We start from the raw sequence: 53887 nt of genomic DNA, 5'->3' as shown, positions 1-53887 counted from the left end.
AAGAGACAGAGATACGATTCGAATCGTTTCATTGGTCGTTGAAAAGGAACTTTTTTGAAAGTTAAAAAATAACACACATCCTGGCATCCTGCTTTACATTTTACCCCATTTCAAAAGCATAGGCAATGCAGATGATTAGGTTGGACATGACCTATTAGACTATACTCCTGTTTTTTGTGGTCATATAAAACTTTGTCCTTTAGTCACTTGTCTCTTTTCTTTTCTTTCCCCCTTTATGCTAGACCTAAGTCACTACCTGTTCTTCCTCAATCATGGGAGAGTTTACAGTACACGGCCTGAAGATACACGCACTGTTGAAATTGGACGGTTTTGAATAATAAATAATAGACTCCATATATAAACGGCTGAGACTACATAGTTAGTATATGTGAAATAAAAGAATTTTCGCTCAATCATATTCCAACTCCACCATCCACCTTTCACGATGGTTATGCAGATGTCTGTTTTAAGTCACATTTCAATCTATAGTAAGACTAGAGCATAAAAATCCAAAAGACTTCAAGCAGTAAAGCTTGAATGGAACCTGCACCATCAATCTTTTTCAGACCTATAATCCAATCAAGCATGAACCATCCTAGATCTTAAGGATGAAGCTAAAGATGCCACAATTATTTGTGCCTCTTCTTAAGGACTGGACATAAGAAACTAATATAATTAATCAATAGCACATAAATAACAGATTATTCATTACAATAGCAACAGCTAATACACACTTACATAGATAATCTAGTAACATATCTATAAACAATACAACATCATAATACCATGGAAGCTTTAAGCTAGTCCATCCATGTTCTCAAATTAGCTATATATATAACATTAGCCAGTCATCGACTCATTGATCATCCACCAGAAGTTGAATTGCGAAATCCCAAATTGGTGGGACTGCTAAACTTAGTTAAGTAGATCCTGCTGTCTGCAAAGCTTTATCGAACCAAAACCCCAAATTTGCAGAAACTCCGATGTCCACCAGAACAAAAGATGCTGAAAGATACATTCGTTCTGCCTAGCCCTCCTCAGACCATGAACCAGAAGCCAGCAGGAACACAGTGCCACAATTACAAAGACAACAGTGAATACTATAGCTACACAATCTTACAAACTGCAAACAAACCCTTCATTAGCGAGGGCACAATGTCAAACTTACGTTATATATCACGTGGCAGGTTGATTAAGTCAATCCTATTAACAATCAGACCTCACAAAGCTACTTATCTCATTCATTACGGTGTAGAAGTGGTCATTGTTTGGCAACAAGTAGAAACCAATCGTGGCCTTGTCGAGAAATAGAAGCTTGACGTCCTGGCCAGCCTTCTCAAGTCCTTTAGCATAAGCTAGTTGCCAGTCCTGAACAAGATCCAAACCAGCCACCACCACAAGGCTCTTTGGGAACTTGACATCTTTAAGCCTTATACCCCTTGGGCCAAATGGATTACATGCAGGATGGTCCCTATCTTCTCCTTCAGGGAGAAAAGCTCTCCAATACCAGTCCCGGTCTTGGATAGTGACAAAGTATTTCCCATCCAGGCGCTCCTCAGATTCAGTTCTCTCTAGCCCACCAAACATTGGGTTGAGCAGTATGTTTCCCAACACCTCAATTCCAGATTCTGCTGCTCTCAAAGCAACATTGTGTACAATGTTCCCACCGGAGCTGTCACCAGCCAGATATATGTGAACTTTTGAGTCCTTTGTACTTTTAAGCCAGGACCGTGAGTTCACCCACTTCAGGGCTGTCCATCCATCATCATAGGCACATGGGAATCGGTTTTCAGGTGCTCGACGATAGTTCACCGAGACCACTACAGCCTTGCAATTGCCAACTAGTCTGCGGCACAGAATGTCATATATGCCACTGTTTGCAGAGGAGTGAGCAAAGCTTCCACCATGGAAGAAAATTATGACAGGAAGAACCTCAACCCCCACAGGCTTGTGGAAATCAAGAATGTTCGGCTGTGGTGCATCAGCACTGGCAGGTTGATAGATTCGAGTCAGTAAGCTAGTTCCTTTGTCAATGATGACATCAAATGAGAGAACCCCATCAACTGGATTTGCATTGGGTGCCACTTTCCGGTCAAGGAACTCTGCCAAGTGGCGGTTAAAAGTCCCGTCAGGGCGACGGAGGAGGTTGTAGGACAGCTTGAAGTTAGAGATCAGGACCCAAGTGTTCAATGGAACTACCATCTGTAAAGAGCACAAGATCCCAGAAACACACATGTTCATTTCATATTCCCAATGGAACAGGATAAGCATAACCAAAATCAAGAACTACAACCTAATCCCAATAAGTCATAAATGAAAACAAACATTTTGCTATGATCGGGGTCTGCAGCATTGTATACACAGATAACAACTGAAGCATTCCCATAAAGCAGAGGAGCTAGCTATAGAAAACCTAAACCCCATTACCAAATCTTCAAGTAAAACAATACTCATCAAATCAAACTATCAACCTTCTCGAAATCAGCCTCCATATAACAAAACCACACCTCTAAAATCCATCACTCAACCCTGTTTTCCCCACCAAATCTCCAAACTAGACTACGAACCAAGCAACTCGCAACCAAATCACAAAACTTGGATGAAAGCAAAACCAAAAATTCCTAATCAGAACTGTTCAAAACCCAACTCAAAACAAGAACAACATCACATATTACAAAGAACCCACCAGGCCAAACAAAGAAAGAGACCCAAAATGCAAAGCAAGTTCATCAATTTAGCCAGGGAGGAAAAAAAAAAACACAAAAATCCAAGGATGAAATAGTATACCTTGGAGTCAGTAAGGTCAACTTCATTAACTTCATTATTATCCTCCATTGAAAACCCAGAAGACGTTAGCAAAAACAGAGAGTTAGATCCTCTGAGATAATAATAATAATAATAATAAGAGAAGAAGAAGAAGAAGAAGAAAGAAACCCAGTTCAGAAAAGGGTCAGATATTCAAAACCCAGTAGCGAAATAAGCCCAACCAACCAAGACGAAAGCAAGCATTTAAACTTGAATCTCCCACAAAGGATCGTACTTTCTTAACCCCATTGGTCCCAGACAAAAGAAAAAACCAACAACCCCTAATCTCCAGGGGTTTCTTTCACTAACTTCAAGTGATGATAACACGAGAGAGAGAGAGAGAGAGAGATGCCAAGCCAGCAGTAGTAGTGTATGTGAAGGAGCCGGTGCGAAGGATGAGAAGGCGGGCGCAGTTTAGCAATATCAGAAACACTTGTTCTAACGTGCGCAGGCAGTGAAGTGGGAACAGAGGAGAAAGGGACAAAGTGAGCGGCCGAAAGAAACACGGTTAGTAGGGGCCACCTATCCAAAAGAAATTAATTTTGGTAATTAAAATTTTATTAGTTTTAATTTTTGGGATTAATTACGATTAATTAGAAAATATTAAGAATTAAAATGATTTTAGACGCATGGGGAAATATTAAATAAAGAACTTTTAGGGGCGTGCGGTGGAAGGAAGAGCACGTGAGGACAAACACAAAGTACTTAGCTTTTGGCTGTATCAAAGTCTCCATTCTGTCCTTGGTGCTGGGCTTTATTTACACCAACGTCATTATTAATGTGAGGGTAGATATTTTGTCGAACATGTAGACAATTATTTAGTATCTCTGACGTATCTAAGTTGTGTGTTATTTTTTTGTATCAAAAAAAAAAAAAAAAAAGTTGTGTGTCATTTTACTAAAATTGTCACATCTTGATAAGAGTTTACCATAAGAGGATGCAAATGCTTTTCATCTTTCCAATTGTTAGAAAAGGAAGGTTGAATAATCTTCTAAAATAAGGGTAGGTTCAATAATTGAACAACTATAGAAAAGTGCATATTTTTTATTAAAGGTCTCTCCGTGTGATAACTTTCTTATAACAGATTTAAAAAGTTGTGTCCAGTCGATTTGGCTAGAAGATCGAATAATCTTTGTGAGCTTGATGAGCTTTGTTATCGTGTGTGTATTGAACTATTGATTGAAATCTCAAATTCATTCAAATTTTTTTTTTAAGGTTTAGAATCCAGCCTAATTAAGAGACTCGGCTCCATGCACGATATTATTAATAAAAGAAAAATGATTGTACGTCAGGGGAACATATAACCTTCATTTCGAGTACTAATATAAAAGTCCTCATAGAATGCAGCCTCATATAGCCAAATTCATTTGAGAAATTACTTACCATAACATATATTTGGTTAAGGTCTTTTTTTTTTTTTTTTTAAAGAATGATATATATTTGGTTAAGGTTTTTAATTTGTAACTTCAGTGAATTGCATTTGTTCACCAATGTTCTAAAAAACGGTCTAGGAGCTGGGCGGTAAGGAACCGATCGGATTTTGGCCTAGGCGTTGCCCTTAGGCGCTGGGCTACTAGGAGGGGGCTAGGCGGCCCTAAACCCTAATTTATTCTATATTTTGACTATTTTTATATTTATAATTAAATTTTTTTAGACTTTAAATATTTTTTTTTTATTATTATAGGTCATAAAAATAATTTAAAATTTTTAAAAATAAAAACCAACTGGTCCCCTCCTAGGTGCTAGTCTCTGGGTCACCGGCCGACTAGCGCCTAGCGTTTTTTAGAATCTTGTTGTTCACTGTGTAAAAATTTTGAATCCTATTCAATAGGAAATCAGGTGGGCTAGCTAATTATGCGTTTTCTTAACATTGGCTAATTTAGAGTTTAGCTACTATACTTGGATAGCTAATAAAAGCAAAATATATTGGAAATTAAGAAAAGTGAATGATCGTTAATGTAAACAAACAAAAAAAGATTGCTTTTTAAGAGCATACAATTGCATGTGACTGTGCTCGAACAGTTCAACAGTGCACCAGAACTAGTCTTCATACTTTAGTCCCTCTTCCAAATTCCATTTTCCACTTTCACAACAAATCACAATTAGTCATTGTCATTGATATCTCAAGCTAAGCTTCGCTAAATTTAATATTTATTGAAAGCAAAATACAAGCTTCCACAATTAATAATCAAATTTCCATGCTATCCCTTTTCTTAGCATTTTCTCTTTTTGAGTCTCAAATCAAGAAAATACAGCACAAGCACGAGAGTTTTTCAAGAAGTCGCATATTGCGATAGCACTCTCGTCCAAACATATACAATTTCGCAACTCTTATGATATATGAAGTTAATATTACTAGTATGATGACATACTTTTTTTCTTGGAGATAATAATACAAAAGTTAGGCAAGAAGCATTTTCATACATGTGAATGAAAGAAGCTCCAAAAACTTAACATATGGCCAAGAATTTGATGAGACAGTGCCATATGCATATTGAACAAATCCAATTGCCATTGCCTTGAAGAAACTGACTAATATACATGTGTCCTCTTCTTTCCTTTTACAGATACGGTCTTGCTGAACTTTCATTGTGTTTCTCAAGTCAGGAAAACCAAAACACATGTATATATGTGTGTAGTGTCTTTTGCAAAATTAAACCTAACTTTTGCCCACCACCCCCCATCTTTCAATTAAAGTCGATAAGGTTGATCAGTTTTGTTTTGTCATCACCTGCAATATATATGCATGTAACTGGGGGTTGGGTGATAGAATTGGGAGAGCGAAAAGAGAGTAATGCAAATAAAGAGTTCAATGAAATAGTTCAAAACAACTAAAGTAAAGACAATTGAGTAAATAAAACTTCATCTTTCAGCTAAAGTCGATGAGATTGATCTGTTTTGTTTTGTTATCATCTACAAGGTGCATGTAAGTGGGTGTCGGGTAACGATAGAGCTGAGAGAATGAAAAGAGAGTAATAGTGTAATACACATAAAATGTTTCAAGGAAATTAGAGTAAAGACAATAAAGCAAATAACAACATATCAAACTATCAGAATATGAAGTCGTATGTTCTGCTCTTAGTCTTAGGAAGAGAAATTAATGAGTTTAGCAAATTTTTGTTGGAATTCTCCGGAGTATTGAAACCCTGAAAGCAAGAGTCGTTTAATGTAATCACTCATTATAGTGTCACACGTAACCCTCTCGATTATGAAATTTCAGAAAAACTTTGAATCTAGACAGATTGACGGTATACAACTACCGAGAGCACTAAGAAAACAAGAGTGAAAGCTAGGGTTTGGAAAGAGCGAAGGAGAGTTTGACGCTCATCCGGCGACGCCTCCTCGTCGACCGTGGCTTCTCGCCTCATCGACATATGGCAGGTGTTGCCGGACGGGAGATGGAGGTTTTGTCTTCTCTTCGTTGGTCGGGGCTTTGGATGCTTCTTCTCTACTCTCAGGCAGAGGCACAGGTGTGGAGGAGGAATTCGGCGGCGGCGCAAGCTTGAAGCAAGGGGCCAGAGGCCAAATCGTGGCGGCGGCATGCTATGGATCGTATGGCGCTGGTCTCTGTTCGGAGGTTGGTCGCTCGGCGATGTTTGCAGGGGTGGGTTCAGGCTCCCAGGCGGATGAACATAGATGGGTGGAGCGATTTCGATCCTAGGTGGAAGGGCACGGTGGTTCATTTTTTGTTTCTCGGTGGTTTGGTTTGGAGTGGATTTGTTTCCAGATCTAGATCTGGGCGACAACAAGCAGGTGTATCAGTGCGACTTGCGGTATTGATTGGGTATCTCTAGGGAGGTGAGCTCGAAGGGCAAGTTTTGTGGAGGTGGTCTGCTGGCAAGGGAATTGGAGAGAGGGAAGTTGATTGTAATAGCTTTGGGCTGGTCTTGTTTTGGGTTTTATTTTTTGTTAGTCTTTTCTGGTCAGTAGTATGTCCCTATTTTTTTTTAGCTAGGGTTGGGTCAAATTGAGGTGCCATGGATCTGGAGTCATTCCTGGGGACAAGTTGGTTTAGTTTCGGTTTTATCTTATGGTCAATGTGCTGATAAACTATCCTTGCACGGTGGTCTGATATCATTGGGATACGGTGTGGAAGAAGGCGTTAGTTTTTATGGCGATTGTCTATGAGATGGTATCGAGAATATTCTCGGGATTCTCTGTAGCCCAAGGGGTTTGGCGATATAGGTGGTTAGGGATGAGGCCATTTTTGGCTCAAGGAGGTTATTATGGATGATGGACCCGTAACTGGTTTAGATTTTAGGGAGGAGAGTGGAGAATTCTTATTCACCACCGATCATTCCCATATAATTTTAGTTATCAATAAAGGTTCTTATTCTAAAAAAAAAAGACAGGTTGACGGTATGAATTATTTAGTTCAGCTACTATGTCCTCTACAATTTGATTGCTTTTGAAGAGGTAGGGAAGCTATTAGCCTATTGCATGCAGAATCAACAGTGAAGAAGCAACCAAATGAATGAACAAGCACTTGGCATCTGGCTCCCTCAAGTCAGTAGTCACTGTCCTTGAACCTCACTATCAGTGGTCTACTTTCACTATTATTATTGCAACCCAGTGGGTTTGGAAGCATTGGTGTAAGTGTGAGGTCAACAATTAGGAACAGTTCTTGGATTCTTGTGGGCTATCATTTTTCCTTCCAAATGCTAAAGAAATTGAAAAGAAATATCATCCCCTATTCTAACAAATGCACGATTGCCCTTTACTAGGGCATCTTTTTTCTTTGCTTGCTTGTGTATGGGTGGCCCAGGATTGAACCCCATCCTCCTTCCTTTTTTCTCCCTATCACTTTTGTCTTCTTATGCACCTTCGGCTCTCCTCTTGACACCTTAACTTCTTGGGGCTCCTCTCATCTCTCTCTTGCTCTCTCCCTAGTAATGACAGACCGTCGTGTGATTAATATAGGCAACACTGTAACATATTAGTTAAGTTCAAACATTATCTAATCGTATTATAAAAAAATTATGTACGGTTAGCATGAAACATGAACTACTTCTATAACTGTGTGAATAGGTCGAACAAGACTAAGAGCAAGTGCAGCGGTTGCACTTTGCCCGGGCAAAAGCAAGGAAAACCGACGTGGTGACCGGGTAAGAGCAAAATTGGTCCTCCACCGGTGAAAGTTTGCCCAGCCATTTATTGGCTTTTCTTGACTGAGGGGAAGAAAAAAGGCAACAGAATGACTTATTTCATGACTGGGGAAGAAGGGGGAAGAAGGGCTGCCAGCTCGGCCCGATGATTGACGTGAAGTGACAGCAGCAGCAGGCCGTCTACTGCAACGCGCTGAAGGCAGCGACTGGTGACCGAACGGACGACGCGTGGCGCTGCAATCCCGGGTGAGTGACTCCACTTTCTTGTCGTCTAGTGCATCTAGTACAATCCCGGGCGCTGCAATCCAGTACAACCCACTTGTGAACAGTGATTTTTTGTGTGAACAATGCATGAACAGTGAAAAAGGTGAACAGTGTTAACCGGGCCAAAAAAATAACGGGTGTAAACCCATGTCCAGTGGCAGTGAATAGTAACTTGACCGGTCGAATTCTTGACTTCTTGACTTTGCCTTTTCTTGACTATGGGTGAACTTGCTCTAAGATACTAACCTAATCATGTTAAATTTTGTGAACACAAACACTGAGTGATTAGATGGGGCAACACAATTAATATAACTAACATGAATAATGTTATAGTTGTTCAAAGGGTTGGCAAGTTTCGTTGTAACCTAATTCTATTATAAAAAATATATATATATTAGGTATGAAATAATGATATTATCTAATTTTGGTTGAATAATATGCTCGAAATTCTTATGGACTATGAGTCACAAACGTTATGACCTCTACCATGTTACATTTCATGTCCTCCTTTTTGACACAATCATTCTCAGTTTGTTGGCATTATATGCCAACATTTAGTACTCAAATTCGGTACAATAATTAATAATTTGAAATCTTAGCACAGCTGTCTGTTTTGGGTTATTTTTGAGCGGCGTTATTATTTCCTTCCTTGAGTTCTTTCCTTATCATTATGGGCCTAATGGGCTTTGTTTTTGTTGTGGGTGTTAGACAAGAGTCGGGTTATGTCATTGAGAATAGGCTTTGGTGATGAGATTTGTTGTGTCATGGGAGACTACTAGAAGCAATCAAGCATGACCTCGGGGGTACTCGTAAAATAGACACTAAAAATGGAATCCATCTCTTTTCAATCAACTCAAAGGGCCCTTCTCTCCTAGGATGTTGTATAGTCAAATCAACTTTGCTGGGGTGAAAAAAGAGCCAGTGAAAATTGTGCAGTTCCATGTGAACCACGTCGTTGATGCAGCTCAAAGATTCCATAGCGTCCTGTCTTGTGGGGAAGATATAGTACTCTCTCTTTTTCTTTAGCAACAGTGAGGCCAAATTATAAGCTCCCTTGAAAAGATTGGTCTTTCATGTGAAAAAAAACTGTTTTTTGCATTTTCATGCGTAGGTTTCTCGAAAATCTTGTATCTAGCTAGCTTTGGAAATATGATAAAAAAATTATTAAAAAAAACAAAAGTGAAGGGTTCAGATATTAGACACTAGTTTTTTATTTTATTTTTTGTTACATTAGGAGCAACAGTATTCCTAGTTCTTTTAGGTCTAGAAACACTAGCTATGTCATCCAAGAAAGCATTCACAGCATGAGCAGGAGGATTCTCAAAGATGATGAGACCAGGAGCATGCTTAGTACTCATTTTGGCTAAAGCATCAGCTGTCATGTTGCACTCCCTAAAAATATGGTTGATTCTGGAATTGTCCAAGGTTGAGATGAAATGATGACAACCCTCCCTAAGATATTAGACACCAATTGGTCCAATTATATTCATTTACTGTAGTGACACCAATTATATATATATTTTTTTTTTATGCAGACCAATTATATTCATTTACTGTTTCACCAACAAGCTTTAAGACTTTAAGTTTGAAATCCTAGTTCACAATCTTTGTTTGTAAATTGATACAACTTTAGAGCACCTTTAGCAGACTCTCTATCTTGACATCTTAGCTATTTTGAAGAATATGTTTAGTTTTTTATATATTTTAGCAGCTGCACTAGATTCCTAAGTGGCTCTCTATTATAACTTTTAGTTATCTCGCTCCTAAATATAGAGAGCGAGATGAGACTCTCTATAATTTATAACATTCATTTTGAGTTATTTTATGTAATTTTTAAATACATTTTAACTATTTAATATTTCTTTAAAAAATAATATAAATTCAAAACTCACTATAATAAAGAACACTGATGCGGAAGTATTTCTAAAGTGGCTTGTCAAAATGACTTTTGAGATACTTTGGCTAAAATTTAATTAAAAAATAGCTAGTATTACTAAATATGCTCTTACTTAATTGTAATCAGTTTGTACAAAAATCGATAGGCTTTGTTTCTTAATTTAATTTAACAATTTGTTTATCCAATGCAACTTTTCATGTCAAATAAAGCCGTAACATAATCATTTAACCCCGCTCATCAGTACTTTCAGTGCATCTAATTATACTTACAACACTCTTTGTCCTCTTAAAATCATGCATGAAAGAGAAGCCCAACTCATACATTTTCCTATAGATTTGGCCCCATAAAATTGTAGCCCAATGAGTACTTGCGAAAGAGAAAGCCCAAAGAGTAAATCCAATACAAAATTGCAGGCCCAAACTAAATCCTCGCGCGCCTATAACCGCTAAACGAAATAACACAAAAGCGGTGGAAAACTAAAAATTCGTTTCCCGCGAATTCCAAAGGTTTAAGGTGCCACGTTGGCGATCCGCATGATCTCGCTCTCGACCAATCAGCGCACAGCATCGCGTCCTATATATTAGAACCCCACTACTCTACCAATTCATCACAAAGCAAATCCAACCCGCTCTCTCTCACTCTCTCAAATCAGACTAGGTCATTTTTAGGGTTAGGGTTAGGGTTTCGTCGTTAAATTTGTGTGTGATTTTCGCCGCCGGATTCAGAAAATGAGTGGAAAGGAAGGTGGGTCGACTAAGGGTGGCAGAGGCAAGCCGAAGGCCACCAAGTCTGTGTCCAGGTCAAGCAAAGCCGGGCTTCAATTTCCGGTGGGTAGGATCGCCCGGTTTCTCAAGTCCGGCAAGTATGCCGAGCGTGTCGGCGCCGGAGCTCCGGTTTATCTCTCTGCCGTGCTTGAATACCTGGCAGCTGAGGTGAGCTTTGATTGATTGTTCTTAATTTGCTCAATACTTGTTCAATTGGATTGTTGTGAGAAATTTGGGAATTGGGGATCTGGATATACAGAACTGTTTTGAATTAATGGGTTTTCAAATTGCAAGTTTGGGTTTCACATTTCTGGTTTTAATTTGTTTATTTGTCGCTAATATTTGAAATTTGATTTTGGGTTTAGGGTTTGTTGAAGGGTGGAATGATTTTTGATTGGTTTTGTTAGCTTCATATTTTGATGGGTTTTGGATTAGTTGCTTAAAGTTTCGATCTTTGGGTTTGTGCTGATTTGATTTTGTGAATTTAGGTTTTGGAGCTTGCTGGCAACGCAGCTAGAGACAACAAGAAGAATCGTATTGTACCGAGGCACATTCAGCTTGCGGTGAGGAATGACGAGGAGCTAAGCAAGCTTTTGGGGTCTGTGACTATTGCCAATGGAGGAGTTTTGCCCAACATTCACCAAACTCTTTTGCCTAAGAAGGTTGGGAAAGGCAAGGGCGATATCGGATCCGCTTCTCAGGAGTTTTAGGGTTCTCTTTGTGTTTATCTCCTTGTATGGAGATGTTTAGTTACCTCAGTTGTAAAATACCATGGGTTTTGTTAGAGTTTTCTCTGAACCTTGTTGTTCTGGTGCTTGGGATCTTATGCTATAAATGAATGGTTCTGCTAAATTGAATCTGGTTTTAGTCATTTTGGTCTTTATTATAGTGATTTCAGTTCATTTCAAGTTGAAAATGCTTGATGTGTTGTGACTAGTTTCTTCATTTTGGTCTCTACACTTCAATATCTGGGCTTAGGATGATCCATTTACTTTCCCTTCGACATTTCAAAGGAGGCACTAACTACTAATCCATGAAAATTTTGGTTGCAAATTTGCAATTTTAATTTGTCAGCAACATTGTGCACTATACTTGTGCACAGTTCAAAGTTTTAACTGTTAACAACATTAGTTCCCTAGAAATGGATTGGTTAGTGGTTAGTAACCTTTAACAGATCAGGACTTGGATTCTTTGCTCCGATGATCTAGGGTCACAAAAGCATAGCATAAATCACAGTTTGAAACGGCTAGCAACGGTTATCTATGGAATGAACTGCATAAGAAAACGAATTCAGCCGCAACATTGCGGGTCCCCCTCGTAGCATAGTGGTTGGTTATAAGATGTAACATCTACTAGCTCCTGGGTTCGACTGGCATTGAGCTTAATATCCGTAACTCATGAGGTATTGCAAAATACCTTTTTTGAATTATTACTAATAGTATCTCTTTGAAATGAATTGTGATAATAATATTTGGCTACTTGGTTTGTGTGGCTCAGAATACCACACAACCACCATTCTCTTTTCCCTTCTTTTTTTTTCATGTGTCTGTTGGTACTGGCAGGGTCTGGCGATGTGTTGTGAATTTTGTTTGAATGGGCACTCTCATGCATTGCCTATCATATAAACCCCAAGTGAGATTTCCGACTTTTGGAATCACACTATGCTCATCTTCTGAGGTTAGTGTGTCAAGGCAGCTAGTTTTGAAGCAAGTGGATAAGGAGTTGGCTAAAGGAGATGAGAGGGCAGCTCTTTCACTTGTTAAAGATTTGCAGGGCAAGCCTGGTGGCCTCAGATGCTTTGGTGCTGCTAGGCAGGTTAACTTCACTTCCAATTTGTACCATTCTTCTTGGTTTTATGTGTCATATTTGATGTCATGTTGAATGCAATGTTAAGGTTTGGGATGTGATTCATTTGTGCAGGTGCCTCAAAGGCTTTACACTTTGGATGAGCTGAAGCTGAATGGAATAGTAACACAGTCTCTTCTGTCACCAGTGGATGCTACTCTTGGTTCCATAGAAAGAAATCTTCAGATTGCTGCTGTGGTTGGAGGTGTTTCTGCATGGAATGTTTTCGGGTTTAGTCCTCAGCAGCTTTTCTATGCTTCTTTAGCAGCATTGTTTCTGTGGACTCTGGACGCGGTAAGTTCCTTACGCATGTCTAAGAATGTGTCCTGAGAATCAAAGTCATTGAATTTGACTATCTTGAGGCACTTTCAATTTTCTTGTTTGAAATCAATTCAATCTAGTATTTGATATTATGTCATCAAATCATGTAGATATCTTTCAATGGAGGAGTTAGTAGCTTGGCTATTGATACAATTGGTCACACCTTTAGTCAGAAGTACCACAATAGGGTCATTCAAGTAAGATCTCTCTCACATTTCTATGGTGGTCTGTCCACACATGACTAGATTAATTTTACACACACTTGTTGCTAATAGAATGCTGCAAGTTTCATTTCATTTTGCATTCTTTTATATTTTAACTCTCTGTTTCATTGTGTTACCTCATTTATGAGGCTGAATTTCTTCACCATATTAGTTCTTTGTGTGCATTACCTATCAGGCTGTAGGTCTGAAAGCTTTGTGCCATGCTTATGAAATCAGGAGGATATTATAATGAAGAGTTTATCTAAGAAGAATTTTCTCATGCAGCATGAAGCTGGCCATTTCTTGATTGCGTACTTGCTTGGTATTCTTCCCAAGGGATATACACTAACTAGTTTGGATGCATTCAAGAAGGATGGGTCTCTCAATGTTCAAGCAGGGACCGCGTTTGTGGATGTTGAGTTTGTTGAGGAGGTATGTTGTTTCTGATCTGAAATATGTATGTGTTATACAAATCCTTTCTACGATCCTGTCTGTCCTGCTTCTATAATTGCTTTCTGCGCTTGTTTGTTTCAAGTAGGCATTTAACTGATGTAAATCATGTGATGAATGTCCACTACCTTTAGCGAGTAGCTTAACAGTCATAGACTGATATAACAGGTGGATCAAGTGCTTATTCTATAAAAAGAAACGTGAAATAAAGTGATGAGAATTACTAAGCACGTTGATTAAAGCTAGCTCAGTAGTATAGTTGTTCATGGGATATAAAAACCAGCACGGTTTCCATGTCAAAGAGGAGAGTAAGTAGTGAAACCAATCAGAGTGGAGTAGTGCAGTTTAACCGTAGATTGTTTGCATAATTGTGAAACCATTGTCTATGTAAAACTTTGGTTGATAATAACCTTGATTTACAGTAGTTCCCATTCCCTGCAGGTTAAAGCAGGCAAAGTATCAGCAAGTGTACGTTTTCTACCCCTCGTCTCAAAAATTTCTGATTACATCTCCCTTCCTTGAAATGAGACAAGTTCATGAATTGGGAATGCATCTTATTAGATGCTGAACAGATTTGCGTGCGTAGCGCTCGCCGGTGTTGTTGCTGAGTATCTTTTATACGGTTATGCTGAGGGTGGTCTAGCTGATATAAACCAGGTTAATATGTCACTTGATTATTTTACTTGGCAACAAGTAAGGTGAAGGAAATAATGTAAGAAGTTACTAACTGAATCTGTATGATTTTTGAACAGTTGGATTCACTGCTTAGAAGCCTAGGCTTCACACAAAAGAAATCCGATTCACAAGTCAGATGGTCTGTACTAAACACTGTCTTAATCATGCGCCGCCATGAAGCAGCACGAGCTAAACTCGCAGAGGCGATGGCAGAAGGAAAATCCGTGGGATCCTGCATCGACATTATAGAGAATACCATAGGCGATGCAGACGTCTAGTGCAGCTAGCCAGGTTGCTGTTGTTGATACTCAAGAAAGCTTTGCTACATTTCCACTTCTTTGACAAAATATATGGGATTTGTGAAACATGACAACTAGTCATGGATGTTCCAAGGTACATCAAACCAATCATGTTGCGGAATGTTACATGCCATCTCTAATGCAACACTAATGCTCACTTGTTAAGACTCAAATAGCTGGCTTCTAGATCATGTTTCCAATATATTTAACTCGATTTAAGATGGTCAAAGTTGAAAGCTGAAAATACTTTGTGTAAAAGATAGCGGAAGCAAATATTCCCCGTATCTTGCACAAAAGCCGGCGTTTCCATCACCAACATTTTTAACTCGATTCAAGATGATTAAAATTAAAAGCTAAAAAACCCTTATGCGAAAAGGAGTGGAAGCGAATATTCTCCATATCTTTCACTTTTATGCACTTCTCTCTACAAAAAATTTACCTCACACAATGAACATAATCAAAACTTGATCTCTTATACACCGGTAATTCTTGACCCAACTTTATAACTTTTGCACCAAATCTCCTTTTGATAACAGAAAAGTAGTTAGAAACAAATTATGTCTCAATCCAGATACAAAGACACGTAACCAAACCATCAAACGACTCAATCGAAAACATAGTACTCCTCATTACGTCTGAAAATCAAATTTCTCCATATTTTCCGTAAACTTCAGAAAATAAGAGGTGAGGCCCCACAAAATAAAAAGTAAAAACATTTTTTAACCCAGTGAAAATATAAATAACAGTGTTGGGGATCCGAGGTAGGAATAGTTGGGCGCGGGTAGAAGATTCCAAACTTGCCGATTCCAACGAGAAACGGCGTCCTCGTCCCTGATCGCAGAGAGAGAGAGAGAGAGATGGGTGTGCAGTGGCTTCTGGTGTGCCATGGTTTGGTTACTCTACTCGTCTTAGTCTCCTTCCTCTGCGGCCAATGGCCCATCTTCGACGGCACCCCTATCCAACGCATCAATCACTTCCTCCACTTCGGCATCTGCGATTACTTCCAGTAAATCTCTCTGTCTCTGTTTTCACAGTGTTTTTGTTTTGTCAAGTTTTTAATTCGTTATTGATTTGCAGGCGGTTCGTTGGGTTTGTGTTTGGTGCCAAGGGGACTAATGCGATTCAGTCCGTCGAGTATTTCTGCTGTGATCGGCCCAATCCAATTTTGCAGGTATCAAATTGGGTTGATTATGTTCAGTTATGTTGTCAATTCTGTGCCTTTTTTCTGGAATCTGCGATTCGGGTTTTGTTACTGCAATTTTTGTTTTTTTTTTTTGAATTGTTGGTTAGCTTTTTCTTGTTTAAAGAATTGGGAATATGAGCTAGTCATGTATGAAAGTGCTCTATAGTTGGTCAAATTTGGAAGAATGTGGTGTGGATAAGTAGGTATACGAGGAAGCTAGAGGAAAGGAGGTTTGAGTTTTCAGTGTTGAAGGTCTGTTGTGAAAATCGTTCTGCTTTGCGAAAGAACCAAATGCATATGGTTTTGCATTTTCGAAATTTAGTTTAGTATCTGAGCCTTCAGTTTGCGTCAATATGAGAATAAGCTTTATACTTTCAACAGTAACAGAGTTCGGGCTGAAGTTCTATGCTGATAGGTGTACTTGGAGTATCCATATTTAACAGTTTAGTGAGTAGCGTGTCTGTTTGTGGTTTGAACATTTTGAGGACTGATTCTAGAAATTTGCAGTTGAATGGTAAACATGTATAGAAAAGATTTATCTCTCCCTGATTCGGGATTAATCATTAGTTTTCTTTTGTTTCACTGTAGGTCTTATATCTTGCTATTATTGGAGGAACCTATTACTTAGTTGCAACTTCTTCCTTCCGTTATATTCCTGGCTATTATATAGGTGAAGTTCACAGGTATACCAAGGAGTTTGTTTACCTACTCCCTCTCTCTGCCACTTATTGTACAGAACTCTCTAGACATTTGGTGTTCCTGCAGGTACATAAGCTTCTTCGCTGTTGGCGTCGGTGTTCTGCTGTTTCTATTAACTAGCCTTTCCGATCCAGGAACAGTGAAGTCTGATAATGTTTCAGTTTATCTCTCTGCTTACCCGTATGACAATGTGATATATTCTGAGAAAGAATGTTCAACATGCAAAATTCTAAAGTGAGTCCTACCTCCACCTCTCCCCCGCAATGGCTTTAGCCGTTTCTATAAGGTTTTCTCTCTCTATATTAATTTTCTTCTTTTTCTGTGGTCCAGACCTGCTAGGTCTAAGCATTGCAGCATATGTGGTCGCTGTGTTGCTCGCTTTGACCATCATTGTGGATGGATGGTGTGAATTTCTCCAACTCTTCCTCTTTTTGTTTTCCTCCCTATCAATTTTGCATTCTATATGGTACTTATTGTAAATTCAACATCGGGTTTTATTGCAGAATAATTGTATAGGCGAGAGAAACATCCATTACTTTATGGCTTTTCTTTTGTGGTAAGCCCTATCTCATGCAGCAATTACTTTTATGGCTTTTCTTTTGTGATAGTGTGTGGCCCTTTGTGTTCTCCATTGCCTATTCTGCCCCAATAATCAATTGCAGAGGTCGATACTGGGTTCCCATGGGTACCCAATCAGTTTCTTGAGGTTGATAATTTAGATGGTTGAAATTGTAGCCACCCAATCTTCATTACAAAGTTAGCATGAATGACAAGTGGAATATTTGAGAGGTTTTATTTGAGGTTGAAATTTGTAATTTAATTTACCTTTGCCCTCTTGAAACTCACTATAAACTTCTCCATATTGCCTCACAATTTGCACATCTGTCAGCTAAACCATGAATTTGAGTTGTTATCTTGTTTTGTGTTTTACTTGTTTACCCATTTCAACTAGAATTAACTCTTGAGTATTGTACTAGGCTCTTCTTGTTTGATGGTATGCATTTCTTGTTTCTCAGGCACACTTTACTTTGCATATATGGAGCAGTTGCCATCGGGTTAATTCTTGCTGGACAAGTTAAAGAATTTAGAGTTATTGATATTCTAACTGGTAAGTAGAGTTGCATTTCAAGTCACGAAAACAGTTGATGCTTCTGTTTCTTCTGTACCTAAGTTGACGTTCCTTTCCCCAATTTCTTCTTTGCAGTTTATTATGGTGTACAGAATTCATTTGTTAGTTTATCACCACATGTTATACAGGTGAGCTAATTTTATCGTTTTGACAATTCAGGCAAGTAAGAATTTTTGATTGTTGTTATTCAGGAACATTCCTATTTCATAGTCATATTAAATCAATGTATATCAGTTTCGAATATCAATACCAGGAACCTTACTTTTTTTGTACTGGCCTGTGTTCCTCTTGTTCATATATGTTATTGTAAATGAATCCACAATTAGTGAAAAATCATTAAAGAAATATTCTCACCTTCTGTTCAGTGTCAAGCGGAAATGCTGAACTTCTAGATATCTCTTAGCTGTGTTCTGGGTGCAACATAGTGAAAGAAATTATCTTTACATGGATATTAGACTGCTTGACTATGTGCATCTTTTCCTTTTTTCAACCGTAAAGCTCAATATGTAATAAATGGAATTTGTCTGACTTGTTATATGTCCAAGAACTTGAAAGAGCCTGGGGGGACATTATTAATTTTTGAATGTAGCTTTTATTAAATAGGTGGCATCTGAACTTGATAGTAAAAAGTGGGCTTGCATCAATCATTGATATGGAAATGTAAAGGGTTCTATAGTTGAGCCTTTCAATTGTGTAGATTGGCTACTTTTTGCATATTTAGTTATGGAATCATTTTACTGTGCATTTTATCTCCCCTCACATAACTCGTTTAATTCTTTTGTAATGTTTGACAGTGGTTGGTAGGGGCATACAACACTCAAATACTACTGATGATGTTTCTTGCAATAGTGGCATTGTTAATCGCGGGTTTCTTTGGTTACCATGCAAAACTCTGTCTTACAAATACTACTACTAATGAGGTTTAGTTCTCTGCCTGACTTTATTGAATAACTTGGTTTGTCATTCCTTCTTAATGTTTGAAATGGGAGTTTAGAGGCGGTCATTAATGTTGTGGGGATAGTTTATTAGGTTACATTTCTAAAAAAGAATCACTCCCTTGGTAAAAGAAGCATGAAATAACAGTGGTTGCAGGAACTTGCAGCTACTGTGAGATATGCTTTTTCTATTTCTGATGAAAGTATAAAGCTTGCCTGCAGAGAATTCTCCTATAATGTGGTGATATCATGAAGTTATACAATGTCAACGTATTTAGTTTAGTATATAGTGCAACTTCAGATTGGCACTCAAGTAGTCACTTCAATTCACAAGATGAAATGGAATAATGTTGTCTAGAATTGCTAATATATAAAAAACCAATCATTCCGTAAAACTTATTTATTGGGATAAAACTGCATGTACCGTAGCTGAAACATGAGAACTAACCACATGCAGTTGTTTTGATACAGACTTTCAAGTGGCAAGACTATATAAACTGGCAGAGGAAGCTGAGTGAAGCAAGGGCGAGTTCTGCAGCACTCAAAGCAAGTATAAATGGCCTCACTAATGAAAGAAAACCCCCAGAGAGCAAATGGAGAACCATATTCCGAAGATCTCCACTCGAAGATGTCGAGGTTGTGGTTAAGAATAACATTTATGATAAAGGATTCTTTCTGAATGTTCTTGAGATCATCTTCCCCCTATCGAGAAGAAGGTTGTATGCAAACACCAAATTAAAGTCCGGCTAAAGTGGGATTGCTGTCCTATCAATGTTGTATGCTTCCCTTCTTCATGTTTCTTTGAGCAATTGAGAATGGCCTCATAACAGTCTCTTGCTATCACTCATGCTTAAACGGCCAGCAACATCGCGAGAGTGGGGTTGGATTCAGCAAGATGAGATGCTTCTTCTGGTGTTTTATAACATTATTGCAATGTGCATGTGGGCTGCAGCTGATGACGAGTAGGTTCGTTCAAGGATAGAATCAAGCACAGGTAGAATAGTCATACAGTTTGTCATCTTAGCAGTTGGCTTGGCTTCGTTGTAAAGCTGACCTTTTTGTTTTTCATTTGTTGTTATAGGATAGTTACTTACAGAGTGGAAGAATGCTCTAATTGATCCTCAGATTCTAACTAAAGAAATAGATGTTTGTGTTACAAACTCGTAAAACAAAAAGGATATGTTATGATGGTAAAACCGTTTGGTAGGAGAGCATGAAGAAGCTCATTTAAAAAGTTGGGAGATACGGCACAATGCAATGCATGCTAAACCTTATTACTTATTAGCGCTATTTTTGTTCAAGTTAATAAAACTCACAATTTGTATAGCATGATTTTCAGAATGTGTTATTTTAATTGACGGAACACCAAAACCTAGAACAATTTTTTTTAATTTTATCTTTTTATTTTTGTGAATTTAATTATTTTCTGATTTTACAAAAATTATAGAAATTATTTGAGTTATAATTTTTTAATTCTGTCAATTCGAGAAGTGTTTGAGAATCATTATTTGAGGGTAGTAAAATTTTAGTGACAAAATAAGATCATTTGTTATAGACTTATAGTCCCCACAGTGTTGAGGAGAAATCATGATTATGAAGATGTTTTTTTTTTTGGTTGAAAATAAACATTTTTGTAATTACTTGAAATCCACAACATAGTTTTGGGCCGACTTTTGTTATTTTACAACCATGTACACCTTGGGCTTTTTACGTCGTTCCAAATTCAGATCCGACCCGGAAGATATAAAAGAAGCTCTTCAAACAAAACGAAGAGACTAATCTGAAAACTTCTGCACTGACTCTCTCTCTGGATTCAAAGAAGGAGGAGGTATGGGATCAGCTTGGTTAATCTCCCTTAGTTTCTATTTCAATTTTTCGAAACCTGATTTCTATTCGATTTCAGATTCAATTTTCGTTGAATTTTTTTTATAATTTCGATTGTTAGGGTTTCCACCGATGATTTACACGGCGATAGACACGTTCTATCTGAGCGATGAGGACCTGGAGAACTCGCCGTCGAGAAGGGACGGCATAGATGAAGCCACAGAGACCACGCTCAGAATCTACGGCTGTGATTTGATTCAAGAGAGCGGCATTCTGCTCAGAATGTATGTGCTCTATCTCCAAAGTTTCAATTCGCTTTGTTTTCAATTTCAGTGTTTATAATTGTACTGGAGTGATGTTTGATTCGATATTTCGGTCCGAAAAAATAAAATTTGTTTGTTAAATTTGATGAATTGCAGGCCTCAGGCTGTGATGGCCACCGGTCAGGTTCTGTTCCACCGTTTCTATTGCAAGAAATCGTTTGCACGCTTCAATGTCAAGGTACATTTTACTTTTGTGTTTGTAGAGGTGCTCGTTTTGGCTCTTTGCTTGTATTCTGTTTCAAACTATTCTGTTTTAAAGAATTAAGGCGATTTCTGTTTCGAATATGAAAGATGTGTTTTTGTACCTTAGATAAGCTGGTATAGCTGTCTATGGTCCGAAGTTTGAGAGGAATGAAATCTCTTTGAACCTTTTGCCTTGTAGTGTTTTCGTTTTGGTTTGTGAACATGAAAGAGTGCTATATAATGAGTAGGCTGCTTATGTAGTTTCTTGTTTTTAGGAGGAAGGATACTTGTTTTCAGGTCACTATAAGAAGCTGAATATCGTACCTGATGTGTTAGTAATGCTATGTTTTCTTGTAGAAAGTTGCTGCTAGTTGTCTGTGGCTTGCATCAAAGCTGGAGGAATGTCCTAAGAAAGCTAGACAGGTGATTATTGTTTTCCACAGAATGGAATGTAGGAGGGAGAACTTACCAATTGAGCATTTGGATCCACAATCAAAGGTTAGTAGCTCATGTTCAGTATGTGTATCATATTACAGCAATGCTTTCCATTATCCTCCTTTTGAGCCAGAAGCATCAGATTTATTGTGAAGCAGCATATCTATCTATGGTCCTCTTATAGAAGTCAAGGTTATAAGATTTCTGTTTTGTTTTTGACAGAAATATACAGACTTGAAGATGGAGTTGAGTAGAACAGAGAGACATATTTTGAAAGAGATGGGTTTCATCTGCCATGTTGAACATCCCCACAAGTTCATTTCGAATTACCTTGCCACTCTTGAATCACCTCCAGAATTAACGCAAGAAGCCTGGAATTTAGCAAATGACAGGTGCGTTTTCATCATAAACCAAATTCGTTTTTTATTCTGTTGGTCTTGATTTTGAATTTTTGAATTTGAAGTAGGTGTTTGTTTCTTTACAATTATCTGTTTTACCTGGAGATGTTAGTCTACTACTCTTCTAATATGTGCTACCAATGAGGGTTAGTGGAAGTTGCAGGCCGACCATAGAAGTATGGGGTGGAAACCCCTTATTTGCTACAGTTTCCTGCCTCCTAAAGATTGTTGGGTAGGATGAAGGCAGTTTTTAGTCAGGACCTGGGAAGGGGGTTTTGGGGACATCTGGGTATAGACAAAAGAAATCTTTATAATTTTATGCTTATTGATGCAGTAGTAACTTTAAAAAGATGGAAATCGTTATATTACAATCTGTTTTAGAGTGATTAGAATTTTGAACTCTTTTGTGTAGAGTGAATTTTTATGTAGTATGTATGTGGGTTACATGTCTATTCAGAAAACTGGAATGGTGTAGCATGTGAAAATCAAACGTTGGGTCTCTAATAGGAAAAAAGATGGATCAATAAAGCTGATTGTAGAAAATGAAAGGAAAAAAGAAGAATTGTTTTTAGGCAACTAGTAATGGATTTGATTCTAAGCTTTCAAAGGTTTATGGTTTTGACTGGTATTTGATTCTGCTTTTCACTAGAATAATCTCAAGAACTCTTATGCTATTGGTTTAATTCTTATTATTTCTCAACTTTTACTTGGAGCAGTTTGCGTACAACTTTGTGTGTTCGATTCAAGAGTGAGGTTGTTGCTTGTGGTGTTGTGTATGCTGCTGCTCGGAGGTTTCGTGTCCCCCTTCCTGAGAATCCCCCATGGTGGAGGGCATTTGATGCTGACAAATCAGGGATTGATGAAGTTTGTAGGGTTCTGGCTCATCTGTATAGTCTTCCTAAAGCTCAGTATATTCCAGTCTGTAAGGATGGAGATTCATTTACATTTTCTAGCAACAAATGGAATTCGCAGTCCCAGCCAGTTTCAAAGGTATAAATATTTGTCTTTGCGTCCCCCCACCTTCACTGTACTACGATTTTTTCAGAGCTGGAGGTTTTTAATCTATTCTTTGTCCTATCTATGCAGTTGTCTACTCGTCAGCATATTGTATGTTATTGTAATTACTGCCCTGTTTTTCTAGCAAGTGCCAACTGCAGGATGAATAAAACCTGCTATATACTGATTTAGATATTCTATTGCTAACACAGAGTTCTATTTTCATTGTTGGTCTGTAGGAAGTTCCTAAGAGTAGCCCACCAACTATTGCTGATACATCTAATTCAAATGCACCTACAGCAGCAGTCAATCCTGAATCTTCTAGATCAAAGGGTGTAAGCAAAACAGCCATTGATAATGTAAAGGATTCTAAAGAAAGTGATGATGAATCTAAGAGCATGCCTGTTGATGTAGAGGGAAGAGAAGATTTGAATATGAAATCCAAGACTGAACGCAGCAAAAGCAGGGACAGGGAGAGGGATAGGGAGAGGGAGAGAGACAGGGACAGGGATAGAATAAAGGTCCGAGATCGTGATCGGGGAGATCGAGAGGAAGCTGAGAGGGATAGAACTAAGGACCGAGGTCATCGTTCTAAGGACAGAGCAAAAGATTCAGGTTGGTCATTTTATATATTTCATTAACCACTTCCACTTCGATAAAATATATCCGTCTTTTGCCTTTCTTTCATGACTTTGTCTATTCAAATTTTCATCTCTCTAAAACCTTTTTGTCATTTAACTTTTGTGGTTGCAGGGGGGCATTCAGAGAAATCAAGACATTACTCATCACGAGGTATTACAATAGTACATATGAAGGTTATTTTTTTTTTCCCCAAAATAAAATGCGGTTGAGCCTAATTATCTGACAAGTTTTGTTATTTTGCAGATCGTGACTATCACAGTTCCTCTTATTCTTCGAGGGAGAAGGATCGCTATAGACACCACCCCTATGCCTGAATGTATTCATCTCTAATCTCTTGATTAAAATGGTAGGAATTGAAATACTTGGTTGTATGTCGAGACAATCTGGCAGAACATGTAAAAGAGAGTGGTCAACTGTTGAAGGGCCAGGAAAAGGCCGTCGTTTTGACAATCAAAAAAGGGGTACATGCATGAATCCTACCGTTTTTGAATACCTCAGATCACAGGCATGGATTTTTGAAGCTTTTAGCCTTTTAGAATATGCAATCGTCGTTGGTTATAGCGCACGGCTGTTTGGTCCAAATAAAACTGTATAGGACATGTACCAAAAAAAAAAACCTGCATTTGACAATCACTGTTATCTTCAAATATAAGTAATTTAGACCTCAAGAGGATACACGGACGCGCGAAAGAGAGAAATTTGGTTGACATTTGATGTAGAATTCCCTACGAACCCCTTGTTGGCAAAAGGTTTTCAAAATGATATAGTATCGTGCGTAGAAATTTCAACGGCAAAAGGTTTTCAAAAATTGGATACTAGAGCAACCTTTTATTGAAGAAATTTCAACGGCAAAAACTTTTTAAATGGCGACTATTCGTGGGCAGATGAATTTCAACAATAAAATAGTACAACAATTTTTGTCATAGTCCAACAAACTTTAAATACGAAATTTCATTGGCAAATGGATTCCAAAAATACTAGTCATGACTTACAAGAAAAATTCATATTTCTCTATTTTTTGAGATTTCATGCGTGGGTCGCAAATGAACATCCCAAGAGTTTAAAATTAAAATTATTTTTCTTTATTTTCTAACCAACACAAACCCACACCTCTAGACAAACATGTACCTGTTGCAAGTTTGTTGCTTGCACTACATTTCTGCTACACACAAGGACAACTAGATCTTAAAGCAAACTTATCAAACTAACAAATTAATGAAATGATCTGAAAGAAAATAAAAATAGACATTGGAGTTTTGTAATGCATATGTACTTCATGTTAATTCTTAGTAATATTGACGAAGAATATTTTAGATTGGTGACAGTTAATTGCTTGATTCCTGCCCTGGTAAGGGAGACAAAAAGTGCTAACTAATCACCGCTTAATGTCGACTACATATTTCAACAAACTTCACCATGCTGTGCCTGTGCTGTTCTAAAGTTGTGGTCCTGTGGAGCAGATGATTGGGCTGCATGGACAGTGAGAGGCATGATGTCTCTGCTGCGCATGTAACTCAAGAACTGTCCAGGCAGCTCTTCAAGAAGCGATTGAACCGCGGAAATGCGCCCACCTGCTAGAACCACAACGAATTTTTGTCTTAATTATGAATAAATAGATTCAATCCATATTCAAACATGATGAATGTTGTGGAGAGTAAAAATAGATATGTTTGGGACTCACTCTGCACTTCTCTCATAGGAACAAACTGTACAATGTCTCTGGTAGCCACACGGCCTGTTGAACTTGATAATTGCTGTCCATTGTCAGCATCGAGAATCTGCCAAATACAAGATTCAGACATGCATTCAGAACAAAGAAATCAAATTCTAAATGTTGAAAATCCAACATATGTAGAATAGGGAGAAAGTGATGACTCGTAAAAAGAAACAAAACCATACCTCCATTTGTTTGAAATCTGCACTTCCTACTCCAACTATTAGAATTGAGAGGGGAAGATCAGATGCCCTCACCAAAGCATCTATTGTTTCCTGCAGGTCTGTAAGTATCCCATCCTACAAAAGGTGGCATTTATGTTATTACAATAACAGAGATCACATAAAACAAAAACTTGCAAATAAAAATCATCCATCTCTTACCGTTATGATCAGCAGCACATAGTACTTATTGTTGCTGTGGAATAGAGAATTGCCAGCAATCTCTGCAGCCCTAGTAACCACTGGGCCAAACAAAGTGGGTCCTGATAGAGAAACATTGTGTAGGGCTCTGGCATAAGCAGTCATTATGCCTTGAACTCCTTCGACCTAAATAAATGAAACAATCACCAAGATAACAAAAATACTGGTTAACATATAAGTTCGCAAACCAGAGTGGAAATCCATATGCGAGGAACCAGACTCTTAATCTACCTCAAAGCCAGTTGCAGTTCCATCCAAGTTAAAACAGTGCGATACAGGCCCTCCAGCTGTCCTTCCTCCAAAGCCCCAAGCAGGAAACCGTTTATCAGCATCATAAAACTGAATGACTTCCCCAACTTCCGTAATTGCCTGCAAATAATATACTTGATTTCAAATGTACATCATACCACTCAACTACTCACAGAAGAAAACTCCAAGTTATCTCATTAAATGAAGGCACAAATCTTGTGTTGTATGTTATTAGAAACATTTCGTTAATCACTAAAAACATTATAAAAACTCTTAGTTATTAAAGCACCACAATTGCTAACCTGCTGGTAAGAATTCAACCGGCCATACGGATCATTGTAGTGCAATGAATCATGTTGTTGAGGGTTTCCATTTGAAGCTGTGAGAAAATTCAGTATCAAGTCATGCAAATACATTGGAAATCATAAAACATTTTGAAAATATCACAACGTGCTTACCCGTAAAGTCAACCGCAACCATGAAGTTAAGCTCAAATCCACTGGAAATATAATCGAGAAAGCTGAACTGTTGCTTCTCATTAAATTGATCCACAAACAACTGACCCTTTGAAACCTACAACGCCATATTATAAAGAAACAGTGAGTAAATTGACATGTATTATACAAGTATATTAATTGGAATGCAAGCTTGACTAAACACCTTTTCATGACCATGAGAAGATGGAATAACGAAATTCACCCCACTTCTTTCTTTGTACAATCTCTCCAGGTCTGCCACTGATTTTTGAAGTTTCCTATATAGGACAAAGAGGTCAATTCAAAAAGGTTGGTTGTCTTTCTTGTACAGGCAAAACTCAAAAGGACAAAGTTAAGAAAAAAGTGTAAAAAAGAGAAAGAAAAAAAATAAAAAGTGGAACCAATATTTTTAATAATTACCCAATAAGAACATGATTGCCATTGCTGTTGAAATCAAAGCACTCTATGACTAATGGATTATCCTGCACCAAAGATAAGTTTGATGAATTTTTCTACCTTATTTGTCAAACTAATAGCTGTATTAACAGGTAAGCAGAATTGGCAAGCTTACCTTGCTTCCAAACTGCTGCATACTCAGGGATAGTGGTTTCCAGATTGGATTTAAATTGTTATCCACCACTTCAGTCTTGCAAATTGGAACAGAACCTCCACTCTCAACAATTCTAGATACTCTTAAGAAAGGATCCTATAGTAAAGAAGTTGAAAAGAAATATGAGAATCCCAATAATTAAAAAAATGTATCAAGTAAAAAGATATTAAGATTGGTTTCATAACACGTACACTTTTAGAGAAGAGGTCTTTGTTTTCCAATTGGGAACAATGGAATTTTATCTCAACAACACTCTTTGAAGCTATAGTTTCTTCAGCATGGACAGTGAGTGTTCCAAAGTTTCTCAAACCTCCACGCCCATTTCTGTTATGGAGATTCAAGGTTAAACTTCGACTTTGTTTGGTCACTATCTGCAATTAGAAGAAAACATGTTCACAAACAAAATATATCTTAGCAATTAGCAAATGATGTTAATACATTTTTTCTTTACAAGATGTAGAAATTGATAATAACAATAACAATATTGATCTTTACACATACTGCACCAGCTGAGTGAAATAAACTATATCGATGAGCTCTCTTTATTTGAAGGTAATTTACCTCTGAAAGAACGCAATTGCCTTCCCCAAGAAATTCTTGATCCTCCAACTTCAGTGTCTGCAATGCAACACAATGAGATGATTAACAAGTGAATTCTGCCTTCAATAGAGTTTGCACATGGTTTTTATTTCCCACCATGATGCTAAATTTAAAGGCCAGTTACAGCAAGAGACAAAGACCCTTTGAAAGCTTTGTTTATCTGTTGCTTCAATCTTGTCTGAAGTCCTAAGTTCGATACGATTCCTAGGTTTTGCAAAATTGTCCGCAATCCTAAGGCTATGCCCAACCACATACATACATACATCCATGCATGCATACTTCCTAAGGTTGCTTAATTATTATTATGTATATTTCTCGCCGATTCATTTTATTTGAGAAAAAAAGCAATTTACTACACCTTCATGGTAAAAATTGTAGAGTTTAAAAGGTAGCAGAGTAGTTCATAAAAATTAAGAATTGTGTTTATAGAAAGCCTTGATAGAAGACATGGTAATACCTTTACATTTACATTGTGATATTTTGTATCGACATCATAGACATGGAATCTGGGTTGAACACAAAACAAGAAAAAAGGAAGGTCTATTAAACCGATGCAACTGCTATGCATCTAAGAAAAGAAATGTGAGAAACTTACATCAATGGCTGCACAACCTCAAACTGATATGAAACTGTAATTTTCTCAATCCACGCAGGATTCAAACTATTCAGTATTACTTCAGTTCTCCCTAGTTCCTCTAGCTTACCATCTCCTTTCTTCACATAAACCACAACCATAGGATCACTCTGAAACAAAATAACAGATGTTAAAAGAACTACTCCCCATCATGACAGAGTACCCATGTCAAATGTCATGTAAGTACATAACATAGAACCATATCAAACAGAACAGGTTTTTTCTTGATTGATTAGAACTATGATAGCCCTTCCATTTGTAAGGGTAATAGTAATAACAATTATTTACAAGAAATAGCAAGATAAACAGGTCATGCTGCACGTGTAGTCATGTTGCGTTCTTACAGTTTGCAGTATTTTAATTACTATGATAGACAGGTATAAGAAAATACGATAGTGAAAAATGCTGATTAAACTTTAGCTAATATTTCAGTTACCGTTATATTTTAAGCTGATATGGATATGTAAACATACCTTTGACATAATATCACGATCAAGCAAGTTAGTGGCTGACAGCGATAACTGTAACACAGATAAGAAATCTTTAATTACATTTAAAGAAGGAAACAGAAAGTCCAACTACAAAAATATAAAAATGAAGAGAACTACAAATAAGAGAACCATCCATGCACTTTAAAACTCATAGTGATTAATAAAGCAGAGACACTAGATTTAACTCATCCATCAAATGTATACCAAAGTTTAAACTCTACATAATCTTCAGGCACTTAATTTATGAATCATAGAACACCAGATGGCAAACTATATCGAGTAGTATATTTCATAGTCCATAACTGCTTCATTACATTCTCCAGCTCAATGGTTCATTGCTGTTTCAAGCTAGTTGGAGTAGTGCAGAGTGAATCCTCTAGGAGTAGCATTAACCACCTTTACCAAGTTGATATATATACCATTTGAAACAACGTATTTGATGAAAAAGGCAGAAAGAAAAAGAAAGGGAAACAAAATGGATTAAGGCCTTTTGGTATCTTGAAGATGGCCCGGGGTATATCCACATTGTCACACATATCATGGAGACCTTTATGTCAACATCCACAAGAAATGACGGCGTCTCTTGATAAGTAGCACAGTATTGTGACTATTGTCACACCTCCAAGTGAGGGACAATAATTTAAGGTCAATCGATGGTTTTGTCCTATGCTCTGAAGTCAACTTGGCATGAGACAATCAGAATCTTGCTAATGTCCAGTTTCTGAGAATCTGTTGTAGGCATTTTTCAGACAAGGTGATCGAGGTGCAGTATTCAATCAACATGCAGCTTAACACGTAAAACACCATCGCGTATAATTTAAACAGGATGTCACATTACTTAATAATTGTCAACTGGGTTGTTAACAAGGCAAATACAGCCATTATCTTATAGTAAACAGTTGGAATTTTTTTTTAATCTACAGTGAACCATGTAGAAACTTTCGTATTGAACATTCGAGTAGACTTGCAGGCCATGCTATTACAGAATGCAGACTTTAATTAAGCAAATTGACGAAAAACATTAGCCAGATTGAACCCGCAGCATGCCATCTTGAACTCAGCCATACAAGTTTTGAAAATAACAATTAATAGGACAGCCAAGAATCATGCTGTCTTTTACTTTCCACAAAGGTGAAAGCGCACACACGGAATCAAAAGTTCCTTTTAGTTGGCTCAAAAAACATTCTATAGATCCTTTCAAAAAAAAACATTCTATAGATTATAAAGAATAAATTGATAAAAAGTAAGAAAATTCTAGGGGCTAATAAACTATGAATACTAGTACAAGAACAGTTGGACCAATTCTGTGGTTCTGGGCAGGAACCAAAGTTGTTCATCTGTTGTTATTATATTCTACCAACCTTGTTCGAAAGTTTCAACCTTTACACAACCTAGATAAACCCAGAATCACCGAGCAGCCCAGAAATATGAATATTATTCATTTTCCTAGAAGTAAACAAAAATTGAGACAATTGACTCTGGATTAATAAGCAAAAATTGAAGCATCATGCATCTTGTTCTAGGGTTTAGGGCTTTAGATGCCAAAAAAAATTAACAATGAGCAACAGTAAAAATTGGGGATAGCTAGTCCGAAATTAAAAAGAACAAACTCCATGTCCACGGCAAATGTAGGTTTACCTCGAGCGGAGTGTAGAGTGGAAAAACGCCACGGGAGCGGTTAAAGAGCTCAACGGCGTCGTTTGTGTCAGCGTCCCTGTTGATGGGCCTCTGTTGTTGAAGATGATGGGACCCACCTCCCACGGCCTGCTTGCCACCTTTCACATCGGAAAAACAACCTCCCATCTCTCTCTACCTTCTTCTTCTTCTTCTTCTTCTTCTTCGACTTCTCTCTCTCAAATTCAAAAACCCTAAACCCCAAAAACGTCTGGTCGGTCCCTTTCTCACGAGATTCTAGTTTGGTTTCGCGCCTTTAAGTTTGTAGCAAGCTAAATGTAAAAGAAGGGGTTATATATATAACACACAGATCGTTTAACGCGAGATTTGACTGCTTTAATTTCCCGGTATCCAAAATCTTCTTCTTCTTCTTCTTCCTGCTTCAAAAAAAAAAGAAAACCACGGTTAATTAATATTATTTCCTTGTCAGAAATTGTTGCGAAAATAATAAGCAATTGCATTATCAATTGGGTCCATTTTTTTTCTTTTTTCTTTTTCTAAAGCTAGGCGGGGGACCTGTTCTACCTACAGAGGGTAAAATTTGGTGATGTAGGGCTGCTGTTGCCTATTTGCTTTTGCCTCTTCGAGTTAATCAGGGGGCAAAGGAGTATTTTGCTAGGGTCTTGTATGTTTTTACGTTTTTTGGCTAATAGACATGGACCGGTATATGGTATATGAATTGAACGGACAATAATTACATCGGAACATGAGGAGAAGGTGAGGAAAAATAAAAACAATAATTACGTCTACGTCGGAACAAGAGGAGAAGGTGAGGAAAAACAGAAACAATAATTACGTCTACGTCGGAACAAAAAGAGAAGATGAGGAAAAACATAGACAATAACTACATCGGAACAAGAGGAGAAGGTGACTCATGAATAGAAATAATAATTACGTCTACATCGGAACAAAAGGAGAAGATGAGGAAAAACATAGACAATAACTACATCGGAACAAGAGGAGAAGGTGACTCATGAACAGAAATAATAATTACGTCTACATCGGAACAAAAGGAGAAGATGAGGAAAAACATAAACAATAACTACGTCGGAACAAGAGGAGAAGGTGACTCATGAATCAATCTAAACTATGACGTGTACCATAATCTGAGATCATATTATAATTTTATTTTTTAATTAGAAGAGAGTTCCAAGATGCCTCGAGAATCGGGGTTTCTAGCGAAACTCTTTCCGACTTTCTTTAGCCAACTAGATTATTGGTGCAATTGCTCTCATGGGTGGGTCTGTTGGTATCTTGTGCAAATAAAAGGTTCTGTACGTGTTGATGTGTTCGATTGTCACTGGCAAAAGTGAGGCGAAGAGCACCCCCTTCAAGTCATCATCAGCTTTTCCATCAGGACGATCTCCTCTTTTGAGAGGTTCGCCTTTCGCTTAACGAGTAACCTCGAAGGCTGTCTGTACTCGAATCAATTGGAAATAGATGATGGTATCGTAACGCGTGCTTTTACACATCTAGATCAGAGTCTTGTTCCTTTCCATTTTTCCAATGGGTAGTCTTTGTGGAAACGAACTGGAAAGTACTTTGACCAACCAAGAAATTAATGATGGACACAGGCATAAAGATTACTGTGTATACATCCTAGTTTGAGATGATCAAAGGCAAATATATATTATATATATACATGTACTTGTACATGTATAATATTGTTACTCGGTATTCTGAATTCTAGTTCCCGATGTTATTCGGTCATAAACTGACCAGTGCGAATGTGTGATGGATATTAGTTCTCGACAACTGATTCAGTTCCGTTTAGTTGTCTTCTTAATTTCTGATAGACTAGTTCAATATATGGTGGTTTGTAACTTGTCTAGTTAAGCCACCCGTTCAACTGTTCAAGAAGCAAGCTAGTCTACTATAGAGCCTTTTCATTAAACTTTAATAAAGTACAGACACGTTAACGTGCGGGAAACAATCGTCATTTTCCCATTACGTACTATTTGAGTTGCTTGGAAAATATATGCTTGCATAATTGCATTTAACTATATGACTCAATGATGTTATCCATTAATTTACATTGAATAGTCGAGGGTGAGAGTACTCCAACAAACTAGAATCAATAACAAACAATATATAAAACTAAATCACCACAGATGGTAAGTTGGTATGAACCTTGAGGAATAGAACCTCACACATGTGTTCGAATTCCGCCGACGCTAGTTAGAGTTAAATTTAAATTTCAATCTATTGATCTATTCTTGATAGTCAGGATGAGCTGATGAATGAAGCGTTTTGATATGATCGATCCCTCGATACGGATTAGCACTACATTCAAGTTGAATTTTCTTATTATTGGTTGAATTTTCTTATTATTGGTGCTCCCAGACACAATATTGAATTTTCCAACAAGGGACTTTTGTCGTAGATTACGCCTCAGGCCTAAAAGTACTCTTTAATTCAGAGACGACTCTGGTATGTTGAGTCTTCTGCAGGGGTGGGGATCATATCGCCAGATGACTCTGGAAGTCCGGATTATTCCAATTAAACTTCTGTAGGAATCTTTATTTCATTCCCCTTATTTGTTTCGGTATAGTTATCATTGTGATCTATAGTCCCACTAAACAATCAGCTATGGCAGACAAATTTACATGCATCTTGCAACCAATTTGTAATGAAATTAATTATCCCTTCTGTTATACTTTCTAATAGAAGCTAGAGCACTCGGGAACAACATAATGAGGACAAGATATATTTGAAATTAATTAACCAGAAAGGAACAAGTTGAGCACAAATATAAAAGAATCTGAAGCTTGAAGTTTCAATATTCATTATGTCATTGCCTCATTATCGGTGACTCATAGCAACTCTAACAGCTTCTCTATAATTTATGTATTATAGAGAAGTCAAAATCAAAGTTTTAACCTATTTTTCTTCTTTAACTCCAATAGATTCCCTATTTTACAGAAATATCTAAAACCTCCATAATTTTTCCTTAAATTTTTTTTAAAATTTTTTTATGAAAGAGGTCAGCCCATTATATAGATTCAGCAAGCAGTACAAAAACGAAACACCCATAAGGGGTCGATAGAAAGAATTGTTCTTTAAATCACCCTAAAACCCTACTCTAACACAGATTAGGAACCAAGCATACCCCTAGTATACCCACCTTTTAAAGAAGTTTACGCACTTTTATTCTAACAAAAACCGAGTACTCCAAGCTTGAATAAAATGTCCCTCAGAGTTACTAGATTTTTGCGATCTCTTTTCTAAAAAAAAAAAAAAAATAAAGCCTATCATCTTTTCGTAAGAAAAGATGCGAACCCAAACCTATCCTGAAAATTAGAGAACTAACAGTTCTATGAAACCCATCTGGCCAGGCCCACACCACCAAGGCCTAAAATCGAGGAACCCTAGCACACTAGGCCCAAACCCAACTGAACACAGCCCCACCTAGATATCCAGTTCGCCCTAGGAGCACCAACCCTGTCGCTGCTAAAGACCGGCCGTCGACTCCACCTCCACTGCCTCTATTGCCGTCAGAGATGCCGCCGATAACCATGCCACCTTTACCGCCACCAAAGCAAGAACGACTAACGACCCCAGTCAGAGGTTGCGCCGCCAAAGCCATCCACGAGCAGCATTGCTCTGTTGGCATCACCGAATCCAATATCCCACTTCTACCAAAACTGGCTATGTTGGAGGAGGGAGTAATCATCCCAACCCAATAGCTTCCTGTGAGGGTGACTTTGTGATTTTGACTCTTTGCAGCAAGACCCTCCTAGTTGTGCGAGACTAGGCCTAAAATCATTCAAAGGGTGACCCAAGAACAATTTCGTTGTAACCTGTTAAATGTAACAGCAACCACTTGGCTTGATGATAACAGCAGCGACTTGGCTTGATGATAACAGCAGCGACTTGGCTTGATGATAACAGCAGCGACTTGTCTTGATGATAACAGCAGCGATTAGGCTTCACTTCATAAGAACAGGACTTATAGGCGGGCATGGTATGGGAGCTAGATGCATGAGAGTTTAGCAGAGAGAGAGTTCTATCAGTGACATGATTTCTGGATTTCGGATTAAGGTTGGTTGGGAAGAACAGGGGTTCAGAGATTGAAGCTTGATCTCTTGCTTGTTGTTTCTGGACTGTTGTGGCTTGGCCTTTCTACGGCAACGAACTCGCCTTTTATAGCGGTGATAAGCGGGGAGGATTTGCGCCAAGAACCAGAGGTTTTGAAAGGGCATTCTTAGTTTTGATGGGATCATTCTAAAACCTTCAGCTTTTGTTTTCCCTATGAAATCAAAAGAATGAAGGCTTGCTTTGGCCATGTGGGTAAAGACTGGTGGCGCGGGTATAGGACGGCGATGGGGATCCCAGATTTCGTGCTTCCGTGATTTTTAAGAGATCATAATCCCTTGTTTTGTGCTATCGTAAATTATGATCACAAATACCTAAGGATTATTGGAAATTGAGGCAGGATTTCGGAGGATGAGAGTTAGGAAGCTTTTGTATAGACTTGGGGTTCTTACCAGAAAAGGATGGAGTAGTAATCCCAGCAACAACCTGATGGAACAACGTTCCTGATTTGGGGAAGACGACTCCAATGTCTTTTTGGGCTACGGGTTTTAGTGTAGTGGACCTTGGGTAGGGAATGGCTCTAGTGGGCTCTAAGTCTTGTTGGGCTTGCTTTTATCTCTCTATTAGCCCATGTTAAGATATTGGCCCTCGAGGCATGAATTTTGGTTCCCAAGTCCAAAATTACCGACGGGCCTTATCATAACAATGGGCCTCGCACGATCCGTTACCTTCCACACCACATCCCGCCGTATAAGCCCCAAACGTAGCTTGGGTCTACGCATATCGCGTGGTGAATAAGCGTGTTGGCTCATTTCGAAATCCATGTCAATCGTTTGAATATTTAGGCATCTCGTATCGCTTGTTAAATAGAGAATTTCCTTTTGCCGCGAAATGGAGGCTGAGGCTGCCGTTAAATAGGCATCTCGTATCGCTTGTCAATCACATTTTTTTTTATTCATCTTCAGCTTATATTCCCTGCATCTTTGTAGTACTTTTCTCAAGGTACCCTAGTGCTCACTTCTAGTCTTAGATTTCACCACCAAATCGTCAGCGTAATCCTCCACTTCTTTTCCCATCATGTCATGGAACACTGCCGTCATTGCCCTTTTATAGGTAGCGCCAGTGTTCTTCAAGCCAAATGGCATGACTGTATAGTAAAAATTTCCATACGGTGTACGAAAAGCCGTCTTTTCAGCATCCCTGGCGGCCATTTTAATTTGGTTATAGCCGCTGAAACCATCCATGAATGATAGCATCCCATGGCCCAAGGTTGAATCTATGAGGACATCCATGTTTGGCAACGGGAATTCATCTTTTGGACATGCTCTATTTAAATCCCTGACGTCAACACAAACTCGTATCTGACCATTATTTTTCTTCGCAAGAACAATATTTGCCAACCAAGTAGGGTGCTTGATCGGCCTGATGAAACCAGAGGCTAAGAGTTTCTCAACTTCTTGCTTGATTTGTTGCTCATCATTGGGATGGTAATTTCTTCTTGATTGCACCATTGGTTTCGCTCCTAATTGCACATTCAGAGTGTGACACACCATATTCGGGTCTAATCCCGGCATCTCCTCATAACTCCAGGCAAAGACATCCTTATATTCTCTTAATAAAGAGATGAGGCAGCCTCTTTCTTCAGGTGACAAATAGGTGGAGATGGAAATATTTTTCTGAACAGCGGGATCATCACTCAGGTTGACTTCTTCCATTGCATCTGTCACAGCAGCACTTCCGTCCTGCATATACTTTGGCGCTGGCATTGCTTTTTGAAGGGGAAATCTCTAAGGTACCACGGAAGCCCCTTCTGCCTCTTGAACTTGATCACACTCCATGGCACCTGCTGATTTGGGGCCCTCCCATAATGACCGGTTAGGCCCCGCATCCCGTCATAAGCGATATATTGTGCGGCCACCCGACAGCACCACTCGAGAGCATTGAGGCTGCTGTGCTTGAGCATAGACGCTTTGTTGCCTCACCATCATTGCAAGCTCATCGTTGTTGAGGTCCTGAATGTCAAGCCATGAGGGTAAAGGAGTGCCTGTGGCTCTGTATGGATTGCTTCCTTCTCCGTCAGTGAATTCATCATAAAATTGTGCCTCGGCATGATGACTTTCCGACCGGTGGAACGGTACTTGATTTCCTGGCAACCTGACAGGCTTGAGTCCAATCCTCCCCTTAACACACTGGTGGTAGGTGGAAGGCATGAGCTTATGCTTGTTCAACCACGGGCTTCCCAGCAGTGCATGGTAACTAGTGTCGGCATCAACAACATAGAATCTGGTAAGGGACTGAATTGGTCTAACCTTGAGGTTTAGTAGTATGTATCCCACAGCCTGCTCACTTCTATTTGCGAATCCAGTAATTGCCATGTTTGCCTTCACAATTCTGGTCAGAGGAATTCCAGCGGCATTAAGCACTTGAAGAGATATAATGTTCAAGGAAGACCCTGTATCTATCAAGGCTCTTCTCACAAATACACCATTAACTTGTGCCTCCAAATAGAGTGGTCTTCGGTGATCTGGGTAAGGAACCTCCATATCTTTATCGGTAAACACAATAGCATTGTCACCCTCTAGTAAGCTCCTGCCCCTTTGTGTCTCAGTCCCGGCAGCAAAACATTGAGGGCCAAATGCCTCAGATACTTCCATCAAGGCTTCAGCAGCAGCTTGCCTAGCTTGGGGCCCATACTCCAGCTGGTCAAAGAGTGACTTAAACTTGGGGTTTCGCTGAAGAACTTGTGTAGCAGTAGGCTTAGTATGTCGTATCACATCAGTTTCTACAACGTCCTCTTCTACCTCAGTAACATGATAGACCTGATCCATTATGCTCACAAAACTCTGACCATCATTAGTTCCCCTTCGGCCCTCCATAGTTAAGCTGCACTCATCGTGAGAGAACCACGGATTGTCATAGCTACATGCCCTGAAATACTGTTGCCAAGAAGCTTGGTTAATGGGGCCTTGATATTTGCTCAATGCCCGAGATTCATTATCCTGATGCATGGTATCATCTCCTACGCCAGTGATAACAGAACATGCCCCTTTCCCATGCCGTTTTGGCAATGGATCATCATCAATAGCTTGCTTCTTTGATGGGAGCTCTAGAGTACCTTCATCAATCTTTGCGTGAAGGATCCTTCGCAAGGTCTGACAGGCAGGGGTAGGATGTCCCACTATCTGGTGATAACGGCAGTAGCGTGGATTTTTCTTATCTTCCCTGGTGGGGGGCTTTTCTCGTTGCAAGGACTTGATCACTCCATCAGCAAACAATGTATCAAGAATAGCATGAAGTTCCTCATCAGTACAAGGGACTGCCGGGACTGTTCCAGACCGTTCCTTCCTCTTCAAATATCTTTCATCTACCATTAGAGCTTGATGTGCATCCCTCTGAGTTGTGTATTTTTTGTCTCTCCAACTCTTCTGACTTGAGGTGGTCTTAACAGACATGCTTGTTTTCCTCACTGCTTCAATTAATCTGGAAAATTGAGTAATGCCGATGTTTTCCAAATAGACCCTGTATTCAGGCAGGATATTGCTGATGCAGATTTCCACCAATGATTCTTCATCCTTTTCATCATAGCAATCCAAAGCTAAATCACGAAAGTGACGAACAAAATCCACCAGGTTTTCTCCGGTCCTTTGACGAGTGTTGTTCAGCTGTGCAATGGTCACCCTTTCCTCATATTGGAAATATTTTCTACAGAACTTGCCTGCCATTTCGTCCCAGTTTCTAATGGAACCAGGAGCCAGGGTGGTGTACCAAGTATATGCACGATCAGTAAGGGTTTTGGAGAACTCTCTCAGCCTGAGATTATGATTGCTAGCGTGAGGGCCAAGAGCGTCGATAAATCGACTAATATGCTCTTTTGGGCTGCCTTTTCTCCCATCGAAAAGAGTAAAAGTGGGTGTTTCATAATTTTTGGGGTAAGACAAATGCATTATGCTTGAAGGATAAGGGGGTTGAGGAGCATACTTCCAGTCTTCAGAGCCACGACGCAATTCTTTTTCTAGCATAGCAACAACATCGTCTTGGGTGACAAAAGAAGGTGCCTTCTGATTGTCTGATGCTTTTGCAGCAGAGACCTCATGGGAAACCTTCCGTGGTTGCTCTTCATCATTTGGTTGCTCAAGCTGCTTGAGTCGACCAACTGTTTCATAGTGTCAACCATCTCCTTTTGAGCCCTACCGAAAGTGCTGAGAATGTGTGCCAAGTCTGCAGGAGTGACTTCCTCCTCCTCTTGCCTTTCTTCCCGATCTTGTTGCTCTTCATGCCTGGAAATAGAATCGACGTGTTCTTCCTACTCTTGGGAAGGCATGCTGCTGTTATTCTTCTTTCTTCGCGGTGGAGCCATCTCACAGGTCACAGCCTAGTCCCCAGTGAAGTCGCCAAAAATGTGAGGGTGACTTTGTGATTTTGACTCTTTGTAGCAAGACCTTCCTAATTATGCGAGACTATGCCCAAAATCATTCAAAGGGTGACTCAAGAACAATTTCGTTGTAACCTGTTAAATGTAACAGCAACTACTTGGCTTGATGATAACAGCAGCGACTTGGCTTGATGATAACAGCAGCGACTTGTCTTGATGATAACAGCAGCGATTAGGCTTCACTTCATAAGAACAGGACTTATAGGCGGGCATGGTATGGGAGCTAGATGCATGAGAGTTTAGCAGAGAGAGAGTTCTATCAGTGACATGATTTCTGGATTTCGGATTAAGGTTGGTTGGGAAGAACAGGGGTTCAGAGATTGAAGCTTGATCTCTTGCTTGTTGTTTCTGGACTGTTGTGGCTTGGCCTTTCTACGGCAACGAACTCGCCTTTTATAGCGGTGATAAGCGGGGAGGATTTGCGCCAAGAACCAGAGGTTTTGAAAGGGCATTCTTAGTTTTGATGGGATCATTCTAAAACCTTCAGCTTTTGTTTTCCCTATGAAATCAAAAGAATGAAGGCTTGCTTTGGCCATGTGGGTAAAGACTGGTGGCGCGGGTATAGGACGGCGATGGGATCCCAGATTTCGTGCTTCCGTGATTTTTAAGAGATCATAATCCCTTGTTTTGTGCTATCGTAAATTATGATCACAAATACCTAAGGATTATTGGAAATTGAGGCAGGATTTCGGAGGATGAGAGTTAGGAAGCTTTTGTATAGACTTGGGGTTCTTACCAGAAAAGGATGGAGTAGTAATCCCAGCAACAACCTGATGGAACAACGTTCCTGATTTGGGGAAGACGACTCCAATGTCTTTTTGGGCTACGGGTTTTAGTGTAGTGGACCTTGGGTAGGGAATGGCTCTAGTGGGCTCTAAGTCTTGTTGGGCTTGCTTTTATCTCTCTACTAGCCCATGTTAAGATATTGACCCTCGAGGCATGAATTTTGGTTCCCAAGTCCAAAATTACCGACGGGCCTTATCATAACAATGAGCCTCGCACGATCCGTTACCTTCCACACCACATCCCGCCGTATAAGCCCCAAACGTAGCTTGGGTCTACGCATATCGCGTGGTGAATAAGCGTGTTGGCTCATTTCGAAATCCCTGTCAATCGTTTGAATATTTAGGCATCTCGTATCGCTTGTTAAATAGAGAATTTCCTTTTGCCGCGAAATGGGCTTGCTTGAAGGCCCAATTAGGTTATGAGGTCCATGACTCATTCCCTTTGCCTGTCGCTAGTTAAATTCGAACTTGTGGAAATTTGGGTATCAACACTTCCAATCTCAAGCCAAACCAACCCTAAATCAACCCCAGGATCTCCATCACATCCATCAACTGGTAAGGCCCCAGACGGCGGCTTAATGCCAGCCCAGTCATTTTTGCTGCCAAACCAGCCACCACTACAAGTCGAGACGATCCCTGCCCTCATTCCAAAGAACCTCCGATCCTAGATCCAATCGGCCACAAACCTATCACTGCCATCACTTCCAACAACAATAGCAATGAGAGAAAGGCCAAAATCTACGTTTAGGTGATACTGACGAATAAGCCCGCCGCCACCACCGCAATTTAGACAAAAGAGAGGAGAAAGGACCCCAGTCCCTGTCAAAGGAATAGAGCCACCACCAGTCGAAACCAGCCGCAGCGGAGAAACCTCTCTTGCGAGAGTCAGAGAAGAGAGCATTTTTGACGAAAAAATCATTTACTAAAGATAATATTTTTCCCTTAAAATTTTAGATATTACTGTAAATTTAAGGAATTTTTTTTCTCTTTCCTCATTATCTTAAAATGAAGATAGTTATAAGGAATCTGTTGAAGCAAAAGATGTTCATTTTTTTCTAAATAGAGAAAAATTAAAATATAGGAAAGTTATTAGAGTTGCTCTGCTTCCAAATTGGGCAGTTATGACAGCACAAATGAATCAGTATTTTTATCCCAAGTTTTAACTACATTTTAACGATGTTCAACTTGTGCATGTGCGTGTATTAGTACGTTTTGTAGTCTGTAACAAGAAACAAAAATAAAAAAGGAAACAAAAGCCATATAGTGTCGGAGTACTCTGTACGCAAAAGCTAACTTAAAAAGTAAAAAGATTGTGGTTGGTGAGAAATTACTATATGACCTAGCTAGGAGTGTACTCCGCACGATATCCGTCTTTATTTTATTGTTAATTGGTTCAGTTTCTTTTTCTTTTTCTCTTTTTTGAGAGATTCACTCTGTTAATTAGTTGAGACGAGATACACGTAATACTTCAGAACTATAGAATCATTATTGGTGGATGCAATGCTATTTGTAACAGTCTTTTGGTGTAAAGGAAACTCCAATATAAGATTTACAAATATTCCTTGACTGAAAGTAACAGTCTCAACCGTTTCCAATGGGTTCGTCTCGATCTGTATCTGTCTCTGTGGAATAAAAACGTTCACGAGCCAATGGATTAGTGATATATACAGAAGCATGATCCCTCTCGCTCGCCACCCTAGCAACGTCGTCATATATATTGTCATTATCCATAAACAGATAAACTATTAATCTTATCCATCTATTTAAGTTTTGCTGGATACTCAATTCAGATTTTTCCATGACCAGTTCAGTCCTGCCAAGATTGAATTCTCAAGCTATCGATTCAACACTTGTCATGATTCATACTTTGTGCTCGAGTAAATTGTCTGAAAAATACGTCTGCAAAATCGTATCAATTTACAGTAGTTCATAAAATAAGTAACTTACATGCATGATTGATTGATTGTTTGATTCAGGAACCCTATCCATATACTTTGACCATTGACTAATGACTAGTTCCAGTCTTCCAGATCCATCCGAGTATGAATAAAATTATAAAATGAAGCATGATTGGATCGATAAATTGTGCATATGGAACAATCAAATAAGGGATTGAAATCGGCGGGAAAATGCCTAGTCAGTTCCACGTAAGTGAATGAATTTCCCATGCATGCATGGCAAACACGTGGAGTTCGGTCAAGTCAATCTGAGTCAGTCAACGAAAACTCATCCTTCATTCCTTCAACATCAACATAGAAAACCTGCAAGATCATTTTCGCATAGTTTTCCTTCAGATATATATGCATGTAATTAAGCAAACAGAGAAGAAAATTGGATCGATTCTGCGCGAGATTTGAAATCAAAACTTGTACAAATTTCATTGTAAATCTTGGTTCAGACTTGAAGGCTTGAAGCTGATACCGTCCATCGTGCATGTTGAAGTTTCCAATCAGAAAATTTTACAAACAGTATCTTAAATAAAATTCATTCATCCCTTTGAACATCACATTTACAAATTATAATATTAGTACTTCGAAACTTCTAATACCTACTATCTATGATGGCGTCAATCCTTTACTTTTTAAGGGGCATTTTCGTCTCCCCATGTTTTAAATCAATTTGTTTTTATTTATTTTTCCTACACAACAGCTATTTTCTTCCACGGTGGAGGCCGTTTTGCTGCCCACTCTTCAACGACAAAAACCATTTTCTGAATCGCAAGTTTTTGCTCTCTATCTTCGTCTTTGTCAAATTCGATTTTAATATCTTTGGGTTTCTTAGGCTTTGCTACTTTTGCTTCTTTTTCTGCAGCTACTTAATTGTCTTGATTACCAAGCTAAGCATCATCTCAGATCAAAGCATTTCAGTCTCGCCATGTTGGTTGGATCAATGGATCGGATCAATTCTGGCAGAGGGGATTCTTTGGTCGAGTACGTTCTCCATCGAGACGGGTTGGGATTGGAGATTGGAAAATTGAGGAGGTTTGGTTAAAATGGAAGCTGGAGAGAAGCAGAAGATGGTTTACTGGAGAAACGACATAATTTTTGGTGGTTGGAAAATTGGTTAGGATTTGGGCTCAGAAATGTTTGGGGTTTGGATTCTTATAAAACTAATGCAAGTAGAAGAAGAAAATGATGAAAAAGAAGAGGAACATTTGGTTTGCAGCAAAGCGTGGCTGTGTTCGGGGGGGGGGGGGTTGGGGTGGTGTAAAACAACTGAGAAAACGAAAACACAAAATTGCCCATAAAATAACTTACGTTTCAAACTTTAAATAGACCTGACTTCATTATAAACGGAGGCTATGAAAATTATATTGCGTTTAAATGTTGGAGTACCAATTAAAATGTGATGTACCAAAGTAATGAATGGACTTCATTTAGAGTACTGTTTGTAAATTTTTCTCCTTCCAATAATCCAATTCCTTGGTGTAGCCAGACGGCCAGATCGCTAATTTGAAAAAATAGACACTGTGGAGTTTTGTAATGCATGCACTTCATGTTAAGAAAATGCTAACTAATGATCAACACTTGATAGCGACTACATATTTCAATCAACATTGGGCGAAATCCACAAAAATGCTGTGCTTGTGCAATTCTAAAGTTGTGGAGCAGATGATTGGGCTGCATGGACGGTGAGAGGCATGATGTCTCTGCAGCGCATGTAACTCAAGAACTGTCCAGGCAGCTCTTCGAGAAGCGATTGAACCGCAGAAATGCCCCCACCTGCTAGAACCACAATGAAGTTTCGTCTTAATTACGAATAAATAAGTTCAATCCATATTCAAACATGATGAATGTTGTGGAAAGGAAAAATAGAGATGTTTGGGATTTACTCTGCACTTCTCTCATAGGAACAAACTGTACAATGTCTCTGGTAGCCACACGACCTGTTGAACTTGACAATCGCGGTCCATTGTCAGCATCGAGAATCTGCCAAATACAAGATTCAGACACACACTCGGAACAAAGAGATCAAATTCTAGTTGTTGAAAATCCAACATATGTAGCATGAGGAGAAAGTGATGACTTGTAAAAAGAAACAAAAGCATACCTCCATTTGTTTGAAATCTGCACTTCCTACTCCAACAATAAGAACTGAGAAGGGAAGATCAGATGCCCGCACCAAAGCATCAGTTGTTTCCTGCAGGTCTGTAAGTATCCCATCCTATAAAAGGTGGCATTTATGTTATTAAAATAACACAGATCACATAAAGCAAAAACTTGCAAATAAAACTCATCCATCTCTTGCCGTTATGATCAGCAGCACATAGTACTTATTGTTGCTGTGGAATAGAGAATTGCCAGCAATCTCTGCAGCCCTAGTAACCACTGGGCCAAACAAAGTGGGTCCTGATAGAGAAACATTGTGTAGGGCTCTGGCATAAGCAGTCATTATGCCTTGAACTCCTTCGACCTAAATAAATGAAACAATCACCAAGATAACAAAAATACTGGTTAGTATATAAGTTCGCAAACCATAGTGGAAAGCCATATGCGAGGAACCAGACTCTTAATTTACCTCAAAGCCAGTTGCAGTTCCATCCAAGTTAAAACAGTGCGATACAGGTCCTCCAGCTGTCCTTCCTCCAAAGCCCCAAGCAGGAAACCGTTTATCAGCATCATAAAACTGAATGACTTCCCCAACTTCCGTTATTGCCTGCAAATAATATACTTGATCACATTTGTAGATCAAACCACTCAACTACTCACAGAAGAAACCTCCTAAGGTTATTTCATTAAATGAAGGCACAAATCTTGCCTTGCATGTTATTAGAAACATTTCATAATCACTAAAAACATTAAAAAAAACTCATAGTAATTAACCACGATTGCAAACCTGCTGGTAAGAATTCAACCGGCCATATGGATCAATGTAGTGCAATGAATCATGTTGTTGAGGGTGTCCATTTGAAGCTGTGAGAAAATTCAGTATCAAGGCATGCAAATATATTGGAAATGACAAACATTTTGAAAATACCACGCATTGCTTACCCGTAAAGTCAACAGCAACCATGAAGTTAAGTTCAAATCCACTGGAAATATAATCAAGAAAGCTGAACTGTTGCTTCTCATTAAATTGATCCACAAACAACTGACCCTTTGAAACCTACAATGCCATATTATAAAGAAACAGTGAGTAAATTGACATGTATGATACAAGTATATGAATTGGAATGCAAGCTTGAAACCTTTTCATGACCATGAGAAGATGGAGTGACAAAATTCACCCCACTTCTTTCTTGGTATAATCTCTCCAGGTCTGCCACTGATTTTTGAAGTTTCCTGCATAGGACAAAGAGGTCAATTCAAAAAGGTTGGTCGTCTTTCTTGTACAGACAAAAGTACAAGGTTAAGAAAAAAGTGTGGAAAAAAAAAATAGAACCAATTATTTTAATAATTACCCAATAAGAACATGATTGCCATTACTGTTGAAATCAAAGCACTCGATGATTAATGGATTATCCTACACCAAATATAAGTTACATGAATTTTTCTACCTTATTTATTAAACTAATAGCCGTATTTAAAATGTAAGCAGAACTGGCAAGCTTACCTTGCTTCCAAACTGCTGCATACTCAGGAATAGTGGTTTCCAGATTGGATTTAAATTGTTATCCACCACTTCAGTCTTGCAAATTGGAACAGAACCTCCACTCTCAACAATTCTAGATACTCTTAAGAAAGGATCCTATAGAAAAGAAGTTGAAACAAAATATAAGAATTTTGAGGAAAAAAAAAAACAAAGAATGTATCAACTATCAAGTAAAAGTATCTTTAGACTCTAATCACGTACACTTTTAGAGAAGATGTCTTTGTTTTCCAATTGGGAACAACGGAATTTTATTTCAACAACACTCTTTGAAGCCATAGTTTCTTCAGCATGGACAGTGAGTGTTCCGAAGTTTCTCAAACCTCCACGCCCACTTCTGTTATGCAGATTCAAGGTTAAACTTCGACTTTGTTTGGTCACTATCTGCAATTAAAAGAGAACAAGTACACAAACACGATATATCTTAGCATTTAGCAAATGATGTTAAAACATTTTTGCAAAATCTAAGATATAGAAATTGACAAAAACAAAAACAATATTGATATTTACACCATCTTCACACATACTGCACCAGCTCAGTGAAATAACCTATATCGATGAGCTCTCTTTATTTGAACGTAATTTACCTCTGAAAGAACACAACTGCCTTCCCCAAGAAATTCTTGATCCTCCAATTTCAGTGTCTGCAATGCAACACAATGAGATGTTTTAGACGTGAATTCTACCTTCAATAGAGTTTGCAAATGGTTTCTATTCCACCGTGATGCTAAATTTAAAGGCAGTTACAGCAAAAGACAAATAACCTTTGACGGCTATGTTTATCTGTTGCTTCCATCTTGTCTGAAGTCCTATAGTACCATGCTTCCTAAGGTTGTTTAATTACTATGTATATTTCTCGCCGATTCATTTTATTTGAGAAATAAGCAATTTACTACACCTTCACGATAATTGTAGAGTTAAAACAGATATCAGAGTAGTGTTAGAAATTCTGATCATGGTAAAAATGATGAAAAACTAAGCTGAAGAACCAAGGAAGAAGACGAAGAAGAAACAGAGAAAACTGATGATAATTGTACAGAACTACAGGCTCTAAACAACTTTCAGAGAGATTACAGAAGATGATTACAATTAGCCTTATATACTTTCTTCCTAACTTCTCCATTGGAATGCCAACACGTGTCACAACCTTCGGTTCTACTGACTTAACAAGTAGTTCATAACAATTCAAAATTGTGTATATAGGAAGCCTTGATAGAACAGATGGTAATACCTTTACATTCACATTGTGATATTTTGTATCGACATCATAGACGTGGAATCTGGGTCGAACACAAGGCAAGAAAAAAGGAAGGTCAGGCAAGGAGCCTAATCAAACCGATGAAACTGATATGCATCTAAGAAAAGAAATCTGAGAAACTTACATCAATGGCTGCACAACCTCAAACTGATATGAAACTGTAATTTTCTCAATCCACGCTGGATTCAAACTATTCAGTATTACTTCAGTTCTCCCTAGTTCCTCCAGCTTACCATCTCCTTTCTTCACATAAACCACAACCATGGGATCACTCTGAAACAACATAACAGATGTTAAAAGAACTATTCCTCACCATGATAGAGTACCCGTGTTAAATGTCATATGTACATAACACAGAACCATATCAAAGCAGAACAGGTTTTTTATTTATTTTTTCTCTTGAATGATCAGAACCATGATAGCCCTTCCATGTGTAAGGGTAGTAGTCATAACAATTATTGACAAGCAATAGCAAGATAAAGAGGTCAGGCTCTTGTATTCATGTTGAGTTCTTATAGTTTGCAGGATATTAATTACTATGATAAACAGGTATAAGAAAATACCAGAGTGAAAAACGCTGATTAAGCTTTACCTTATATTTCTATTACTGCTATATTTCATGGTGACATGGATATATAAACATACCTTTGACGTAATGTCACGATCAAGCAAATTAGTTGCTGACAGCGATAACTGTAACACAGATAAGAAATCCAACATTACATTCCAAAGAAGGAAATAGAAGGTCCAACTAGAAAAATATATGAAAATGAAGAGGACTACAAATAAGAGAACCATCCATGCACTTTAAAAAGCTCATGGTGATTAATAAAGCAGAGACACTAGGTTTAACTCATCCATCAAATGTATTACCAAAGTTTATACTATAAATAATCTTCAGGCACTTAATTTATGAATTGATAGAAGAATCGATGGTAAACTATATCGAGTAGTATACTTCACAGTCCATTACAGCTTCATTACATTGTCCAGCTTAATGGTTCATTGCTTTTTCAAGCTAGGTGGAGTAGTGCAGAGAGAATCTTCTAGGAGTAAGCAACACCCTTAGCAAGTTGATATATATACCATTTGGAATGACGTATTTGATGAAGGTAAAAGAAAGGGAGACAAAATGGATTAAGGCATTCTGGTATTCTTGAAGATTGCCCCAGTTATATCCACATTGTCTCACATCTCCTGGAGAGTGGAGACCTTTATGTCCACATCCACAAGAAATGACGGTGTCTCTTGATAAGTAGCACAGCATTGTGACTATTTGTCACACCTCCAGGTGAGAAACAATACCTTAAAGATCAATAGACGGTTTTGTCCTATGCTCTCAAGTCGAATTGGCACAAGATAATTAATCAGAATCTTGCTAATGTCCAGTTTCTGAGGATATATATGTTGTAGGCATTTTGCAGACAAGGTGATCGAGGTGCAGTATTCAATCAACATGAAGCTTACCACGTAAAACACCAATTAGATATGCAAATAAATTAAACAGGATGTCACATTACTTAATAATGAATGGTCAATGGGGGTTGTTCACAAGGCAAATACAGCCATTATCTTATAGTAAACAGTTGGAACATTTTTAAATCTACACTGAACCATGTAGAAACTTTCGTGTTGAACATTCAAGAATACTTGCAGGCCAGGTTATTACAGAATGAAGACTGCAGTTGACGAGATTGACTAAAGAACATTGGCCAAATTGACCCGCAACATGCCAATCTTGAACTGATCACCCATATATGAGTTGTGAAAATAACAATACTATACCCAAGAATCGTGCCGTCTTCTACTTTCCAGAAAGATGGAAAGCAACTTTAGGAATCAAAAGTAAAGTTGCTTTTAAGTTGGCTCAAAAAACATTTTACAGATTATAATAGAGAAAAAAAAAAACGAAAATTTTCATCTGGAAAAATTATAGGCTGCTAATAAAATATGAGATTACGTACGAGAACAGTTGAACCAATTCTGAGGTTCTGGGCACCAAAGTAGTTCCTCTGTTTTTATACCAAAGTTTCAACCTTTTCACAATGTAGATAAACCCAGAACCACCGAACACCACAGAAGTATTAATCAAAAATTGAGAATTGAATCAGGACTAGAAAAAGAAGCATCATGCATCTTGTTCTAGAGTTTAGGGTTTAGAAGCCAAAAAATTAACAGCAAGCAACAGTAAAATTGGGGCTTAGTCCGAAAGAAAACCAGTCCATGGCAAATGTAGGTTTACCTCGAGCGGAGTGTAGAGTGGAAAAACCCCTCGGGAGCGGTTAAAGAGCTCAACGGCGTCGTTTGAGTCAGCGTCCCTGTTGATGGGCCTCTGTTGAAGATTATGGGCCCCACCTCCCACCGCCTGCTTGCCACCTTTCACGTCGGAAAAACACCCTCCCATCTCCGATAGAGGTTCCCACTCTCCCAATTTCAAAACCCTTAACGCCTAAAGTTCTCGTCTCGTTCTGTCCATATATATATATTAAGGAAACGATTTTTGGCGAAGCTTCGTGAATAGACCAGACTCTGGATTTATTTTTCGGAGAAATCGTTGCGAAAATAAGCAATTTAACTATTATTATTAATTGGGTCCAATATTTCACGAGACTAGTGATGCAGTAGGTAGTGGGTGATCTGCCTAATGCCATATATAGTAAAATTTGATGAGACGTACGTCAATAGGAAACATGCGTATTATTTTATGATCCTGATTTATCACGCGACATTATCATGTGGTGATTTAAAGTAATAATATTTTTCGAATGACAATAAATGAGTTGCTGTTGGTGTTGTTGTACTCGGAATAAGAGAGAGGTGTTGCGATTGCTATTATGCGACAACAAAAGAGTATTTGCGGTGGTTGAAACCATTCTCTTTTGGATATCTCTTGATACGTCCAATTAACTCAACCCCTTCAAGTTGTGTTTATCATGAACTCGACTACTTGAGTCTGTCCATTTTGGACTCTGCTCCAAAAAATTCTTATTTTATTTTTAAAAGATAAGACATTTACAATAAATTGGAAGAGAGTTGAAGATGACTCGAGAATCAATCGGGGTTTCTAGCGAAACACTTGTATTCATTTCTTTATTTGAAGTTCTAAAAGAAAGATATCCCAGAAGCGTTCAGTGATGATGTGTTAGGATTGTCATCGGCAAAAGTGACTCTCCTCTTTTCAGGTATCTTTTAAGGCTGTCTGTACCCGAGAATCAATTGGAAACAGATGATGGTATCGTGACTCCTACTGACGCGTATCCAGATCAGTTCCTTTCCAAGTGGGTCGTCTTTAGTACCATCCAATTAATTAACTAATTAACCAATGGACACGTAAGACCGCGCGTATACATAGACATAGATCGAAGGCATAAAGTTTTACTCTGTATATATCCTATTTTACTGTACATGTGTATATAAAATATTACTAGGTATTCGGAAATCTAGTTCTCGATCATACTAGAAAAAGTGCCCGCGCTTTGCTGCGGGGCTTAATTGTTATATGGTGGAGACTATGATTGATTTTGTAACATTACATAGTAGAAATACCAATTGTCTTTATTGAAATTTACAGATTTTGTTTGGTTTGAACTTACTAATTCTGATGGAGAAATTCGTGTAACATATTTTAATCATGTCCATGACAGAAACCATCGCCTTCATTTTCCAATTACTATTTGAGTTGTCTGGAAAATATGCTTGCATGTATAGTTGCATTGAACTACATGAATGAATATGATGTTATCCATTTATTTACATCGACTATAGTCGATGATGAGAGTATTGCAACCAACTGAAACCCGATAACAGAGAAGAGATTAAAGTATTATCCTTTTTAGTCAAGATGATATGGTCTTTGGAGCCATGTTAATTTGAAATATATTGGGGGGAAATTCCCAAGTAAACTCCAAATTTTTTCGACAAGATTGATCAGTATTAATGTGGAATTACACGTGAATCCATGTGCATTGCATCGGACATCGACGTGGACGTTAGAGTCAATCAATGAGAGATATTATTTCATTTCTCTCCGATTCATCTACAGTTCTACACAGAAAATCGTATCTATTTTATAATTATAGAGAGAAGCTAGAGAATAGTATAGATCACTGATTTGAAATCAAAGGTAGTGAGTTTAAGTCAAAACTAGCGAGGATGATGGACATTGAATACTCGGTTGTAGCTAGAAAATTATTCATAGAGAATATTCAAGAAAATGTAAAACACAGTAACTTGAGGTGATCCTTAATCCTTTCGAAATTTATTGCTAAGATTCAGAGAATCAAATGTCGAGACAGTTACTTCACCATTCAAATTCTCCTATTAAAGATTTTAAGATTTTTCAATCCAAGACTGTCCTTTAAGCTGTAGAGAGAGAGAGAGAGAGAGAGAGAGAGTCAGAGAGAGCACCAACACTACAAGTTGAATTTTCTAATTCTTGGTGCTCCCAGACACAATGTAGGACTTTCCTAGCTACAAGGGACCTGTATCAAGGATCGATTACACTTCAGGCCCAATAATATTCTTTAATTCAGACAACTCAGGTTTGTTGAGTGCTTCTGCATTGGTCATATGACACGTCCATACTGTCAAAATCTTTATCTCTTTCCTCTTATCTGTTTCGCTGTAGCAATCGTTGTGATTCACAGTCCACTAAACAAGCAGCTATGGCAGACAAACTTACATGCATCCTGCAGCCAATTTGGTGATGAAATGATCCCTTTTGTTATACTTTGTAAAACAATAGCACTGGGGAACAACATAATGAGGACAAGAAATATTTGAAATTAACCAGAAAGGAAAAAGTTGAGCACAGATATAAAAGAATCACAAGCTTGAAGTTTCAATATTCAGTATGTCACTGCCTCGCTCATTGCTGGTGATAATAATACTGCTTCCAAGTTTGGCAGTTATGGTAGCACAGGTAAGTCAGTATTTCTATCCCAAGTTTTTAAGTAAATTATAATGATGCTCAACATGTATGCGTGCATCGGCGGGTTGGGTAGTCTGTAACAAAAACAAAAAACGGAAACGAAGGCAGTATGGTCTCAGAGCACTCCGTACCTAAAAGTTATTGTTAGTGTTATTCTTAACTCAACAGGTAAAAAAGGTGTAATTGGTGAGCAATTTCTATATAATTTACGAGTATTCCGCACGATATCCGTCTTTATTAATGTTAGGTTGGTTGAGCACTTGAGCTTGCTAGCTTGTTTCATTTTTTTTTTTTTTTTTTTGAGAAACTCACTCTAGTAGTTAACACTTAACACTACAGACATGTAATACTTCAAAACTAGACAATCATTATTTGGGGTGAAATAACCTTTTGGGGTGAAGGAAAAGCCGATATGAGGTCTAAAAATATCCTCTGGCTAAAAAAATACCAGTCTCAAGTCTCAACCGTTTCCTGTGGGTTCGTCTCAGTCAGTGGAAAGACACGTTGACCAACCAAGGGATGAGTGTGATATATACAGAAGCAAGATCCCTCTCGTCACCATAGCAACGTCATAGTATTGTATATTGTCGTTATCCGTAAACAGAGACAATTAATCTTATCCATCGGTTTAATTTTTGCTCTATCTATCTTGTCAATTCATATTTTCCAATGCCAGTTCAGTCCGGCCAAGATTCAATTCTCAAACCATGGATCCAACATTAGTTTAGCATGTAAACACTTAGCAAGTAAATTGTCTGATAATCGTACCAACTTATAGTCGTACATAATATTAGTAACTTACATGCATGATTACCTGCATAATTGATTCATGAACCTTATCCAAATACTTTGACCATTGACTAATGATTAGTCCCAGATCCATCCGAGTATGAATAAAATGAATCGTGATTGGCGGATTGAAATTGGCGGGGAAAATGCCAAGTCAGTTCCACGTACGTGAATGAATTTCCCCATGCAGGCATGGCAAACACGTGGAGTTTGATCAAGTCAATCTGAGTCAGTCAACGAAAACTCATCCTCGAACTAAAGAAAGAAAACCTGCACGAACATTTTCGCTTTGTTTTCCTTCAGATATTATCTTACTACATATATGCATGTATGTAAGCTGTAACGTCCCGAATCTAAATTCACCTGTTTACTAGTCATTTGGACGGTAAACGACAATTACTTTCACTTTTTACTTTGTTTCGATACTTTTAGTGGCCCTAAAAGTTGACTTTTTGTTCGGGTCAAAATTTGAGAAAATGTTCTTCATGGAAGTTGTAGGGGGCGTTAAACCGAGCGCGTGCATATGTGGTGCGTAAAAATCGGACTTAGTATGCGAGAGTTGTGGCCAAAAATGTAAATTACTGTTCATAGTAATTTTTGATAAAAATAGAAATTTACCCAGGGTAGGTTTCCATTTCCGGAAACCCACCCTTCCTCTTTCTCTCTCCTCTCCCCCGACCTCTCTTTTCTCCGGTTCGGCCTGTTTCCTTCTCCCCTTCGATTTGCAGCTTTCCGGCCACCAACCGGCGTGCCACCAGTCATCAGAGGAGCGCCTCCTCCCTCTCATCACCCTATTAACCTTGGTTTTCGACGATTTGACCGGAAAAGCTCGGATCGAAGCAAAATCCCCTCCGGCTGCAGTTTGAAGCTTTTGCCGATTTCCGGCGATTACGGCCACCTCCGGTCCCCATTTCGCCGTCGAAGGTTCGGTTTTCATCACTGATCATTTCCCCTATGGCCTTGTATCACGATTTGTTGTGTAGATGCCGAATCGACGAATTGAAATTCTAGGGTTCTTGAGGATTTCTGGGTTTTTGTTCATTGATCGATTTCGGCCGTTTTTAATTGTTATTTGGGAATGTTGTAGTTGAGAAGTTGAATCAGTGTGTTGAGTAGGTGGCGCTGCCAAATTTTGGTGGCCATTGGAGTTGGTGGCAGTGGCGGCGGCGCTGCCACTGTGGGCGGCTGTAACGGCGGCTAGGGTAGTTTATAAATTTCAATTTTTAGCTAGTTAAATTCTATAATTATCATAGAGCTTATATGTGAAGTTTGGTGAATTTTGGAGGAGTTTGGAATTGTTTGTGAATTTTCGAAGTTTGGAGTTTTGTGGTGGAATTATGGGAAATCCGGCCGTCGGATTTCCCTCGTTTTCATTATGGAATATGTAAATTGAGGAATTGGAATTGTGGAAGAGATTTGGGTTGAATTTGAGAAGTATTGGAGATAGGGATTTTCGGATTTCGTTTAAGTTCGTAATTATTTTATCGGATTACCGTTTATGGAAATATAATTGTGTACAGGGCAATGTCGCGAGCTACGGCTAGATGAAGGAACTCGTTTGCGTGGTTGCCCAATAGTACTGTGAGTGGACGTTTGTTTTAAATAAGTGATGCATGCATTTATTTATTAAAGCTTGTTCTATTTAATTAACATGTTATTTTCCGAGCATATAAAGTTGATTGCGATTTATCTCATGGATTTGCTTTTAAATAATGATTCTCTTGAATAATTATGATTTATACCGGTTGAGAATTTCGGTTATTAAGTTGTTATGCTCGGATTCGAATTTATAATTGATGTTGATTTTCGACGAATTATTTCCGA

At 38.5% G+C, this 53887-nt stretch overlaps 7 protein-coding genes across 11 annotated transcripts; 4 read left to right on the top strand and 3 right to left on the bottom strand.

Annotated features, from left to right (window-relative positions):
* Positions 1-659: 659 nt before the first annotated feature.
* Positions 660-3157, bottom strand: LOC112193006 (gibberellin receptor GID1C). The gene is made up of 2 exons (XM_024332999.2): positions 2788-3157; positions 660-2202 (listed from the first exon to the last, which is right to left on the bottom strand). Exons 1-2 carry the CDS (start codon positions 2833-2835, stop codon positions 1207-1209), a joined length of 1044 nt encoding a protein of 347 aa, XP_024188767.1. The 5' UTR covers positions 2836-3157; the 3' UTR covers positions 660-1206.
* A 7518-nt stretch (positions 3158-10675) lies between these two features.
* LOC112193195 (histone H2AX) lies at positions 10676-11716 on the top strand. The gene is made up of 2 exons (XM_024333267.2): positions 10676-11003; positions 11324-11716. Exons 1-2 carry the CDS (start codon positions 10800-10802, stop codon positions 11543-11545), a joined length of 426 nt encoding a protein of 141 aa, XP_024189035.1. The 5' UTR covers positions 10676-10799; the 3' UTR covers positions 11546-11716.
* A 603-nt stretch (positions 11717-12319) lies between these two features.
* LOC112193183 lies at positions 12320-14830 on the top strand. 2 transcript variants are annotated; one of them, XM_024333257.2, is made up of 7 exons: positions 12321-12650; positions 12756-12974; positions 13112-13198; positions 13490-13636; positions 14096-14122; positions 14216-14311; positions 14407-14830. In XM_024333257.2, the coding sequence occupies exons 1-7, from the start codon at positions 12429-12431 to the stop codon at positions 14605-14607; spliced, it is 999 nt and encodes a 332-aa protein (XP_024189025.1). In that variant the 5' UTR covers positions 12321-12428; the 3' UTR covers positions 14608-14830. The 2 variants fall into 2 exon arrangements, with proteins under 2 accessions (XP_024189026.1, XP_024189025.1); XM_024333258.2 differs by lacking the exon at positions 13112-13198 and having other exon boundaries at positions 12320-12650.
* A 519-nt stretch (positions 14831-15349) lies between these two features.
* LOC112192734 (probable protein S-acyltransferase 17) lies at positions 15350-19817 on the top strand. 2 transcript variants are annotated; one of them, XR_002933586.2, is made up of 11 exons: positions 15350-15634; positions 15706-15799; positions 16400-16494; positions 16577-16744; positions 16841-16913; positions 17014-17066; positions 17527-17618; positions 17715-17767; positions 18434-18559; positions 19046-19568; positions 19656-19817. XR_002933586.2 is itself a non-coding variant. In XM_024332592.2 (10 exons), the coding sequence occupies exons 1-10, from the start codon at positions 15486-15488 to the stop codon at positions 19322-19324; spliced, it is 1182 nt and encodes a 393-aa protein (XP_024188360.1). In that variant the 5' UTR covers positions 15350-15485; the 3' UTR covers positions 19325-19817. The 2 variants fall into 2 exon arrangements, 1 of the variants encoding a protein (XP_024188360.1); XM_024332592.2 differs by having other exon boundaries at positions 19046-19817.
* Positions 19818-20301: 484 nt separating this feature from the next.
* LOC112192733 (cyclin-L1-1) lies at positions 20302-23872 on the top strand. Its single transcript, XM_024332591.2, has 9 exons — positions 20302-20402; positions 20520-20682; positions 20818-20899; positions 21262-21402; positions 21562-21731; positions 22454-22727; positions 22973-23348; positions 23487-23525; positions 23619-23872. The coding sequence occupies exons 2-9, from the start codon at positions 20531-20533 to the stop codon at positions 23687-23689; spliced, it is 1305 nt and encodes a 434-aa protein (XP_024188359.1). The 5' UTR covers positions 20302-20402; positions 20520-20530; the 3' UTR covers positions 23690-23872.
* Positions 23873-24581: 709 nt separating this feature from the next.
* Positions 24582-30703, bottom strand: LOC112192048 (protein BONZAI 3). Of its 2 annotated transcripts, none has more exons than XM_024331565.2 (16): positions 30210-30703; positions 28554-28601; positions 28042-28190; positions 27904-27952; positions 27408-27464; positions 27038-27217; positions 26808-26942; positions 26657-26718; positions 26421-26514; positions 26219-26333; positions 26063-26139; positions 25743-25880; positions 25473-25637; positions 25275-25388; positions 25057-25153; positions 24582-24949 (listed from the first exon to the last, which is right to left on the bottom strand). In XM_024331565.2, the coding sequence occupies exons 1-16, from the start codon at positions 30372-30374 to the stop codon at positions 24777-24779; spliced, it is 1818 nt and encodes a 605-aa protein (XP_024187333.1). In that variant the 5' UTR covers positions 30375-30703; the 3' UTR covers positions 24582-24776. The 2 variants fall into 2 exon arrangements, with proteins under 2 accessions (XP_024187333.1, XP_024187334.1); XM_024331566.2 differs by having other exon boundaries at positions 24582-24946; positions 30210-30687.
* A 12140-nt stretch (positions 30704-42843) lies between these two features.
* On the bottom strand, positions 42844-48881 carry LOC112192050 (protein BONZAI 3). 2 transcript variants are annotated; one of them, XM_024331567.2, is made up of 16 exons: positions 48587-48881; positions 46990-47037; positions 46469-46617; positions 46318-46366; positions 45674-45730; positions 45291-45470; positions 45051-45185; positions 44899-44960; positions 44686-44779; positions 44489-44603; positions 44334-44410; positions 44016-44153; positions 43746-43910; positions 43548-43661; positions 43330-43426; positions 42844-43222 (listed from the first exon to the last, which is right to left on the bottom strand). In XM_024331567.2, the coding sequence occupies exons 1-16, from the start codon at positions 48746-48748 to the stop codon at positions 43092-43094; spliced, it is 1773 nt and encodes a 590-aa protein (XP_024187335.1). In that variant the 5' UTR covers positions 48749-48881; the 3' UTR covers positions 42844-43091. The 2 variants fall into 2 exon arrangements, with proteins under 2 accessions (XP_024187335.1, XP_024187337.1); XM_024331569.2 differs by having other exon boundaries at positions 42844-43219; positions 48587-48879.
* Positions 48882-53887: the final 5006 nt, after the last annotated feature.

This window comes from Rosa chinensis, chromosome 3 (assembly GCF_002994745.2).
Source record: "Rosa chinensis cultivar Old Blush chromosome 3, RchiOBHm-V2, whole genome shotgun sequence".
Taxonomy (NCBI): Eukaryota; Viridiplantae; Streptophyta; class Magnoliopsida; order Rosales; family Rosaceae; genus Rosa; species Rosa chinensis.
This window is presented reverse-complemented; position numbering and strand designations above follow the sequence as displayed.

What these genes read in the sequence shown, in the direction of transcription:
- LOC112193006 (XM_024332999.2), bottom strand. Translation starts at nt 2,835, where the DNA reads ATGGAGGATAATAATGAAGTTAATGAAGTTGACCTTACTGACTCCAAG. An exon ending in TTGACCTTACTGACTCCAAG is followed by an intron (nt 2,203 to 2,787) that starts GTATACTATTTC and finishes TGCTCTTTACAG; the next exon opens with ATGGTAGTTCCATTGAACAC.
- LOC112193195 (XM_024333267.2), top strand. Translation starts at nt 10,800, where the DNA reads ATGAGTGGAAAGGAAGGTGGGTCGACTAAGGGTGGCAGAGGCAAGCCG. An exon ending in TTGAATACCTGGCAGCTGAG is followed by an intron (nt 11,004 to 11,323) that starts GTGAGCTTTGAT and finishes TTGTGAATTTAG; the next exon opens with GTTTTGGAGCTTGCTGGCAA.
- LOC112193183 (XM_024333257.2), top strand. Translation starts at nt 12,429, where the DNA reads ATGGGCACTCTCATGCATTGCCTATCATATAAACCCCAAGTGAGATTT. An exon ending in CAGGCAAAGTATCAGCAAGT is followed by an intron (nt 14,123 to 14,215) that starts GTACGTTTTCTA and finishes GCATCTTATTAG; the next exon opens with ATGCTGAACAGATTTGCGTG. An exon ending in GTCTAGCTGATATAAACCAG is followed by an intron (nt 14,312 to 14,406) that starts GTTAATATGTCA and finishes ATTTTTGAACAG; the next exon opens with TTGGATTCACTGCTTAGAAG.
- LOC112192734 (XM_024332592.2), top strand. Translation starts at nt 15,486, where the DNA reads ATGGGTGTGCAGTGGCTTCTGGTGTGCCATGGTTTGGTTACTCTACTC. An exon ending in AGTTATTGATATTCTAACTG is followed by an intron (nt 17,619 to 17,714) that starts GTAAGTAGAGTT and finishes TCTTCTTTGCAG; the next exon opens with TTTATTATGGTGTACAGAAT. An exon ending in TATCACCACATGTTATACAG is followed by an intron (nt 17,768 to 18,433) that starts GTGAGCTAATTT and finishes AATGTTTGACAG; the next exon opens with TGGTTGGTAGGGGCATACAA.
- LOC112192733 (XM_024332591.2), top strand. Translation starts at nt 20,531, where the DNA reads ATGATTTACACGGCGATAGACACGTTCTATCTGAGCGATGAGGACCTG. An exon ending in TTGCACGCTTCAATGTCAAG is followed by an intron (nt 20,900 to 21,261) that starts GTACATTTTACT and finishes GTTTTCTTGTAG; the next exon opens with AAAGTTGCTGCTAGTTGTCT. An exon ending in AAGACATTACTCATCACGAG is followed by an intron (nt 23,526 to 23,618) that starts GTATTACAATAG and finishes GTTATTTTGCAG; the next exon opens with ATCGTGACTATCACAGTTCC.
- LOC112192048 (XM_024331565.2), bottom strand. Translation starts at nt 30,374, where the DNA reads ATGGGAGGTTGTTTTTCCGATGTGAAAGGTGGCAAGCAGGCCGTGGGA. An exon ending in CTTCTCATGGTCATGAAAAG is followed by an intron (nt 26,334 to 26,420) that starts GTGTTTAGTCAA and finishes ATGGCGTTGTAG; the next exon opens with GTTTCAAAGGGTCAGTTGTT. An exon ending in TCCTATGAGAGAAGTGCAGA is followed by an intron (nt 24,950 to 25,056) that starts GTGAGTCCCAAA and finishes TTGTGGTTCTAG; the next exon opens with CAGGTGGGCGCATTTCCGCG.
- LOC112192050 (XM_024331567.2), bottom strand. Translation starts at nt 48,748, where the DNA reads ATGGGAGGGTGTTTTTCCGACGTGAAAGGTGGCAAGCAGGCGGTGGGA. An exon ending in AAGACATCTTCTCTAAAAGT is followed by an intron (nt 45,186 to 45,290) that starts GTACGTGATTAG and finishes TCTTTTCTATAG; the next exon opens with GATCCTTTCTTAAGAGTATC. An exon ending in ATGTGCTGCTGATCATAACG is followed by an intron (nt 43,662 to 43,745) that starts GCAAGAGATGGA and finishes CACCTTTTATAG; the next exon opens with GATGGGATACTTACAGACCT.